Genomic DNA, 72089 nt, shown 5'->3' on the forward strand with positions numbered 1-72089 from the left:
ATCTGTTATTTAACTATAGATTCTAAATTTTGGCAAGTTTGTCTACAAGTATTTATAGTATTACTTTTACTTAATTGCTTAACTAGATTATTTATAAAAACTACAATTGTAATTATTTAAAGTTTTGAGATCACCATTGCAAAATTATAATTACATTTTGACAGAGAAAAACATTTCACCTAATTAACACCATCTTGCTTCTAACCTTCAGACTGTCCTTGTTCATTCCTGGTGCTTAGACCAAAGTAACTTTGGAGGAACTTAGTTTACAGTTTAACTTTGAAACCAAGTAACATTTCTTTCCTAAAATAAGCCCTACTACCTGTGGACCATACTGCCTGAAGCCAAAAGATTAGAAGTTATGGCAATCTTACTAAATTCAAGATGTAACTATTTTTATTAAACTAGTACCACTGTCTTCTTTTCAAGAGTACGGAAGTGCCTGGGCATGCTGGCTCATATCTATAATCCCAGCACTTTGGGAGAACAAGACAGGTGGATCACCTGAGGTCAGCCGTTTGAGACCAGCCTGACCAACATGGCGAAACCCCATCTCTAATAAAAATATAAAAATTAGCCGTACATGGTGTCGTGCACCTGTAATGTCAGCTAGGGGGCTGAGGCAGGAGAATCACTTGAAACCAGGAGGTGGAGGTTGCTGTAAGCCGAAACTGTGCCACTGCAATCCAGCCTGGGTGACAGAGCAAAATTCTGTCTAAAAAAAAACTTTTAAAATCTCATTACCATATTTAAATAGGATAAACTGCCCCTATTTCAGAAATACAGCAATTGCTCTGTCTTTTTGGGCTGGCTTGCAAAAAGGTGGCTGTTACATCAATAAAGCCCTATAGTAGCCAAAATCAATAGACTTTCTGCTCTTTTTCTTTTTCCTTTTGGTAGCTGGTTTTCTTCCCCTACCACACAATCTTTTTCCTCTCTCTCTCTCTGTCTCGTGGGAATTTAGTCACTTCAGAGGCCTTTTCCCCCATAATTTGGAACTTCCTTTGGATTTGATCAAGTCATATAGAGTTGACCAAACCCAAGTGGGAAAAAGACTGAAACAACCACAAAAAGAGAAACAAACAACAACAAAACTTTTATGCAAAACAAATGATCGCACAGTTTATATGATTACTGAGTGCTCTACTGGTAAAGAGAAATTAAGACCAGCTGATCGTTAATCTTAACTTTAGCCAAAGCAAACCACAGTTCAGTTAGTTACCTATGGCTGGGTCTGAGGCTGATGACTGCTCCATAGCATCCTAGAAGCATGTTAAAAAAAAAAATGAGCCGGGCGCGGTGGCTCAAGCCTGTAATCCCAGCACTTTGGGAGGCCGAGGCGGGTGGATCACGAGGTCAGGAGATCGAGACTATCCTGGCTAACATGGTGAAACCCCGTCTCTACTAAAAATACAAAAAACTAGCCGGGCGTGGTGGCGAGCACCTGTAGTCTCAGCTACTTGGGAGGCTGAGGCGGGAGAATGGCGTGAACCCGGGAGGCGGAGCTTGCAGTGAGCCGAGATCACGCCACTGCACTCCAGCCTGGGAGCACAGCGAGACTCCGTCTAACTACATACATGATGAAAAAAAAAAATGAAAAACAACTCATCTTCCCTGTTGGAAGAGAGCACAAACTGTTACTTGCCTTCCATCATCATCATGGAAGCAGGAAAAGCATGTCTTCCTTGTGTTAGAAGCAAGTAAAACTCAGAAAAAAAAATGAGTTGTACAGCAAAATAAACTTTGGATCCAGCAAAATAAACTTCGGATCTTGAACAAATTTTGGGAGATCGGGGATTCTCTGGAGGGGCTTCTTCCATGCCTCAGCAAATTGTCATGTTGGTGTAGTGCCTAAAGATAACTCAAGCTGGTACCAAGCACCCGTAGAAGATTCGTCAAAGGTCAGAGGCACCTCCACTGAAAATCCCTCTTTGGTTACCTCTATGTGAACCCTGAAAATCCCAGAGAGGTCTCAGTTAATTTAATTTAGAAAGTTTTATTTTGCCAAGGTTGAGGACATGCTCCCATGATATAGCCTCAGGAGGTCCTGTTGACATATGTCCAGGGTGATGAGAGTATAGTTTGGTTTTGTACATTTTAGGGATAAATGAAACATCCATCAGTATATGTAAGAGGAACCATTGGTTAGGTCTGGAAATGAGGGACAACTCATTTCTGGGGAGGGGGCCTTCAGGCCATAGGTAGACAACAGAAAAAATGGTTGTGTTCTTTTGAGTTCCTGATTAGCCTCTCCAAAGTAGGCAATCAGATATACATTCATTTCAGTGAGCAGTGGGGCGACTTTGAATAGAATGAGAGACAAGTTTGCCCTAAGCAGTTCCAACCTGGACTTTTCCTGTTAGCTTAGTGATATTTTCCTTTTACATTTCTTCCTCAACTCCTTAATAATCTGTTTTGTTTTTGTTGTTTGTTTGTTTTTGAGATGGAGTTTCGCTCTTGTTGCCCAGACTGGAGTGCAATGGTGTGATCTCAGCTCACTGCAACCTCTGCCTCCTGGGTTCAAGCGATTCTCCTGCCTCAGCCTCCTGAGTAGCTGGGGTTACAGGCATGTGCCACCACACCCAGCTAATTTTGTATTTTTGGTAGAGACAGGTTTCTCCATGTTGGTCAGGTTGGTCTTGAGCTCTTGACCTCAGGTGATCTGCCTTCCTTGGTGTCCCAAAGTGCTGTGATTACAGGTGTGAGCCACTGCGCCCGGTCATCTCTTTTTCACTTTCTTTCAAAATACATTTCACAAATTCTGGGTTGCTCATGTAAGTGGGATCATACAGTATTTGTCCTTTCATGTCTGGCTTTCTCGGCCAGGTGCATCTATGTTTTTAGCATCATAATTGTACTGTTTTTTATGACTGAACAGTTACTCCATTAAGTATGTACCACATTTTGTTTATTCACATTTGAGTTACTATGTTGAGTACTGCTGCTCTGAAAATTGATGTAAATTACGTGTTCTGTCTCTAGAACTGCTGGATTGTGTGGTAATTACTTGCTGAACTTCTTAAAGGAAGACTATGTTGTTTTGCGCAGTGCTGGCACCATGTTAATTCCTACTGGCAATGGCCAAGAGAATTTACAAGTATTTGCAGTGATTTACAATGTTTTACAACTATTTTTTCCAATTTTGTTTATCGTAATTTTACTGTTTTGGTAATAGTGTCCTTTGATAGTTTTTTAATTTTTGTGAAGTCCAATTTATTTACTTACTTTGTTGACACATTCTTTTGAAGTTTAAGAAATCATTGCCGAATATCATATCACAGCATTTTTACTTGTTCTCACAATTTTATAGTTTTATGTTTGAGTCTCTGATCTATTTCAAGTTAAGTTTGTATGAGATCCAAGATAAAGAACCAACTTTGGTTTTTTGCGTGTTAATATCTAGTTTTTCCAATCCCGTTTATTCAGAAGACTGACGTTTCTCCTGCTCAGTGGTCTTGGCAGTCTCATCAGAAATCATGCAAGAGTTTTTGTCTTGATTCTGTGTTCTCTTTTATTAGTCCGTATGTCTGTCTTTATGCTACTACTACACTATTTTGATTGCTATGGTATTATAGTAAATTTTGAAATTAGGAAGTGTTCATTTTTCTGTCTTTTATTTATTTATTTATTCATTTATTTTTTAATTTTTTATTTTATTTGAGACAGAGTTGGAGTGCAGTTGCGTGATCTCAGCTCACTGCAAGCTCCACCTCCTGGGTTCATGCTATTCTCCTGCCTCAGCCTCATGACTAGGTGGGACTACAGGTACCTTCTACCACACCCAGCTAATTTTTTGTATTTTTAGTAGAGACGGGGTTTCACTGTGTTAACCAGGATGGTCTTGATCGCCTGACCTCGTGATCTGCCTGCCTCATCCTCCCAGAGTGCTGGGATTACAGGCATGAGCCACCGCAACCGGCCCTGTATTTTTAAAATATCAACTTCTGTTTTAAAGACAGAGGGTTTATGTGCAAGTTTGTCACTTGGATTTAATACTCCCAGAAAGTGAACATAGTACCCCACAATAGATATTTTTTTACCTCATGCTCCACCTCCTTTCCTCTCACATATAGCTCACATTTATGTACATATGTACTCAGTGTTTAGCTCCCACTTATAAGGGAGAATGTGCAACACTTAGTTTTCTGTTTCTGAGTAAATTTGCTTAGAATTATGGTCACCGGCTACATCCATGTTGCTGCAAAGGACATCATTTTGTTCTTTTTTTGACTCCATAGTGTTCCATTGTCTATATGTACCAATTTTCTTTATGCAATCCAACATTGATGAGCACCTAGGTTGATTCCATGTCTTTGTGTTCCCAGACCAAACTGATGATTGGGCCGCTTATTCTCATGGCCCAATAATGAGATGCACATGAACTGGGAAAGAAGAACGTTTATTTCTGAAGTAACCGGGTACAGGGAGAAAGCCAGGAAAATATTACCATACCAACTCAAAATTACAAAGTATTCTAGAGCTTATATACCTTCTAAGCTATATGTCAATGTGTAGTGTGCATTAATCTAAACTCATAAGTGATTAACAGCTTCTAATTTATAACTGAGGTCTGAGTTTTGAAGACCTTCCTCTGGAGCCTCAGTAAATTTACTTGATCTAGATGTCTCCAGGTGCTGAGTACCTTTATCCTGTTTCCTGCTAAATCATGAAGGTTTGGGGAGTTTCTTTAGACCGCCAATAAAACTTACTTGTGGAAGTCTGGGGAGTTTCTTCAGATCCCCAGGAAAAACCTGTTTAAGAATTTGTTATTTTGTTGTCTTCAAGGCCCAGAAAAGGCCTGGGCAAAATTATTGATGGACTTTTGTTACATTCCAGCCTTTATATGAGGGCACTGACTCTTTCAGCTTTTAATACTTAAATTAACCACTCAGTCAGTGCTGAAACAGTTGTGATGGAGGCCTGCTTGTTCAGCTGTTAATGAGACCTGGCCTGGCACATTTGCTGTTGTGAATAGCACAGTGATGATGAACATAGGAGTGCATGTGTCTGTTTTTGTAGAATGCTTTGTTTTCTATTGGGTAGATACCCAGTAATGAGTTTCCTGGGTCAAATGGTAGCTGTATTTTAGGTTCTTTGAGAACTCTCCAAACTGCTTTCCACAGTGGCTAATTTATGTTCCCATAAACAGTGTATAATCCTTCTCTTTTCACAGACTCGCCAGCATAATTTTTTTTTTTTACTTTTTTAATAGTCATTCTGACTAATGTGAAATAGTATCTCATTGTGGTTTTGATTTGCAATTCTCTGATAATTAGTGATGATCAAACATTTTCCTTTTTTTTCTCTCTCTCTTTTTTTGCGGGGAATGGAGTTTCATTCTTGTTGCCCAGGCTGGAGTGCAATTGCACGATCTCCAGCTTACTGCAACCTCCTCCCAGGTTCAAGTGATTCTCCTGCCTCAGCCTCCTGAGTAGCTGGGATTACAGGCATGTGCCACCACACCTGGCTAATTTTGTATTTTTAGTAGAGATGGGGTTTCTCCATGTTGGTCAGGGTGGTCTCGAACTCTCGACCTCAGGTGACCCACCCGCCTCGACCTCCCAAAATGCTGCGATTACAGGCATGAGCCACCATGCCCAGCCACATTTTTCCTATTTTTTGGCTGACACTTGTATGTTGTTTTTTTTTCTCCTAGCAGAAAACAAATTTATGTCCTCTTTTAAGTAGACATACCCTTTTCATATCCTTTGTCCATTTTTTAATGGAGTCATTTGTTTTTTGTGTTGATTTGTTAAGTTCTTTATAGATTCTGGATGTTAGACCTTTGTCAGATGCATAGTTCACAAATAATTTATCCCATTTTATAGCTTGTCTATTTACTCTGTTAATAGTTTTTGTTTGTTTATTTTGCTGTGCTGAAGCTCTATGCCTTAATTGGGTCCCACTTAATCAATTTTCATTTTTGTTGCAATTGTATTTAGAGACATAGTTAAAAATTGTTTGCTGAAACCAGTGGTGAGAAGAGTATTTTCTATGTTTTCTTTTTTTATAGTTTGACATCTTACATTTAAATCTTTAGTCCATCTTAGAGTTATTCCACCCAGAACCATTAGTTGAATAGGGAGTCCTTTCTACCTTGCCTGTGTTTATCCGTCTTCTTGAAGATCAGACAGTTGTAGGTCTATGAGTTTATTTCTGTGTTTTCTATTCTGCTCAAGGGTCTGACGCTGTGTCTGTTTTGTACCAGCACCATGTTGTTTTGGTTACTGTATGTAGCCTTATAGTATGGTTTGAAGTCAAGTAGTGTTTTTCAAGATCATTTTTCTATTGAACTTCCTTAAGATGAATTTGTGGCCGGGCGCGGTGGCTTACGTCGGTAATCCCAGCACTTTGGGAGGCTGAGGCGGGTGGATTGCGAGGTCAGGAGATCGAGACCATCCTGGCTAACACGGTGAAACCCCGTCTCTACTAAAAATACAAAAAACTAGCCGGGCGTGGGGGCGGGCGGGCGCGTGTAGTTCCAGCTACTCGGGAGGCTGAGGCAAGAGAATGGCGTGAATCCGGGAGGCGGAGCTTGCAGTGAGCCGAGATCGCGCCACTGCACTCCAGCCTGGGCGACACAGCGAGACACATTAATAAAACGAAGAAAAAACTCGTATGATCATCTCAACTGGTAACAAATACAATTTCACAAAATTCAAGATGCTTATATATGATAAAAACATTCTACAAACTAGGCACAAATGGAAAGGGCTTCAACATAATAAAGGCCATATATGAAAAACACATAACAACGTCGTACCTAGCAAGGACTGACAGCTTTTCTTCTAAGATTAAGACCAAGAAAAGGATTTATGGTTTAGAAAACTAAATACTATTAACATGTCAATATTACCAAAAGTGATCCACAGATTCAATGTAACCTCTATCAAAATACCAACAACAATTTTTGCAGTATAAAAATAAAAATAATAAAATTGACATGAATTTTAGGAGGAAAGTCCACTAGTTCATTACATACAAACTTTTTATAATGTATTTCTGAATTCATCTTACTAATATTTTGTTAGAATTTTTGTGTTACTATTTATAAGATATATTGTTATATTCTTATAGTGTCTTTGTCCAGAGTCTCAGGATAAATCCAGGCTCATAGCATGCTAAATGGAATTTTTTAAAAGTTTTTGAGAAGCATTAGTATTAGACAAAACAGAGACCAGTATTTTAGACAGTCCCTAGGTGAATTAGAATATTACAGGTGAGGTTTTCTCTGCTGTCTCTCTTTTGAGGGAACAAATTAGGAACAAAATTGACACCTCTTTTATAGCAACACTGTACCAGGCCTTTGATGGAGTGAGGCAAGCACAAGTAAAAAACACCATAGTATTTCCTACTGATTTCAGTGTGGCTTTTTATAAGTTGTTGACTTGGATGCTATAGCTCTGTGATTGCTTTCCATAAATTCTATCAGATTATGTTAGGTAGTTTTCAACTTTTTTACATAAGGAAGTGTGAGGGCTTGGGGCTTCTTCATTCACCATTTGGGCTCATGTCACCTGTCCTTTATTTCTTTTTATACTGCTTCATCAAGATAATTTACATAATATACAATTACACATATTTACACATATATACAGTTCAGTGGTTTTTAGTGTATTTCATAGGTGTGTAATCATTATAATAAATTTTAATAAAGGTTGCGTGTGTGTGTGTATGGGATGATATAATTTCTTTTGTGACTGGTTTCTTTTTTATCTTTTAGCATAAGATTTTCAAAGTCTTCATTTACAGCATGTATCACTAAACCACTTCTCTTATAGTGACAATATTACATTGTCTGGATATAAACTGTTTTTGGTGGAGGAACTCTGTCATCAGTTTATGAACAGTTAGGTTATTTTTGCTCTGCCTCATAGATATTCTAAGTAATGCTATTATGAATACTCAAAAACAGTATTTGTGTACATATATCTTCATTTCCCTTGTATAGATGCTAGATTATGTGGTATAGTAACTCATTTATTATTCTTGGGGTTTTTCGTTGGTTTTTATTGACAGTCTCGCTTTGTTGCCCAGGCTAGAGTGCAGTGGCACAATCTTGGCTCACTGTAACCTCCACTTCCTGGGTTCAAGCAATTTTCCTGCCTCAGCCTCCTGAGTAGCTGGGACTACAAGTGTGCGCCACCACACCTGGCTAATTGTTGTGTTTTTAGTAGGGAAAGTATTTCACCATGTTGTCCAGGCTGGTCTCAAACTATTGACCTCTAATCATCCATCCAGCTCGGCCTCGCAAAATGCTGGGATTAGAGGTGTAAGCCACTGGAGCCGGCTTCATTGTTTATTCTATTAAGGAATGGCCAGATTAATTTTCAAATGGCTGCATCATTTTACATTTTACTTTTTTTTTTTTTTTGAGACTGATTCTCCCTTAAGTCGTCCAGGCTGGAGTGCATGATGATAATTCAGCTCACTGCAGCCTCTGCTTCCTGGATTCAATCAATTCTCCTGGCTTAGCCTCCCAAGTATCTGGGATTTTAGGCACACAACATCATGTCTGACTAATTGTTATTTGTATTTTTAGCAGAGACAGGGTTACATCATGTTGACCACACTTGTCTTGAATTCCTGGCCTCAAGTGATCCACCTACCTCAGCCTCCCAAAGCGCTGGAATTACAAGCATGAGCCACTGTGTCTGGCCTACATTTTTATTCTTAATTTATAAGTTTCCCATTTATCTAACTTCTCTGATACCTATATATTATCTCCTTTTGATTCTAACCATACTATTGGTTTTGAAGTAATAAGCATCTTTTCATTAACATGTTGTTAATGGTTATATTTTCTTTGGTGAAATGCATGTTTATTTCTTTTCCCCATTGTTTAATTGGGCTATTTTTATTATCAAACTGTAAATTATATGCATGTATATTCTTGTTAGAAATTCCTTCTCAAGTGTTAAATGTGTCAGTACTTTATTCTGTTCTGTGAGTTGTCTTTTTTTTTGTTAGTGTCCTTTGAAGCACAAAAATTTTAATTTTGATGAAGTTTAATTATTTGCGTTTCTTGGATTTCATTTGTTTTTGTCATTACTAAGAAACTATTACTTAACCCATAATCATACAGATTTACTAATTTTTTTTTGCATGAGTTTTGTGTGGTATCTCATATTTAAGTCACATTCATTTCGAGTTAATTTTTCTATACATTATGAGGTAGGGGTCCAGCTTCATTCTTTTACATGTGGATTTCCAGTCCTCTGAGAAACATTTTCTCGTTACATATTCTTGAAATATTTCTCAAGAGAAAAACATTTTTATATTCAGCATTTAGTTTTTTATTAAAAATGTTAAATAAAAATGTGAAAATATTTTATTATGTATATAGAACTCCTTGCATTGAAAATTTAGTCTGTGAAGAACTTCATCCATATGCTCTTAGCTTTGTTAATGTGATTCACCCACAGAGAAAGCCAGGGTAACTAAATATGACACTATAATCAGAAATAGAGGATCTTAACATTGCTCACTCTGTACATATTTGCATATGGATAGAAACATACTTCTCCCAGTTTAGAATACGTGCCATTGCTTTGCTACTTGGCACTTGTAATTAACTTTCATAGTTATACCCCTCAGTACTTTTGGCTTCAAATTGTTCTACATTATCTTGTCCTTGGCCTAAGTATAAGAGTCTACAGATTCTTTCTCATAAAACAGTGTCTACAGGAAAAAACAAAACAATGCTTTTTGCTTATTACAAAAGGGAATTGAAGGGAGGCTGAGTCAGGAGACTTCCTTGAACCCAGGAGGCAGAGATTGCAGTGAGCTGAGATTATGCCACTGCACTCCAGCCTAGGCAACAGAGTGAGGCTCTGGCTCAAAAAAAAAAAAGGCAGGGGTAGGAATTCTGTCTTATTTAAGGTGCTTTCTCACATGTTTTTTTTTATATATATATAATTAGAAAGTTTTCGCATGTTGTCCTTGTTTTCATTTTTCATTCTCTCATATTCTCTTCATATCATTTTAAATGAAATTCATTTACCATTTAGAAAATTCCTTGCTCCAAAGTAAAATATGAATGACTACATGCTTTTCTTATAGATTAGTATAATAACTGAATTTCGTATTAGTTTTGTAGATGACAGAGGATGTTGAGTACCGTGCACTGGACTTTGACTTTTCCTGTGACTTAATGTAATATGATTATAGAAGATACTTTCTGTGAAATGTGCCTATAGAAACTTATTTCTCACTAATTGTCAATACTGCCCATGTAGATGAGTATTTTCATAATTTGTATAATGGAAGTGATAGCCTGTTAGAGGATACTAAGTATGAATATTTTTTTCTTAACCTGAAGGAAGAAAATGAGAAAAGAACGCAACACAAAGATCATTCAGATAATGAATCCACATCTTCAGAGAAGTAAGTAACTTTTAGCACCCACTCTACATTTCTGTTTAAAATACATGGATTTAATATTCTCTCTTTTTTTAAGTTCTGGAAGGAGAAGGAAAGGACCGTTTAAAACCATAAAATTTGGGACCAACATTGACCTCTCTGATAACAAAAAGTAAGTCTCCCTGCCCTAGTACTGTTTCCATGAACTGAACCAATGAAGGTATTGCAGGGTTGGGAATTGTCAAGTTTTCTATTTTTTTTTTTTTTTTTTTTTTTATTCCTAGTTATTTTTTTTCTCTCTGTTTCTTGTTTTTTTATGTTGATGTGTTAGTTTTACCTAATAACCCTACAATTCTGAAATTATTTTGACAGGGTTTTACAATTGAAATGTTACTCTTAAAATCAAAGTACCCTCTCTATTAATACAACTTTATAAATGGAAGATAAGTTATTTCTTTTATTTAGTAGTTATACATTTTATTATTTTTTTTTCAGTAATCTGTGTTTGTCTTAAGACTATTATTTTTGAAATAGGTTAAACACTTTAGTTGCACTGACTGTACAGGTAAAATGTTTATAGATTTAATTGTTTTTCTGATTGATTCGCAGCGTTTTTGAGGATATGGTAATTCTTATGAGTTTTTACTCTTAATCTGTTATTTTATTGCAGGTGGAAGTTACAGTTACATGAACTGACTAAACTTCCTGCTTTTGTGCGTGTGGTGTCAGCAGGAAATCTTCTAAGCCACGTTGGACATACCATTCTGGGCATGAATACAGTACAACTATATATGAAAGTTCCTGGGAGTCGGACACCAGGTGATTTTAATGACTAACATACCTTATATGATTGAAAAAATTGAGGTTATCACGTGGATCAGGCAAAGAGAACACGTTGTCATTTATACTTCTAAAGCCAAAAGGATTTTAAAATACTTTATTATAGGTAAAAATGTTCATATTGAGCTCAGAGTATTGTTTTTCCATCATTTTTATATGAAAAAAATCAGAAAAATATGAACTGGGAAAGGGATGCTAAGTTACTGAGTGTTAGGAATGACAACAAGTTAACAATGTTTTTCAGAGGTTTTCACCACAATTACAGTAAGAATGATGTATTATGAACCAGTTTACTCAAGTTATGTATAATAAAAATTTCATTGACAATGCTTAAAGTATGTGATGCTTTTTTTTTTAATAAAATGTAATACAAAAACTTCCTAATTTTAAGCAAACATTTCTTTAAAGGGCTAGATACTAAATATTTTAAACTTTGCAAGCCAAGAGGTTCAATTGATGATATTTTGTAGGTGTTCTATAAAAACAAAACTCATCTTTTTTATGGATTTTTATTGATGAAAAAATAAATAACGAATGCATTTTTTTACTAGTTAAAAGAATGGAATTATTTTGAAGAAAATAGTACTTCATTGGGCTCAAATACTGTGTTCTTGTGTCATCAATATTAACTACAAATGTACATCTGTTAAAGTTGTTCTGTAGTAGTAAGAGCCTCAAAAATGTCTTTTCAAGTGGATCAGTACTGCCATATACTAATGTCAAACTTTGAGCGTATTTTCTTGAATATATTAATTGCCTTAAAGACGCTTACAGGTTAGATTTTTGTTTCCTTTTGTGTTATTTTCATTTTGGGTTTCATTACTTTGCAGATTAATTTCCTCAAATTGAAGGTCAATTGCACCTTCAGTTGGAAAACCTCACAGTAGTACAAATGGCTTTTGAAATATGCACATTTTCCTGCACTTTTGTTGAGGTTTGGAAAATGCTGCTGAAATTATATTTTGAACTTAAAGAAGTATATGTTTGCAAATGTCTGTGCTACTGGAGATGTAGCTTCTTACTTGTTTTTGGTAGCTTAAGAAGTAGTATATAAAAGCAGTTTGATAGTATTTGCAATTCAAAAAATTTCTTTTGTCTTCAGAATGATTTATCATCCTAAAAGTTTCACATGTAAGTTCTCTTTGCCTTGTAATTTTTAGGTTGAATTTATCAAGAAATATTTTGAAGCCTGCAGGAAAATTTTATGGCCAGTAAGTGGTCAGTAACAGTGGCAGAATGTGGTACTTCTTCAGAAAAATTTCCACCTCAACTCAGAGCTCTAAAAATAGCCATACAACCTCATCATTGCTAAATCATTGACCTGCTTTTTTTTTTTAAGACAAGCGAAGATATTCAATATCTGTTTCTGACAAAATTCATGGAACTTACATTCAACGGGTTGATGAGACTGGCACATGATAAGATATTTTTCACAGATCTGCCAATGAATAATACAATGCAAATAAATGTAGATATTAAACACCTTTCATTTTCACAGTGAAAATGAAACAAATCACATGAAATGAAAAATGTCGTTTTTCTTTTAAAATCTAGCAGAGGAATAACCAAACTTTTAATAGATTATCTCCTTGTCATTTGTCTCTAAAGTGTTTGAGTTTTTTGGTTTCTTTGTATAACATTAGTACTTCAACAGTGTCCTATGGAACTGTTAAGGAATTCCTTAGAAGAAACGTAGTATGTTTTAGTTTGCCAGATATAATTTAAAGAAACATTGTTTTGAATTTCTGTATATGTAGATTTTATTCCAGTATTACATTAGTAGAAATGATGCCTGCTATAATACACTTCGTATTCTGATACAATCTTTAATGTGTTCTAAAATGTTGAGATTGCTGATAGATCATAAGCTAAGATTATATATATGGTATGTAATGTAAATGTTTCTAACTCTTTCACCATGGGTAGGTGCCCATGGTGTCCTAGTATTTGTAGTTTTTATTTTTAAAGCCACTTGCCATGGGCAGTGCCATGCACCTACTCATTGTGGAACAGTTGTGATTCTTTACATTATATCCTAACATTTGACATGTGGTAGGAGCTAAGAGTGCTAGGAGACAGGTTACATTTTGAACACTACACCTTTCTCTTAATAAGGTTTCTGGTACTATTTGTGAGAATTGAGAAGTCATTTATAGAGAAGGAAATAGTAATGCTATAGCTAATATGTATTGTATATTATGTTCTATTCAAAGTTCTAAGCATATATTTTTCACTCAGTCCGTATGCTGCTGCAGTTGTGACTTTCATTTTCTTTTACTTTTCAGGTCACCAAGAAAATAACAACTTCTGCTCTGTTAACATAAATATTGGTCCAGGAGATTGTGAATGGTTTGTTGTACCTGAAGATTATTGGGGTGTTCTGAATGACTTCTGTGAAAAGTAGGTTTCTGAACTAAACTTTCATTTAACATAACTGTGAGAAAATAGTCGTAAAGGACAAAGTGCAAAGCTGAGTTTCTTAATGAAACTATCAGTATTTTTACTTACTGCTCAGCAGAAATTTTTTTTAAATGACTTGATTTTAAATTTTTTATGTTATCTAAATACTTAATGAAAAGATGCCATGCCAAACACAGTGTCTTACGCCTGTAGTCTCAGCACTTGGGAATGCTGAGGCAGATCCTGGATGTCTTGAACCTAGGAGTTTGAGACCAGCCTAAGGAACATGGCAAAATCACAATTAGCCTGCACTTGTAGTTCTTGATACTCAGGATACTGAGATGGGAATATCATTTGAGCCTTGGTGGTTGAGGCTGCAGTGAGCCATAAACATGCTACGGCATTCTATCCTAGGTGACAAGACTGAGACTGTCTCAAAACAAACAAACAGAAAGATGCCATGAAGTAGTCTCTGCAGTGGTGATAGCTGTGAATTGATAAGAGAGTAAATTGTTTTTTATGTTAATGTAAAAATTTCATGCATTCTTCCAGATTTGACATGTGTGCCTTAAAGAAAAATTTTACTTACATTGTTTTTAGAAATTACGGGAAATTATAAAATAAGGCACCCTTATAGCTTAGTAACTCAATCTTGTGTATCTTTGTAATTCAACCTAAAAATATCAATAACAAAGGAATCACCGGATTTGTTTTTTAGAGTTAGTAAAGATAGTAGTGGAAAAATACAGACATAATTGAAACTGTATTACGTACTTAAAACATATTGTAAGAAAATAGACAAAATTCTCATAGAGAATTATATATGAAGTTTACATTCTAATCAATTAATATGCATGTTTCACAAAATTTCTACTTTAACCTTTTGGAATGTCTTTACATTTTATTTGGTAAAAAGTGCATCTTATTAAAACATAAGGTTAAATTTCTTACCTACTGGCAAGAAATAATGACTTTTTGTTGCCTTTGTTGTGTGATGCATAAGGTTTCCTCCGCATAGCAAAGGTGATGTTTTTTAACATTTAAAACATCAATAAACACTTTGATCTGACTCTTTGTTCTGAACCTAGGAAACTCCAAATACACAGAAACAGCAAGGGCAAACAAGGAAAAAAGAAGTTTATACAGGGGAAACTTCTATTGTGCTACACACAGAATTTTTTTCTTAAAACTGTGAGGTTGTATACTACAGTTCTTGTTACATTTAAATGTAATGACTTTTGTTCATTTTTCGTGAATGAGAACTCTCATTTTCAGGATTTAGTTTTTTTCCTTTCTGAACAGAGAAGTGACCTTAGGTTAATGATTGTTGGTGGGGGGGGGCGGGAATGTGATATCTGAAAAGTTAAAGATTGGGAATAATAAAAATATGAAGTTAAAATGATTCATTTATCTTTAAGTTCAAAAACTTTGCAATCCTCTTTGCAGTCTCCTTGTAACTTTATTTTGCATAAAGTATCTCCCTATATGTAATTAACCATTGTTTTGAAAAAAATACTATCTGCATTTGTTGGTTTTGCTGCCTTTTTTTAAATACAAAATTTTCTCTAATTTTATATTGGTAGTGTATGAGTAAGATAAGGTCAGGTTTGTGCTGTGCTTATAATTTTTTCCTTTTCCTTTCTTTTTTTCATTTTGCTTCCTGTTTACTGGCAAGTTTTTTAAAGTTTATGGGAAACGAGCTGGGCACAGTGACTCACGCCTGTAATCGCAACACTTTGGAAGGCCAAGGAGGGCTGATCATTTGAGGTCAGGAGTTCAAGACCAGCCTGGTCAACATGGTGAAACCCTATCTCTACAAAAAATACAAAAATTAGCAGGTCATGGTCATGTGTACCTGTAGTCCCAGCTATTTGGGAGGCTGAGGCAGGAGAATTGATAGAACCAGGAAGCAGAGGTTGCAGTGAACTGAAATTGCACCATTGCATTCTAGCCTGAGCAACAGAGCAAGACTCTGTCTCCACATACAAAACATTCCTTGAATTGCTAACCTCTGCTAAAGTCAAAAGCAATTTTAGGAGAATAAAATGAAATGGAATAAGATTTCATATAGACAACTCCAGATTTTTGTCATTTTTTAAAGATAAAATATAGAAACAAAGCAAAAGCTAGTTCTTAAATCCAAAACATTTTCAACTATGTGAATTTCTTCCTCTTGAGAAAACTTAATTTGAAATATTTTACTAAATTCTTAATAGAAAACTTAATGTAATTACTGTGCAAGTACATCACAATATTGAAAAAAACAATTTTTTTTTTTTTTTTTGATATGGAGTCTTGCTCTGTCCCCCAGGCTGGAGTGCAGTGGCACAATCGCAGCTCACTGTAACCTCCACCTCCCAAGTGCAATAAATTCTCCTGCCTCACCCTCCCAAGTAGCTGGGTTCACAGCTATGCACCACCATGCCTGGCTAATTTTTGTATTTTTATTAGAGCTGGGGTTTTGCCTTGTTGGCTAGGCTGGTCTTGAACTCCTGACCTCAACTGATCCGCCCTCCTGGGCCTCCCAAAGTGCTGGGATTACAGGTGTGAGCCACCACACCTGGGCAACAATACAGAAAATCTGATGAAGGACAATAACAAAAAAATGACTTTTATATTAAAACTTCATAATTTTGTCTGTATTGGTGTCAGTGGTGGCTCGTATATGTGTATATGGGTTCTTCTGGTAGTTTTTTCAGCTGTCTTAAGTCAACTAATTCTTAAAAGCATATGCAAATAGACATTCTGTCCTTACTCCCGTTTCCTGCCTAGGATTCCAGACAGCAGTAGAGGATGATTTCTGCTCTCCTTCTGCCACAGTAATTATGATTAAGATTTAAATGACTTAATGTGATTTCTAACCAGAGTTTTCCTTTTTAGAGATTTCAGAGTATTAAGAGGTTTTTTAGTTAAAAAGAAAGGATGAGTCAAAATATTTCTTATTGAAACAAAATTAAAAATCACTATGTTTAACTGTAATTAGAAACTTAAATATTAATTTGTAGACTTTTGAACAGTAAGTTTAAGCTTATAGTAGCTGATCTTTGGATAAGTCTATCAGTATTCACCTGCAATTAATTTTTCTCAGGACCCTGGCCCAAGTCTTCAACAGGAAATGAAAGAGGCAGTTCGTGTTGCAATGTTTTTGTGATGCAAAGTCTTTTTTTATTTGTTTGTTTTTTCTTTTGTTTGTAGTACAGTCTCTCTCTCTCTCTCTCTCTCTCTCTGTTGCCCAGGCAGGAGTGCAGTGGTGCAGTCGTGGCTCACTGCACCTCCTTCTCCCAGGTTCAAGTAATTCTCGTGCCTCAGCCTCACGAGTATCTGGGATTACAGGCACGTGCCAGTGTATGTGTGTGTGTGTGTGTGTGTGTGCTCTGTTCCCCACGAAAGTATCTGGGATTACAGGCACGTGCCTCTGTGTGTGTGTGTGTGTGTGTGTGTGTGTGTGTGTGCCCCCAGCCTCATCGAGAGTATCCGATCACAGTCACGCGCCCAGGTGTCCGGGATCATGGCGGCACGCCAGTGCAGGTGGTGCGTCCGATCACAGGCACGTCTCCGCAGGTCCGATCATTATACACGTACCAATCGCATTACGTGCGTGTCCGATCATGTTAACGTACCACCTGCAGGCAAGCCATTATGCTAACGTCATTGCTGCGCGTGCAGCATCTTCCAGCAGATGGGCTGGATTCCACCGTCAATAGCCCTCACACCTGATCCCCATGATCTGGCCCCGGCCAGTCCTGCGCGTGCGTGCGCATCTTCAGCAGAAGTGGTTTCATTGCCAGGCTAGTTTCATTTCTCTGACCTCAAGTGATCTTGCCTGCCAGCCTCCTCCCAGCAAGCGTGTGTGTGTGTGTGTGTGTGTGTATTTTCAGTAGAGGCAAGGTTTCATTGTATTAGCCAGGCTAGTTTCAAATTTCTGACCTCAAGTGACCTGCCTGCCACAGTCTCCCAAAGTGCTGGGATTAACATGCAAGAGCCACTGCACCCAGCCCTGTGATACAAAGTATTAATGGAAGAAAAATTTAAAGCATTTTTTTAACTCTTGTTAAATCTTTTTTAACTCGATTAATTTTCAAGTTGATTTTTCATTATTTTCTTTTTCAGAAATAAAATGCTTTTCAACTTGATTTTCATTATTTTCTTTTTCAGAAATAATTTGAATTTTTTAATGAGTTCTTGGTGGCCCAACCTTGAAGATCTTTATGAAGCAAATGTTCCTGTGTATAGATTTATTCAGCGACCTGGAGATTTGGTCTGGATAAATGCAGGCACTGTGCATTGGGTTCAAGCTATTGGCTGGTGCAATAACATTGCCTGGAATGTTGGTCCACTTACAGGTATTCTGAATAATAATACCAACAAAGTTTATATTGTAAAGAGTTACCTAGTAGATATTATTTTACTAGTAATAAATAATTCACTGAAAATAGAAATAGTATCTCTTGTAGGAAAAAAATACCAATTTTTAATACAGAAATTAAATTTAGCTTAAAAATGGCAATCCAAGAACACAGATTTTTTAAAAATATGAACAGTTTTCTTTGCAGAAATACAAGATATACTTTTAGAGTGCTAGATTATGTTTTTATAAAGGAAGCCCTTTATTGAGTTGTTCATTGTAGTTGTTCATTAGAATTTTCAGTTGATGTGATATACCATATATGCAGCCCAAAAATGTCATAGTATTTGATATACATAAGTTAATAATCTGGCCTTAACAGCTAGAAAGACCTGAAATAGACCATATCTCTACATTGTTAACTTTATGAGTTTGGGCAAGTTTTTTTTTTTTTTTTTAACTCTCAGGCCTTCATTTTTTTCTTCTACCAAACCACTTTCTTCTTCTACCAAACGACAAGGCCTTGAAAGAATAAAATGAGGTAAGATGTTAAAAGAACCTAGCACAATGTCTTGCGTATTGTGAGTGCTCTTTACATTAGATTTTTTCAACCAAAGTTATCACAAAACATAACAGTCTTACAGTGTTTCCAGGTTTTCAGAATTGGTATTGAAGTTACGCTTTTAGGGACTTTTTCCAATGGGCTTGGAAAAAAGCCCATTATTTATCGCCTGAGAAGCGATAAATAATGGTTATCTTCATATGTTCTATTACTTTGGGTTACTTTATGACTGTTGCTTTTTTCCTCCTAGCCTGCCAGTATAAACTGGCAGTGGAACGGTACGAATGGAACAAATTGAAAAGTGTGAAGTCACCGGTACCCATGGTGCATCTTTCCTGGAATATGGCACGAAATATCAAAGTGTCAGATCCAAAGCTTTTTGAAATGATTAAGTAAGTGCTTTCTAAAACTGCTGCAGTTTCTCTTTGGGGGTATTGGTAGCCATTCAGTATTTTTTTCAAAAGAATTATGTTGACATTAAATGTCAGAAGTCTTGGCAAAATTTAATAATATGTACATAATCTTATATATTCATAAGTGTTATAAAATCTCATAAGATTAAAATATTTCCTTCCCTTACAAATAGTCACTGTCATGCGCGTCCCTGTGAAGAGACCACCAAACAAGCTTTGTATGAGCGATAAAGCTGTTTAATCACCTGGGTTGCAGGCAGGCTGAGTCCGAAAAGAGAGTTAGGGAAGGGAGATGAGGATGGGGCCATTTTATAGGATTTGGGTAGGTAAAGGAAAATTACAGTCAAAGGGGGGTTGTTCTCTGGCAGGCAGGAGTGGGGGTCATAAGGTGCTCAGTGGGGGAGCTTTTTGAGCCAGGATGAGCCAGGAAAAGGAATTTCACAAGATAATGTCATCACTTAAGGCAAGGACTGGCCATTTTCACTTGTTTTGTGGTGGAATGTCATCAGTTAAGGCGGGGCAGGACATTTTTGTTTTGTGATTCTTCAGTTACTTCAGGCCATCTGGGCGTATATGTGCGAGTTACAGGGGATGCGATGGCTTGGGCTTAGAGGCCTGACAGTCACCCATGTTTATTACGACTTAGAGCAGAATAAAGGTGTACATGAATATATACTGGTAAATTTACAAATCTCTATTTTCTCCTAATTCTGATAAAACTGATTTCCTAGGACAATTTGTTTTACTATTTTTAAATAATTTTTTGTTTATTTTTTATGTTTTTTATGTTTATATTAAGGTATAGTATACATTTAAGATGTACAGCCTGATAATTTGATAAACATATATATAAACATGAAAGTTCTGGCACCTGTCTTGTTTCTCTTGCCATATGATCTCTGTATATACCAGTTCCCCTTCCCCTTCCAAAGCCCTCACCAGAAGCAAGTCCTGGTCCCATATTTCTTGTACAGCTTGTAGAACTGTGAGCAATATAAACCTCTTTTCTTTATATATTACCCTGCCTTGGGCATTTCTTTATAGCAACAGTAAATGGACTAAGACAGAAAATCAGTATTTAGAAATGGGATACCACTTTTTGCTAAAGATACCTGAAAATGTGGAAGCAAATTTGGAACTAGGTAATAGGCAGAGGTTCAAAGAATTGAAGGACCAGGCTAGGAAAAGTTTGTATTATAACGAATCGGTTATTCTGATGAGGCTCAGAAGAAGTCCGGCAAGGGTAAGTTCGGAGCTTCTTGGAGACTGGTAAACTGTTTCTGGCCAAAAAGCTGATAGAGAAAGTGAAACACTTGCTGATGAGATCTCAGATGGAAATGATGACTGAGAACTGGAACAAAAGTCACCGTTGTTACTTTGCAGCAGAGAACCTGGCTGTGCTGCTTCCATTGCCCTAGGGTTTGGCAGGAAGCTGAACCTTAAGGGCAATGACCTAGGGTAAGGGGCAGAAAAAATTTCTAAGCAGCAAACTTTCAATAAGTTATGTGGCCACTTTTAACAGCTTACGATCTAAACCAGCAGCAAAGGAATGAACTAAAGATGGAATTCACAATTAGAAGACAAGCAGATTATAAAATTTGGAAAGGAAATGTAATAGGAAAGAGCATTTTCAGGAAAGGAATCCAAGGGTGCTGCAGAGCAAGCACTTGCTAGAGAGATTAGCATGAGTAAAAGGGAACCAGGTGCTAATCTTCAAGCCCATTGGAAAAAGTCCCTAAAAGCGTTTCAGAAATGTTGAAGGTCGCCCCTCTCCTCACAAGCCTGGAAGACCGGGGAGAATAGAAAGATGTGGAAAGTAGGGAGGGACAAGCCAGGGCATTGCTGCCATGAGCCACCTCAGGATGCTGTTCCACCCATCCTCCACCACTCTAGGGAACTTAAACTTTAAGCCTTGATGACTTCTACAGGTGTTAAGTCTGTGTTGCCTACAGTGCAAGAGCCATAGAACCTTGGCAGCTTCTACCTAGATTTCAGAGGATATATTAGAAACCTGGATGTCCACACAGAAGCCTACCACAGGGACAGCCTCCACAGAGAGACCTCTGGTAGGACAGTGCCTAATGGAGGTATGGGAGCAGGGCCACAGTTCTACAGACATCAGGTTGATAGTGCCAGTGGCAGCATGCAAGTCCAGACTGGAAAAACGGCAGAAATTCAACTTTAATTCATGAGAGCAGTCACATGGCCTGTGTGCAGCAATGCTATGTGGGTGGAGCAGCTTAAGGCCTTGGGAGCCTACTGCTCACACCAGTATGTCCAAAATATGGGACTTGGAGTAAAGAAAAATTACTTTGAAGCTTGAAGACTCAGTGTGTGCCCTGCTAGTTTTCAGGCTTGTATACAGGCTGTTATTCCCTTCTTGACTTGATTTATCCTTTTCAGAAAAGGATTGTTACCCAATGTCTGTTCCATTATATCTTGGAAGTGAATAACTCATTTTTGATTTTACAAGCTCACAGCTATAAGGAACTTGCCTTGCATCTCAGGTGAGACTCTGGACTTTCGAGTTGATGCAGGAACAAGTTAAGACTTTTCGGGGCTAATGGAAATTAATTATGTTATTTTGTATGGAAAAAGTACATGAAATTTGAGTGGGGGATACAGAGATAATGCTATAGTTTCAATGTTTGTACCCCTAAATTCAGTGGTAACATATGATCCCAGTGTTAGAAGTGCAGGTCTCCTGGGGAGTGTTTGGGTCATGGGGAGGGCTCTCTCATGAGTAAATTAATGCTTCTCTGTAGCTGGGGGTGTCAGTGAATTCTCACACTGTTAGTACCTGACAGAGTTGTTATTTAAAAAGAGCCCGTTTTTTTCTAATGGGCTGCTCTTTTTTAATAACTGCTCTTCTCTTCCTTCTCTTGCTATGATCTCTGCTGTCTCCTCCCCTTCCTGGTCTTCTGCCATTAGTGGAAGCTATCTGAATCTCTTGCCAGAAGCAGATAATGGTGTCATGCTTCTTTTATAGTTTGCACTACTGTGAGCCACATAATCCTCTTTCCTTTAAAAAGTACCTGGTCTCAGCTTTTTTTTTTTTTTAGACAGAGTTTTCACTTTCATTGCCCAGGCTGGGGTGCAATCTCAGCTCACTGCAACTTCTACCCCCTGGGTTCAAGCGATTCTCCTGCTTCAGCCTCCCAAGTAGCTGGGATTACAGGCTCCCACCACCAGGATTGGCTGATTTTTTATATTTTTAATAGAGATGGGGTTTCACTATGTTAGCCAGGCCAGTCTTGAATTCCTGACCTCAGGTAATCCACCTACCTCGGCCTCCCAAAGTGCTGGGATAACAGGCATGAGCCAGGGCGCCCAGCCTCAGGTATTTCTTTATAGCAATACTATACAGACTGGTACAGTCATCATCTTGTATGTTACATACCCAGAACCTACTTCTGCGTAACTGAAACATAGTACCTTTTGACTGGCATCTTTCCATATTTCCCTCCTTATGGTCATCATTCAACATTGTGCTTCTGTGAGTTTAATGTTTTTAGATTGTACATACGTAAGTGAGATAATGAAGTGTTTGTCTTTCTGAGTCTTCTTTATTTCATTTAACCTGAAGTAAGCAATGTTTTTCTCTGTGTTCTTCTAGTACTTTTTCAGTTGGGTCTTGGCCTTTAAGCCATTTTGAGATGATTTTTGTATATAATATGAGGTGACAGTTGAGTTTTATGATTCTGTATCAAACAATGCCATTTTTCCATTACAGTTTATTGAAAACACTTTACTTTTCTTTCCCCATATTTATTAGATTTTTTTTTTTGTTACTACATGAATGGACTGCTTTCTTCATTTTTTTTTCTTTTTAGTAGTTTGATTTTTCTATATAAAGTGCAGTTGATTTTTACATCCCAATTCTGTATCCTGAATCTTTTCTGAATTATTAATTCTAACAGTTTTCTTTGTTGAGTCTCTAGAGTTTTCTACATATAGAATTGGTATCTGCAAATACAGGTAATTATACTTCTTCACTTAAAATTTGAATGCCATGGCCAGGCACTGTGGCTCACTCCTGTAATCCCAGCATTTTGGGAGGCCAATATGGGCAGATCACGAGGTCAAGAGATCAAGACCATCCTGGCCAACATGGTTAAACCCCGTCTCTACTGAAAATACAAAAATTAGCCGGGAATGGTGGTGCATGCCTATGGTCTCAGCTACTCTGCTTGGGAAGCTGAGGCAGGATAATTGCTTGAACCCAGGAGGCAGAGATTACAGTGAGCCAATATCACGCCACTACACTCCAACCTGGACAGAGTGAGACTCCATCTCAAAAAACAAATGAAAAAAATTGAATTTCTTTTATTTATTTTTCTTATCTAATTGTCTGGCTACAACAAACAGTATTAGATTCTAAACAAATGCCAAGAATGAGTATTCTTACTTAGGGTTTAGAAGGAAAGCTTTTCATTTCTTCCAACAGTTTTTATGATGTTAGCTGTGTACTTTTTCCATTACAGCATTTACCATGAGATCCATTCCTTCTGTACCTATTTTGTTGAGAGTTTTAAATAGTAATAGAGTTTGAACTTTCTCAAATGCCTTTTCTGGGTCTGTTTAGATAATCATGTCATTTTTCCTTTTCTTCTGTTAGTATGGTAGATCACATGTATTTGCCTGTGTTACGCCATTATTATTTCCCAAGGATAAATTCACTTTTTCAGAGTTTATGATCCTTTTAATATGCTGCTCAATTCTATTTGTTCCTATTTTATGGAAGATTTTTCCATCTATGTTTTATAGGAATGTTGGCCTATCATCTCATTTTCTTGTGACGTCTTTGTCTGCCATTGGTACTATGGTGGTATTGACCTCATAAAATGAGTTTAGATGTCTTCTTTCTTCTATTTTTTGGAAAAAGTTGGTATTTTTCTTTGAGTGTTTATTAGAATTCACCCACAAAGCCATCTGGTCTTGGGCTTTTCTTTGTTAGGGGTATTTTAATCCCTAATTAAAGCACCTAATTTGTTACTGGTCTGTTCAGGATTCCAAAACCTTTTTGATGCAGATTTGCTAGATATAGCACGTTTCTTAGAATTTGTTCATATCTGCCAGGGATGGTGGCTCACGTCTGTAATCCCAGCACTTTGGGAGGCTGAGGCGGGTGGATCACCTGAGGTCAGGAGTTTGAGACCAGCCTGGCCAATGTGGTGAAACCACATCTCTACTAAAAATATAAAAATATTAGCCGGGTGTAATGGCAGGCAGGAGCTACTCGGGAGGCTGAGGCAGGAGAATCACTTGAACCTGGGAGGCAAAGGTTGCAGTGAGCCAAGATTGTGCCATTGCACTTCAGCCTGGGGGACAAGAGCAAGATTTCATCTCAAAAAAAAAAAAAAGAATTTGTTTGTATCTTCTAGATTATCTAGTTTTTGCCATATTATTGTTCATAATAATCTCTTTCATCCTTTTTTTTTCCTGAGTATCTTTTTCCTTTTCTTCTCTTTTTTTTTTCCCCCCCTCCCAAGGCAGAGTCACTCTGTGTTGCTCTGGCTGGAGTTGCAGTGAGCCAAGATCATGCCATTGCACTCCAGCCCAGGTGACAGGGTGAAACTCCATCTCTAAAGAAAAAAAAATCTTTGGTTGCCGCAGCCATATCTGCCTAAGGGGCACCCCAAACCCAGTAACACTGTGATTTTTATGGACTTACAGAGTTACCGTCTTTGTGGTCTTGGTAATGATTCAGTAGAATTCTCTGGATTACCAGGTATACACTCTTGTTCTTTTCCCGTACTTTTCTTCATACAAATGGAGTCTTTCACCATGCTGAGACTCCTGGAGCTAAGGGACAGATCGCAAAAGCACCCTTGGGGCCATCACCACAGGGACTGCACTGGGTCCAGCCCAAACCCAGCACAACACTGACTCTAACCCAAAGCCCCAGGATGACCACTTCCTGGCTCCTACTGATGTGCCCCACCTACATCAGTTAGCAGGTGGTGAATCTATCCAGGAATGTGTCCTTCCTTTCAAGATATCAAACTTCTCCCCAGCCAAGGGTGGGTCCAGAAATGCCACCTGAGAAACAAGGCCTTGAGTCTGGAATGTTAGGAATCTACTTGGTGCTCTGTTCTACCGTGGCTGAGTTGGTACCGAAACTACAAGACAAAGTCTCCCCGACTCCTCCCTCTCCTTCTTGCAGAATTAGTCTGTCCACATGGTTTCTGTACTCCCAGACTCATAGAAAGTTCTGCCTGGCTCCACCAAAGTTCACGGAAGGCCCAAGAGCACTTCAGTCAGCTTAGGCTGAATGCGGCCAGATTTGGATCTCTCTCTTTAAGCCAGCAGGTCCCTTTTCCTCAGAGGGGGTCCAGGATGCCATCCAAGTGCCAACGCCTGAAATTGGGAGCCCCCAAGAACCTTTGTGCTCTGCCCAACTGTGGCCACACTAGTTCCCAAAGTGCAAGACAAAGTCCCCTTTACTCTTCCTTCTCCTTTCCTGAAGCAGAAGACATATTTCCTCATGGGTGCCCCAGTTAAGGATTCATTGGGTCACACCTGAAGCCAGCATAGCCCCAGGTCTCAGCAAAGGATTGTGACAAATATTGTCAAGGTACGGCTGATATTTCAAGGCCCAAGGCCTCTGTAGTCTGCAGATGCTAGATCTGTCTAAATGCTCACCCAGTGGGTGCCGGCAAAGTGACACCTCATATTGCTTTTCACTGAGACAAGACAGATTTTTTTCCTCATGTTGCTTTTCACTGAGACAAGGCAGCACAGAGTTTCAATGCAAAGTCCAATAATCGCAGCTCTCTCTCCCCCAAGCACACATTCTTTGCTCACCATAGTCACTGACAGGGATTGGGAATGGGTGGTATCAGTGATTCAAAAGTGTCTTTTCTGCCTCCTTCAGTGCCTTTTGAAAAATATTGTGTCAAAACTAGGTACGGTGATTGCTTAAACTAGGTATGGTGATTGCTTACCTGAGTTTTGGTTGTGATGAAGGTGCTTCCATGTGTGAATAGTTGTTCAGTTTGGTGTTCCTGGAGGGGTGATGATCACTGGAGTGTCCTTTTCGGCCCTCTTGCTCCCTTCTAAAGTATCTTATAGTTAACCCTTCTATTTTAAATTGACAACAACTTAATTTTAATCACATACAAAACACAACATTTTTACTGCCCTGCAGATAACACACACTTTGTGCTCTTAAAGTTAGAGTTTGCCTCTTTTAACATTATATTAGCACATTTTAATCTTCTAACTTTTGTATTAGGATTAAGAGTAAATTATTCACCACTTTTACAGTGTTGCATTAATTTTTGTGTGTTCATGAATTTACATTCAGAGTTATGTTTTTCTGTGTTTTTGCTTTGCTTTTCAATGTGTTTTTGTTTCAATTTGAAGAACTTCCTCAAGCATTTCTGTTAAGGCAGATCTCGTGCTAACTCACTTAGTTTTGTGTGTCTGAGAAAGACTTTACATCTCATTTAATTTTTTTTTTTTGAGAGGGAGTCTCGCTCTGTCGCCCAGGCTGGAGTGCAGTGGCCGGATCTCAGCTCACTGCAAGCTCCGCCTCCCGGGTTCCCGCCATTCTCCTGCCTCAGCCTCCCGAGTAGCTGGGACTACAGGCGCCCGCCACCGCACCCGGCTAGTTTTTTGTATTTCTTAATAGAGACGGGGTTTCACCGTGTTAGCCAGGATGGTCTCGATCTCCTGACCTCGTGATCCGCCCGTCTCGGCCTCCCAAAGTGCTGGGATTACAGGCTTGAGCCACCGCGCCCGGCCTCATTTAATTTTAAAGGATAATTTTGCTGAGCATATTATTTTTTGAGGGCAGTTTTTTTGTTTGTTTGTTTGTTTTTGTTTGTTTGTTTTTCCTTGCTCTGAATATCATGCCAGTCTTCTCTGGCTTGTAAAGTTTCTGCTGATTCCCTTCAATGTGATGGGTTGTTCTTTTACTATTTTCAGCTGGATTTTAAGCAATTATAATGTGTCCTGCAAAGATCTCTTTATGGTTAGCTTATTTGGGGTTTTGGGGCATAATGAATTTGAATATGCATTTTATTCTCTAGTTTGTTTTATATCCTTCTTCCCTTCTCTACTTCATTCATTCATTCATTCATTCATTTATTTTTGACACAGGGTCTCGCTCTGTTACCCAGGCTAGAGTGCAGTGGTATGATTAGGGCTCACTGTAGCCAGAACCTCCCAGGCTTGAGTGATTATCCCACTTCAGCCCCACTTAGTAGCTGGGACCACAGGAACATACCACCATGCCTAACAACTTTTTTTCTTTTTTGTGTAGAGAAAGGATTTCATCATGTCGTCAAGGTAGGGCTCAATCTCCTGAGCTCAATCTCCTGACTTCAAATGGTCTGTCTGCCTCAGCGTCCCAAAGTGTTGGGATTACTAGTCATGAGCCACCAAATCTGGCCATTATTTATTTTAAGTAGGCTCTGCCCCTTTGTGTTTCTTTTCTCCTTCATTAGCTTCCATGAGGCATAGAGTGTCTCCATAGTGTCCCATAAGTCCTATAGACTTCCTCACTGGGTTTTTCTTTTTTTTCTTGTCCCCAGACTGGGTAATTTTGAATGATCTGTGTTTGAGTTCAGTTAGTCCTTCTACTGCTTCACTGAATCTTCTGTGAAGATTTTTCAATTCAGTTATGTTCTTTAGTTTCAGTATTTCTGTTTTGTTTTGTCGTCGTTTTTGTCACTTTGCTGAATTTCTTGCTTTGTTGATGTATTGTTTGCCTGATACTGTTTAGTAGTCTGTGTTGTCTTTTAGCTCACTGAGCATCTTTAGATGATTATTTTGAATTCCTTGTCAAGTAGTTTGTAGATCTTCATTTCTTTGGGAAGAGTAACTCAAAAATTACTATTTTCCTTTTCTGTTTTCATCTTTATTTGATATTTTTAATGTTTCTTGTAGCTTTTTTGGATGTCTGAGCATTTGAGGGAGTAATCACTTCTTTCTAACCTATGGACTGATGGGCAAAGGTGCCTGCTTGATGGAGTAGCTTTATGTAGTACAAGGATTCTGGCTTCAGGGTTGGCACAATAGCACTGTTTCTGTGCAGCCAAGGCCGCATTTATCTGGTGGTAGTGAAAGCTGTTGAGGTTATCTGACTTTTTTCTCCTCACAAAGGAAAGTCTTAGTCCCACTAGTACTTGTTGATGCTGGGCCTAGCATGCAGTCGTTTTCATGGTGTCAGTGACATTGGTGTCTGATACACAGGCCATCATGGAGAGGGTGGTCACTCCTTTTCTAGGGGTTTCATGGCAGCTGCAATGGCCACTGAGGTTGTCAGTTACAGGTATGATCCTCTGCTGGGGACCATGGTTGCTCCTGCTACGTGATAGCCTTGTCTTTTTTACTGTTACTAGCTGTCTCCAGGTATCTGAGCTATGGTGTTCTCTTCAGTCACCAGGGTGGGAGGGTGTAGTATGGAAGCAAGTCTTCACTACTGCCCCTGAGCAAGCTAGTTGCCTGCCCTGCTGTCCTTTTCCCCTGAGGGAAACTTACTGATAAGAGTCCTCTGTTAAATGAGTTGTGCGGTTTAAGAGATGTATGGTACAATAAACATGAAACTGTTCTTCCTGCCGTTCTGTGAATTTATTCTGTTTCTTTTTTTGTTTCTTTGCTCCATTGTATGTCTTTGGATTGTTAACTGGACACCTGGTCTCTCTCAGAGCTTTTTCCATTCATGGCTAGCTATATAATTGTTTTTGTTGGCAGATGGAGGCTAGGATTTTCTATTCTACAGTCTCACTGTTGTGATTTCTTAATAACCCTTTGGGAATTTTAGATTAAGCAGTTAAGCTTATATTTTTGTTATTAATAGGATGGCTTTTTCAAAGCTATATCTATGTATTTTGTTAAAGGGAGAGGAAGATTTATCATGTTTCCAAAATTTGTTGGGTCAGTATCTTTTAAAAGTAATTCTATCTTTTTTAAAAAATAAAAACCTAATGTAAATTCAGAACTTTGTTCTAACAAATAATTTTATAATAATTTTACCAAAATAAATAAATATAATTTCACCAAAATAAATAATTTTACCAAAATTGTGAAGGCAGTATAGTGTGCCTATGTACTATTTTATCTAGTTACTCATTTGATTTTTGGTCTCTGTTTGGATTTGAAAACTCTAAGGGATTTTAAAGAATATCCAGCCAAATTTCTACCTAGTGTCATAATGGCATTTCTCATTCCACAGTTTCTGGTTGGCCAGTTAGTAATTTCATCACGGTCATTACTCTAGCTATAATTCTTGAAACATATTCACAGATTCCTTGCTTCCTTTTCTTCCTTTTCTGCATTCACAGATTGGTGTAAAATATACCATTTGCTATCCAAATTTATGCAAAATTCATGATGTCAACAAGTGTTTGATAATCCTAGAACTCTGTGCCATACAGTGTGCCTTGCAATAATAGAGCCAACAGTATATTAAGACAAAATTTTTACCTCCACATGCTTTAAATTCTAGCACAGCCAGAGAGAAAAATTCCAGACAGATGATAAAGTTACTGTTAGGTAATACGAGTAAAATTAAATTTGTGGTGGGGTGTTTACTTAAGTGAGAAAGCAATGGCAGGACATTTAGGTAGACTTAATAATTCTGAGCTGCTTTAGGTAATTATTATGAAATTTTATGGAAACAGCTTCTGATTTATATTTTCAATCCAGCAATTATGACTTTATGAAAAATGAATGCCGGGTGCAAGATTAGAAGTAGAAAGAACTATTAGAAAGTAAATGCAACAATCTAACCTGGATTGAGGTTGTAGCACTGGAAGTTGAGTGAAAGATTATGTTGTGGTTATGTTATAAAAATATAGATCATTTGACTTACTTATGGTTCGGGTGGTGGGATAGGAAGGAAATTGAATTTTAAAAACTTAGCTTTTATCCTCTTTTGTTCTTATCTAGTGTTAATGAATTTAAAACATATCCCATTTATGTTATTTTTATACTCTCCTATGATTATTCTTAATATCCTCTAAAACCTTTCCAATTGGTCAAGATTCCTCTTTAAGAGGTCGGCAGGGAAGGTCTTCTTTCATCATATGGGTGCTCTCCATGTCTACAGTTCAGTTTAAGTTGCATTATCTTTGTGGTAGCAGTTGTCTTACTGTTGAACTAACATATACAGAGGTAGTTGTTTCTCTTAGAAGAAAACAAGTATGAGAAAACAAGTTTTCCTCATACTTCTGTGATTGATTTTGTGTTTTAATCTAACTACATGTATGTATTTATCTGTGCTCTATTTCACCTGCAGGGTTTTGTTTTTATACTTACAAGATCTGGAATCATTGAATAGTTATTTTATTTATTATTATTTTTTAAAAATCTACTCCCAACTTTAGTTTTTGATATTAGAACCACCTTTTGTTATAACTCTGATTGAAAATATTACCCAGAATCATTCAACCTCTGAAAATGTGTTAATGTCAACAACTGCAATTATTTTGCACCAGCCTAATAGTTTTACCAGCCAACAGTGCTACTTTTATATGTATGTGTGTATGCAATGTTCATGAATATTTGAGTGCTAACTGAATTTAAAGCACTGCATTGAGACTTGAAAGTTGATACATAGATAGTATGAGTTCTTACTGTATTTTTTCATTAGGGAGATAATCAAAAGAGACAATGGAGATAGAAAGGTTAAAGATAGCACTTGGGAATACATTGATTGAAAGTTGTAGATTTTATGATGTAATGTCTATAAAGCATGACATTTATCTCAAGTTTTGTTTTGTTTTGTTTTGTTTTTTGTTTTTGTCACAGTCTCACTCTGTCACCCAGGCTGGAGTGCAGTGGCACGATCTCGGCTCACTGCCAGTTCAGCCTCCCAGGTTCACACCATTCTCCTGCCTCAGCCTCCCGAGTAGCTGGCACTACAGGCGCCCGCCACCATGCCCAGCTAATTTTTTTAATATTTTTAGTAGAGACGGGGTTTCAATGTGTTAGCCAGGATGGTCTCAATCTCCTGACCTCATGATCTGCCCACCTCGGACTCCCAAAGTGCTGGGATTACAGGCATGAGCCACTGCACCCGGCCTTATCTCAATTATTGTAGCCTGCATCACATACCTAGAGACAAAGTATTTAAAAATATATCTTTCTAATATGAAAGCACTTCTTAATAATGATGACACATGACTCCACTTCAAGACAGTAACAACTTGAAGAAGTTGGATACCAATCTTAGAAAAAGCTGTTGGAAATGCAGAACTTCAGATTTAAAGCAGGAAACTAACTGAAGCATTCTGTGTACTAGTTTGTAATTGCCCTAAGAGAGAGAAAACATTATATATATAATATATATAATGTATATAACATTATATAATATATGTAACATTTATTTTATAAAATATATTTAAATATTTAAATTTTTATATATATTACTGTGATATAATCAGGAAAATAAAACACTGCAATATTGCTATGATAAAAATGTTTATTATATATAGTATGTAATTTTCATTTTGTATTATGAGATGTTACTAAATTTAACTTAAAGCTTAAAAAAAATTTAGTGGAAAGATATTTGTTCCTGCCCTTTATCTATGTTCATCAAAATAAAGATATCTACTCCAAAACGTGAAAGGAAATCCTCACTTTTTGCAATTCATCATTGATCGTTTCAGATATTTGAAATGTATTGTTTTGGTCTGTATATTCTTTAGATAGTTCTGTGACTCTTCGTTTTCATGAGACTTGTGTATTCATTATGTCTTACTATTAAAGCATTTCTTTCAACAGAATCCTTGAAAGGAATTAAGTGATAATGCTGCAGGTACTGGTTAGATTTTTCAGTGTAATTTAAAACGACTTTCTTTGTGTAGTTAAATGGCAGATGTGATCTGCTACAATAGTAAATAAGACTAGCTGTGACAAGCATAGTAAAAAGTAAAAACTTTAGAAGGAGGTTACCTAACCTTATTATCAGTTAACCACATTATTAATTTGGGTTATGCAACAATAGGTTAATTTGTTATTTGCCATTTAACGCACCATGATAAATATGAGACCACTTGAAAATCAATCAAAAACAATAGTAAGTAGCACATTTTCTTCTGAAAAGGTGAACTTTTAGGAAATCTTTAATTCAGGGGAATATGTCAGACAGGAATTAGAGTAGAAATCATTCTTTCTAGAATACATAGTTTTAAAAAATCCATCCTCAGTGATCCCTCAAAGAATTATGTATTGTAGAATTCATAAACACAAACTAGTAGTTAAAAAGTAAATTTCCTTACCCAGGTATGCACCTGGGTCATCCCAGCTACTCAGGAGGCTGAAAAGAGAGAATCACTTGAGCCCAGGAGGTATAGGTCAAAGCAGTGAGCCAAGTCACTGCACTCAGCCTCAATGACAGAGTGAAACTATGCCAATAAATAAATTAATTAATTAATTAATTAATTAATTAATTTTCTGAAATTTAAACAGTTCAATTCCAAAGAAATCAACGTAAGTTCATTTGTTACATATCCTTTGACTATCATTTAAAGCATTACTTATATTTCACTTTAAAATTTGCTGTCTTAAATGTACATATACTTTCATTCATTATGCTTCTTATGATGTAACAACTGTTATTTGTTTTTCTTTGACTTTGTAGATAGACTTGGGAGGTGTTCTATTTAATGTCACAGGAAAGTGTTAAAAGGAGAGCAGCCTAGAGCAGTGGTGAGAAATCTGAGCCCTGGAGTCTGATCTGCATATAGTCTTGGTTTCTTCACTTCTTTGTCTTGGTATCTCATGACCAGTTACTAAACTTCTATAATTCTTGCTTCCTTTTCTGCAAAAGTAACAAATAGTAACAATGTCTTAAATGATTTTTCAGGAATTATTTGGGCCTTAGAATAGAGAGTGGTCTAAATATGTTTTCAATGTGTGAACTACTAATGTTTCAATTGGCACTTATGCCACAATTTTTTCCAACTCAAAAAGTAAACTTTAATAATAGTAATTATTTTAACTGTGTTTAGGACTTTTTCATATTGATTTCAGATAATATGTTTCTCATTTATTGAGCACAAATTGTTCAGCCCTTTGCATATCATAATAGTTTTATATTGCTACTTTAACAAAATACTACAGATTTCCTGACCAGATTTATTAAAAAACATAAATTTATTATCTTAAAATTATAGGAAAAGATTCTAAGGAAGAAACTGTTGGCTTATGTTTTCTAGCTTCTTGAGAGTGTACATTCCTTGATTTACGGACAGTTTCTTTCTTTGAAACCTGCAAAGTCTGATCATGTCTTTCTCACATTGCATCATTCTGACATTAATTATTCTGTTTCCTTCTTTTATTTTTATGGCCCCTTGCCATTATATTGGACCCCACCAGATAATCCAGGATAATTTTATGTCAGATTTCAGAGTCAGCTAATGAGATACCTTAGATCTGCAAATTTAATATCCTTTGCCTTGCTGCATGACATAATCACAGATTATGGGAATTAAGATCTGGACATCCTTGTTAAGAAGGTGGATGTGGTTGTCATTCTGCTTACTGTATTTATGTTAACACTCATATTATCTTACTCTTCATAGATAAATAAATAATGATAAAATAGATATCATTATTTCCTTTTTATAGGTGAGGAAAATCAGACCCAAACAAACTAGTTTACTACAAAGTAATGGATACACAGACACTAGAACCATGTTGTTTGTATTTAAATCTCAGCTTCCTTTTTTGTATACCTGAGTTTCCTCACTTCCTAACATATTTATTTATGAATCTATAATGTGCATCAATTGTCCAGGAAAATAAAGCCCCTTATTGTTACACTTTTAAAATTGTTTTATTTTGATATATTTATTTCTAATCAATACTTTTCCTTATTCTAATATTACAAGTGTATTTTATTTCAAGTATATTTAATCCTATACTCTGAATAAAATCTAACTCTAAAACACCTCTTTTTAGAAGGCTTCATTTCTCTAGCCTGTTGTCCTTGCTATCCATAGTCATCATCATCTTAAGTGTCTTATCATTGTACAAATAGGTTATTGATTAGGTTAGAATACACTATGTACAGTATGTAGATTAGGGTTTTTGTTTCTTTGTTTTTGAGACAAGGTCTCACTGTCACCCAGGCTGGAGTGCACTGACATAATCTTGGTTCACCGCCATCTCCACCTTACAGGCTCAAGCAATCCTACTACCTTAGACTCCCAAGTAACTGGGACCACAGGTGCCTGCCACCACACTGGCTAATTTTTTGTGTTTCTGGTAAACGCAGGGTTTTACTGTGTTGCCGAGGTTGGTTTCAAACTCCTAAGCTCAGGGAATACCCTGACTTCCACCTCCCAAAGTGCTGGGGTTACAGGTGTGAGTTACCACACCCAGACTTGTACACTATGTAGAATAGAATGTACAATGTATTTCAAATAGAATTGTCAGGTTTATCAAATGTTTAGTGAAATTGTTGGTGGTTATTGTGATACCTTGGTTTTTGTCTCCTTAGATTAAAATAGTTTAAACAAGAGACACACAGCAAAAGAGGTGTGGCATAGAGTAATTCTTTGCAAAAGAAAAAGAGTGTCTTGAAATTAAGGTACAGAATAGAGAGAATACACCGAGAGAGACAGACAGAGAGAGAGAGAGAGAGAGAGAAGACATCCTGAGAGGGGATGGGCTGCTCGTAGGTATGAGATATCAAAGCCTGCCCTGTAGGAGACTCCCTGTATGGGAATCTTACATGATTATTCATAAGGAGGTCAGAAAGATGTTGCTAGTAAGCATGTTGTGGGTGGTCCTCTGGGTGCACTGTAGGTATTTGTTCATATGTCACATGTCTCATTAGCATCTTAAATCTCTACCCATGGGTGTGCTTTTTTGTATTAAAATGAGCAAAGGGTCATTTGAAGGTAGGTAAAATCTTCAAATGTACATAAAATCAAAATGTGCATGCTCTTTAGAGGGAGAAGTTCTACTGAAGATAGCTTAGGTTGAATAAGCTCAATGACAATGCAAATGCTAAAGCTTACTGTGTTGGCTATAAGATCACCCCTGTTGCAGTAGCTTCCCAAGAACACGGCCATTTCCTTAATTACCTATTCTGCCCCAAAACATTATTTAGGCTTTTCTTTCAATGCAGAAGCCACTTTTATTCCATGCCTTTTCATATATTCTTTTATCCAAACAACTAAAAGAAAGTCTTAAAAAATAAGATTGATTTGACTCTAGGAGGTGGCTGGCAAGATGGCTGAATAGGAACAGCTCTAGTTTGCAACTCCCAGTGAGATCAATGCAGAAGACAGGTGATTTCTGCCTTTCCCACTGAGGTACCCTGCTCATCTCATTGGGACTGGTTAGAAAGGGGGTGCAGCCCACAGAGGCCGAGCCAAAGCAGAGTGGGACATTGCCTCACCCAGGAAGGGGTCAGGGAACTCCCTCCCCAAGCCAAAGGAAGCTGTGAGGGGCTGTACCATGAGGAGTGGTGCAGTCAGCTCAGATACTATGCTTTCCTCACGGTCTTCACAATCTGCAGACCAGGAGGATTCCCTCAGGTGCCTACACCACCAGGGCCCTGGGTTTCAAGCACAAAACTGGGTGGCCATTTGGGCAGACACCAAGCTAGCTACAGTTTTTTTGTTTGTTTTGTTTTGTTTTGTTTTGTTTTTTCATGCCCCCAGTGGAGCCTGGAAGGGCCACCAAGACAGAACAGTTCAATCCCCTGAAAAGGGGGCTGAAGCCATGTAGTCAAGTGGTCTAGTTTAGTAGAGCCCACAGAGCCCAGCAAGCTGAGATCCACTGGCTTGAAATTCTTGCTGTCAGCACAGCAGTCTGAAGTCAACCTAGGACGCTCAAGCTTGGTGTAGGGAGGGGTCTCTGCCATTACTGGGGAGGGATGTCTGCCATTACTGAGGCTTGAGTAGGCAGTTTTCCCATCACAGTGTAAACAAAGCTTCTGGAAGTTCACAATGGGCAGAGCACACTGCAGCTCGACAAAGCCGCTATAGACTGCCTCTCTAGATTCCTCCTCTCTAGGCAGGACATCTCTGAAAAAAAGGCAGCAGCCCCAGTCAGGGGCTTATAGATAAAACTCCCATCTCCCTGGACACAGCACCTGGGGGAAGGGGCAGCTGTGGGCGCACACTTAAACAGTTCCCTACCAGTTGGCTCTGAAGACAGCAGCGGATCTCCCAGCACAGCGCTCAAGCTCTACTAAGAGAGAGAGTGCCTCCTCAAGTAGGTCCCTGAACCCCATGCCTGCTGACTAGGAGGCATCTCCCAGCAGGAGTTGACAGACACTTCATACAGTGGAGCTCCAGCTGGCATCTGGCAAGTGCCCCTCTGAGACAAAGCTTCCAGAGGAAGGAGCAAGCTGCAATCTTTGCTGTTCTGCAGCCTTCACTAGTGAAAACCAGGCAAACAGGATCTGGAGTGGACCTCCAGCAAACCTGCAACAGAGGGGACTATTAGAAGGAAAACTAACAAACAGAAAGGAACAGCATCAACATCAACAAAAAGGACGTCCAAACAGAAACCCCATCCGAAGGTGAACAACATCAAAGATCAAAATTAGGTAACAAAGATGAGGAAAAACCATCCCAAAAAGGCTGAAAATTCCAAAAACTAGAACACCTCTTCTCCTGCAAAGGATCACAGCTCCTCACCAGCAAGGGAACAAAACTGGACAGAGAATGAGTTTGACGAGTTGACAGAAGTAGGCTTCAGAAAGTGGGAAATAACAACCTCCTCTGAGTAAAGGTGCAGGTTCTCACCCAATGCAAGGAAGCTAAGAACCTTGAAAAAAGATTAGACGAATTGTTAACAAGAATAACCAGTTTAGAGAAGAACATAAATGACCTGATGGAGCTGGAAAAAACCGCACGGGAACTCATGAGGCATACACAAGTATCAATAGCCAAATCGATCAAGGGGAGGAAATCATGTCAGAGACTGAAGACAAGTTAATGAAATAAAGCGTGAAGCCGAGATTAGAGAAAAAAGAATGAAAAGGAATGAACAAAGTCTGCAAGAAGTATGAGACTATGTGAAAAGACCACACATACATTTGATTGAAAGTGATGGAGGAAGAATGAAACCAAGTTGTAAGACACTCCAGGATATTATGCAGGAGAACTTCCCCAAGCTAGCAAGACAGGCCAACATTCAAATTGAGGAAATACAAAGAACACCACAAAGATACTCTTCGAGAGAGCAACCCCAAGACACATAATCATCAGATTCACCAAGGTTGAAATGAAGGAAAAAATATTAAGGGCAGCCACAGAGAATGGTCAGATTACCCACAAAGGGAATCCCATCAGACTAACAGTGGATATCTCTGCAGAAACCCCAAAGAGAGTGGGGGCCAATATTCAACATTCTTAAAGAAAATAATTTTCACAGAATTTCATATCCAGCCAAACTAAGATTCATAAGTGAAGGAGGGAAAAAAAAATTCTTTACAAACAAACAAATGCTGAGAAACTTTGTTACTACGAGGCCTGCCTCACAAGAACTCTTGAACGAAGCACTAAATATGGAAAGGAACAACTGGAACCAACTATGCGAAAACTACCAAATTCTATGGAGACCGTCAACACTATGAAGAAACTGCATCAACTAACGGGCAGAATAATCGGCTAGCATTATAATGACAGGATCAAATTCACACATAACAATATTAACCTTAAGTGTTAATAGGCTAAATGTTCCAGTTAAAAAGACACATACTGGCAAGTTGGATAGATAGTCAAGACCTATCAGTGTGTTGTATTCACGAGACCCATCTCACGTGCAGAGACATAGGCACAAAAAAAAAAAAAGATGGAGGAAGATTTAGCAAGCAAGTGGAAAGCAAATAAAAGGAGGGGTTGCAATCCTAGTCTCTGATAAAACAGACTTTAAACCAACAAAGATGGAAAGAGACAAAGAAGGGCATTACATAATGGTAAAGGGATCAATGCAACCAGAAGAGCTAACTGTCCTAAATATATATATGCAGCCAATACAGGAGCACTCAGATTTATAAAGCAAGTTCTTAGAGACCTGCAAAGAGACTTAGATTCCCACACACTAATAGTGACAATAATAGTGGGAGACCTTAACACCCCACTGTCAATATTAGATCAACAAGACAGAAAATTAACAAGGATATTCAGGACTTTGAACTCAGCTCTGGACCAAGCAGACCTAACAGACATCTACAACTCTCCACCCCAGATCAACAGGATATACATTCTTCTCAGCACCACATTGCACCTACTTTGAAACTGACCACATAATTGGAAGTAAAACACACCTCAGAAAATGCAAAAGAACGGAAATCTTAACAGGCTCTCAAACCACAGTACAATCAAATTAGAACTCAGGATTAAGAAACTCACTCAAAACACCATAAATACATGGAAACTAAACAACCTGCTCCTGAATGACTACTGGGTAAATAAAGAAATTAAGGAAAAAATAAAGAAGTTCTTTGAAACCAATGAGAGCAAAGATACAACATACCAGAATCTCTGGGACACAGCTAAAGTATTGTATAGAGGGAAATTTTTAGCACTGAATACCCACAGGAGAAAGCAGGAAAGACCTAACGTCGACACACTAACATCACAATTAAAAGAACTAGAGAAGCAAGAGCAAACAAATTCAAAAACCAGCAGAAGACAAGAAGTAACTAAGATCACAGCAGGACAGAAGAAGATAGAAACACAAAAAAACCCTTTAAAAAATTCATGAATCCAGGAGCTGATTTTTTGAAAAGATCCATAAAATAGACCACTATCCAGACTAATAAAGAAAAGAGAAAAGAATCACATACACACAATAAAAAGTGATAAAGAGGAGCGCACCACTGATCCCACAGAAATGCAAATCATAATCAGAGAATCCTATAAACACCTCTATGCAAATAAACTAGAAAATCTAAAAGAAATAAATAAATTCCTAGACACATACACTCTCGCAAGACTAAACCAGGAAGAACTTGAATCCCTGAATAGACCAATAACAAGTTCTGAAATTGAGGCATTAATTAATACCCTATCAACCAAAAAAAACTCAGTACCAGACAGATTTCACAGCCAAATTCTATCAGAGGTACAAAGAGGAGCTGGTACCATTCCTTCTGAAACTATTCCAAACAACAGAAAAAGAGGAACACCTCCCTAACTCATTTGATGAGACCAGCATCATTTCGATACCAAAACCTGACAAAAGACACAAAAAATAAATAAAATTTCATACCAATGTCGCTGATGAACATCAAGGCAAAAATCCCTCAATAAACTACTGGCAAACTGAATCAAGCAGCCCATCAAAAAACTTATCCACTGCGATCAAATCAGCTTCATTTCTGGGATGCAAGGCTGGTTCACCATACACTGTCCCATGCGGCGGGATCGTCAATGTGGACCCTAGAAGAGGGAGTGGGAACTTGGAGGGACAAGAGACACAAGAAATGGAGACAAGACAGTATCCTGATCAAGTCTCGCTTATTGGTGGCAGCGTAATGCCTTAGATAGACCAGCAGGGGCGGAGGTTGGGCCAGGGCGATGATGATGGCCCTGCGGTGGGCGTGGCCAGGTAGGTTTTGGTTTCTTAGGTCGGACGTCATGTTGTGCCTGCACCCTCCGTTGGTAATTTTCCCGAGCGCGGGATGGCGCCTGTGCTGTAAGTTGATCATTTTCCCAGGCACGGGAAGATGGGTGGTGAAGAACCCGGAAGAGCGCCATTTTGTACTGGCGTATGAGACAGCAGAACAGGGAAGAAAGTAAATCTAGGGAGGAGGCATAAAGTGGAAATGTATAGAGCTCAGGCATCAGTCGTCAGTTATTATCACTATGGCCGGGCCACGCGGCTCCGGACAATACACAAATCAATAAACGTAATCCATCACATAAATGGAACCAATGAAAAAAACACATGATTATCTCCATAGATGCAGAAAAAGCCTTCAGCAAAATTCAGCACCCCTTCACAAATCTCAGTAAATGAGGTATTGATGGAACGTATCTCAAAATAATTGAGCTATTTATGACACACCCACAGCCAATATCATACTGGATGAGCAAAAACTGGAAGCATTCCCTTTGAAAACCAGCACAAGACACAGATGCCCTCTCTCACCACTCCTATTCAACATAGTATTGGAAGTTCTGGTCAAGGTGATCTGAGAAGAAAAAAAATAAACTGTATTCAAATAGGAGGAGAGGAAGTCAAATTGTCTCTGTTTGCAGATGACATGATTGTACATTTCGAAAACCCCATCATCTCCGCCCCAAATTCCTAAAGCTGATAAGCAACTTCAGTAAAGTTTCAGGAAACAAAAGTCAATTTTGTTTCAAAAAACAAAATTCACAGGCCTTCCTGTACACCAATAATAGAGATCCACATCATGAGTGAACTCCCATTCACAATTGCTGCAAAGAGAATTAAATAGGAATCCAACTTACAAGGGATGTGAAGGACCTCTTCAAATAGAAGTACAAAACCACTGCTCAAGGGAATAAGAGAGAACACAAACAAATGGAAAAACATTCCATGCTCATGGATAGGAAGAATCAGTATTGTTATTGCCATACTGCTCAAATTAATTTATAGCTTCAGTGCTATCCCCATCAAGCTACCATTGACTTTCTTCACAGAATTAGAATAACCTACTTGTAATTTCATGTGGAACCAAAAAATAGCTCGCATAGCCAAGGGAATCCTAAGCCAAAGGAAAAAAGCTGGAGGCATCACACTACCTGACTTCAATCTATACTACAAGACTACAGTAACCAAAACAGCATGTTACTGGTACCAAAACAGATACATAGACCAATGAACAGAACAGAGGCCTCAGAAATAATGCCTAACATCTACAACCATCTGGTCTTGACAAACCTGACAAAAACTAACAATGGGGGAAGCATGCCCTATTTAATAAATGGTGTTTGGAAAACCAGCCTATATGCAGAAAACTGAAACTCAACACCTTTTTTACACCTTATACAAAATTAACTCAAGATGGATTAAAGACTTAAACGTAAGACCTAAAACCATAAAAATCATAGAAGAAAACCTAGGCAATATCATTCAGGATGTAGGCCTGGGCAAAGGCTTTATGACTATAACACCAAAAGCAATGACAACAAAAGCCAAAATTAACAAATGGGATCTAATTAAACTAAAGAACTTTTCTGCATAGCAAAATGAACAGGCATCCCACAGAATGGGTAAAAATTTTTGCAATCTATCCATCTGACAAAGGGCTAATATCCAGAATCTACAAGGAACTTTACAAATTTACGAGAAAAACAACCCCAGCAAAAAGTGGGCTAAGAATATGAACAGATACTTTTCAAAAGAACATATGTATGCAACCTACAAACATGAAAAAAAGCTTATCATCACTGATAATTACAGAAATGCAAATCAATACCACAGTGAGATACCATCTCACACCACATAGAATGGTGATCATTAAAAAGTCAGAAAACAACAGATGCTCACGAGTAGGGTGGAGAAATAGGAATGTTTTTATACTGTTGGCAGGAGTGTAAATTAGTTCAGCAATTGTGGAAGACAGTGTGGTGCTGCCTCAAGGATCTAGAACCAGAAATACCATTTGACCCAACAATTCCATTACTGGGTACATACCCAAAGGATTATAAATTATTCTACTATAAAAACACATGCACACGTATTTATTGCAGCACTGTTCACAATAGCAAAGACTTGGAACCAACCCAGATGCCCATCAGTAATAGTCTGGATAAAGAAAATGTGGCACATACACACCATGGAATACTGTGCAGCCAAAAAAAAAGGATGAGTTCATGTCCTTTGCAGGTACGTGGAGGAAGCTGGGAACCATCATTCTCGGCAAACCAGCACAGGAACAGAAAACCAAACACTGCATGTTCTCACTCCTAAATGGAGGTTGAATATTGAGATCACATGGATACAGGGAGGGGAACATCGCATACCAGGGCCTGTCAGAAGTCAGAGATTAGGGGAGGAATAGCATTAGGATAAATACCTAATGTGAATGACGGGTTGATGTGTGCAGCAAACCACCATGGCACATATGTACCTATGTTAACAAGCCTGCATTTTCTGCACATGTATCCCAGAGCTTAAAATATAAAAAGTAAATAAATAAATAAGATTGATTTTCAAAAGTCTAGGAGTTTACTGCTTCTGTGGTTCCTAAAGTTGTTTTTTATCCTATTCCTAATACAGTTGTTCAGTAGAAGCTTTATCAGCTTCTATTTTTTTCCCACTTCAGAGCAAAGTATGGTAAAATATATAAACTTAAAGTAATTTTGTCTCAATCCTGTTGCCTTTTAGAAGTCTCAGTATTCCTGGTGTTTTATGACTTAACAGAAGGCCACAACATGCCTGTTCATTTCCCTTCTTTTATATTTTTTAAATCGAATTTTAATTGTTGTAGCGTAAATCTATTCAAATTGAGCAAAATGAAGAAATGTCAACACTGCATTTCTGTGGCTGTGTATAGGCCATTCAGAAAATTCGAAAGTTCTCTTCAGATGAAATCTGTATCAAGGATTAGCCAAGGCCAACAGTTTATATTAAAACAAGTCTTGAAATTTATGTTGTATCTTTTAAATATTCTTTACCTTAATACTGTTACTTTCTATGTATTCTTCCCTGCCCTTTAATTGAATTAGATTCTCATTTATGTGGTCTCCATAAAAGCCTCTACCTCTCAAAATTATTGTTGTTCTTTATTCATTTCCTACTGCTGCCTTCTGAAGTGGTAAGGAATAAAAATTTATTTGAAGGAGAATACATGAGAACATGGAGCAACCACAGTTCAGTTATTCAGTATTGTTAATATAACGGCAGTTAGCTTTTAAGATTTCACTGTTGAGGCATATAATTCTCTACCATCATTCGAGTCTGCTTGTGGAATGGCTGTTGTAATATATAATAACAATATTATTATTTTTATATTAATAATATTCAACTGTTTGTTTCTGTAGTGTCTATAGAAATACTATTCATTCTTAGTGTTTACTTCTAGCAACCAAGCATTATTTTCTAGTGTTTTGCCTCGTTTTTATATGAAATTTCAAAACTAAGTATAAAGTAATAAAAACTGATACAATTGTCAAAATAATGAGAATTATTGGAAATGAAAGTTTATCTGCTGAGGAACAAGTAGAACCAAACTGACTGCACAGAACTATGCTTCATTATACATTCATATACAGGTGTGGCGGCTCACGCCTGTAATCCAAGCACCTTGGGAGACCAAAGCAGATGTTTGAGACCAGCCTGGCCAACATAGTGAAACCACGTCTCCACTAAAGATACAAAAATTCACCGGGCGTGGTGATGGGCACTTGTAATCTCAACTACTTGGGAGGCTGAGGCAGGAGAGTTGCTTGAACCCAGGAGGCAGAGGTTGCAGTGAGCCAAGATCACGCCATTGCACTCCAGCCTGGGTAACAAGAGCTAAACTCCGTCTCAAAAAAAAGAAAAAACTAACCCTCATTGTCTGGGGGAACATAATGGTTTTTTTAGCCCCATGGATTTTATCTTCATGAATGACAATTGCACAGGGTGGTGGGATGAGTGGGTAAAAAAATTGACAAATGGTGAGCAGAAGAGAGTATGGAAGACATAGTTAGAGTGAGCTTGCTTATGTAGGAAATTGGATCCCTAATCAGATAGCCTTATAACATCATGCAAACTTTCCCTTTTTGACCCCCACATTTCCCAGTTAGTAAAATGGGTATGCATGCTTCTTGCACTGAGCTGTTAGGAGAATTATGTGGCATATCTAATGTACCAATTCCATGTCTTGTGTCTGGTACTAAGCCTTCATGATTGCTACCTCTTTGTGGCACTTTATTTTCTCATTTGGAAACATGGTTGAATTTGCAAAAAACACAATTTCATAAAATTTGAAGCTTATTTTCCTGTGAAATATGACATGTTTTGAAGCACTGTTTTGAAAACATATGCAGTAATATCCCTGTACCCAGAAGTGAAATCATGTAGGAGAAGGATGAGAGGAAGACATCAGTAGATGCTACAGATCCAGTGTGGTTTATATTCTTACTTTTTGACATGAACTGAATTTTTTACTTGTCTCCCCTGGCACCTCTTTCAGACATACAAAAACTCACAATAAGGCTCTGGTGAAATTCAAATATAGACAAAAATATGGCTTTGTTTCTAAATAGGCATAATTGCTAACAGCAAACCGAAAATTATGTATTTTATATTATACTTAAGGAATTTGTCAGGCCATGTTAGGCTTATGTTGCTGTACTTGTCTTATGTTTTTAAATGTTTCCATATTTTGTATATAATATCCCTAATGAGTTTGCCCCAGGGTTACTTATAGGAATTTTGATTTAAAAAGTAAAGAAAAGAAACATAACTAGTACCTGGCAAGCAACAAATGGCAAGAAAATATAAATTAAGGAAATTAAATCTGCCATTAATGTATATCATAAAATTGTATGTAAATTTAAATTTATGTAAAGCTTAATGTATATTGTAAAATTTAACTGTTGTTATTTAGTCCCACAACAGTTTACAAAACCAAAATAGATAAAGCGTCATGCCCATGATGGTTACACTCATGGGAAAGAAAGATAATAAACAGATGTGGAAAATAATTTTACGTACTGATAATATGATTGTTTTCCCTCTAAATACTTGGTTCGTAATCCCTATAATGATAGTTTCAAGTCAATATCTGTAGTGTAATAGAGCAGCCAAGCTCCAAATTAGCGCAAACCCTCCTGATTCCAGGAGGTTGTATGTTTACAAATGGTGTTAATGGCATTTTTATTAAACTCATATCATGCTTTTTAAGGTAAGTTTAGAGTTGAAATGTACCTGAGAGTATCACCTATGCCACCTCTGCTTTGAAAAACTTAGATTTGCAGGAACTTTAGCAGACAGTTTTGAGCAGTGACAGCAAATTACAGGAAAATCAGCAGTATTTGTAATTATATACAATATATTGTTATCCTCACAAGTATGTGTAGGAAAACTATAAATTATAAGAAAAGTTAGTGTGAATAATAATGAAGGATTCTACTATACGATTTTCAAATTAAAATTCAGCAAGTAATACTCTTTTGTTTTTCCTTTGTTCTTATATTGGAACTAACTTTGTATCTCATAGTGACCATATTCATAGATAATTATCTGCTGTGGTGTCAAAGTTTTAAAATCTATTATATAAATACACTGCTTGTGAGGGTATAGGCAGCTTTCTTGCCTTTCTGTAATCATAAAAATTCCAACCTGTAATTCAGAACTTTTATTTCAAAGTTGAAGAAATTGACTCTTACAAAAGTTATTTTACTTGTCCAAATTACAGCCCAAATAAAGAATATACCTTTAATTAGGGATGAGTTTATTGTAGATTATGATCCTTGCATTTTTATAATCAAATGTCAGTTATTCTCAATTTTAAATATTTTAATATTGTCATCGTCCAGTGTGCACATTTGCAAATTTGAGGAAAAGAAAAATTACCATGTGAATAGACTTAAGAACCCAGATTCTCAAAGTTGTTTCTAATTGGTATACCTTTTATGTAACAATAGTCAGTATTTAGTTACTCTCACAAATAATTTTTTCCCACAATAGGTATTGTCTTTTGAAAATTCTGAAGCAATGTCAGACATTGAGAGAAGCTCTTGTTGCAGCAGGAAAAGAGGTTATATGGCATGGGCGAACAAATGATGAACCAGCTCATTACTGTAGCATTTGTGAGGTGAGTAACTGTTTTTACTGATAGTTGTTTTGTTTTGGATTCTCTAGGTTTTGAATGTTGTTGCTTTATTTTAAATTTACCTATACTTTGATATTATGCTTTTGATTGAAATTGACTATTAAAAGTATTAGGCTAAGTTCTCATCTGATATTTCACTAACTAGATATATTAGAAGTATCTCCTACAGAAGAATTTATTTAGTAAATCCTTATCCAAATGTTAATCATCTCAGCTTTAAACTAGGAACAGTCCATAACAAACACACAGATGCCTACAAACAGGATTTAATTCAATATTCAGGCAGGTCAGGATGAAGTCCTTTCTGGTTCATTTTATAAGACATTATTGATTTTTCTCTTGTGGCTAAGGTTTACAAGATGTACAGAATAAGCATGTGTTGCTTGCCCTGGAGAAGTTTACATTCTACTTGCAGAGACAAACTATAAATAATACATTGTAATATACATCTAACTGATGAATATGAGAGTGGATATATGTACAAACTATTACAGAAACACTGAGGAAAATGATTTGTCTGCTGTTTTTCTCCTCTCAAGCACACAGACTTAACATTTGAGTTATTGAAGAATGTTCTGATTGCAGCAGAGAAAAATAGCAATAATTGGAGATTTATAGAACATCATTAGGCTTTAGGAGCATTGTATGGATGGGAAAAGGAGTAGTGTATTCAATAAAGGTAATTAATTATTTCAATGTGGCTGGAAAGTAGATGGCAAATTCTTAAAGTCCATCAGAGTAGGCTGTGTGTGTAGTTTGCAGATCATCTTGATGCATTTTAAGTAATTCGATATATATGCTGACATAAATGAAGCTTTTAAATTTCTGAGCCGAGGACTATGTTATATGTTTCAGAAAAAAAGGTGGCTGATAATTGGATAGAGTGGAGATAGAAAGTAAACAAGTCAGTGTGGACACTATTAGAATGGTCTTAGGAGGTGTTAATGAAAGTCGTAGACTAGAACATAACCTTAAGAAAGTGAAAAAAAAAAGGGAGACATTCAAAAGTGTTTATTACGTTGTAAAATTACCAGAACAGTTGATCCAATGTGGGAATTACAGTAAGTAGAAGAACCCTACATTTGCAGCTCAGGTCGCTAGAGTACTGTTATTCCTGTTGATGGTAATAGAGAACTTCATGAACTGGAATTTTAACACTGTTTAAAGATGACTTAAGGTAGAGGATTTGGCTTTTTTAACTGAAGAAATCAAGCAGAAGTCTGAGGATGCTTGATTAAGAAATTAAAAGTCTAATCTAAACCTTTAAGTTTGTAATTCTGAGATAAATTGATTAAATTCATTGGCAATTTTTAAATTGTATAAACTCACCAAAGTATATTATTATGAGCTCAAGTGGATTCTAGTTAGGTGTTTTACTTCATAAAAGTGAATGTATTTTTCTAGAATTTGAAAAAAACTATTATATTCCTCAATGTTATCCATTATTCTGGCTGAGCCTTTGCAACTCATCAGTCTTTGTCTATAAGATGTGCATTTTGTCTCTTGTTACATTAATGTTCATGAATACACTTTTGTTTTTACTTTTTTTTAATATGAGGCTTAAAACACACACTTTTTGTTATTCACCTATCAGTTTCGTTATCTTGAAAAATATCAGATTATGTGCATATTCCAAGTTTTTTTATTGTAGTTCTAGCCTTGGTGAAAATCAACCACAGTGATGTGCCCTAGACATCAAAAATGAATGACTGTGGAGCTCAGTCATTCGGGGAACACAATCCTGCAGACATAGAACACTATGAGTACTCTCACAGAAAAGTGAAAAGCAAATAATGATCACTTTTATCTGATGGTGCACTGGTATTTTGGTAAAATAAAAATACACTGACTTTTATCAAAACTTGAATTACACTTTAGTGAATGGTCATAATGAGTATTTAATTTTTTTAAAGACAATCTCTAAGTATCTAACGTTTTCCTTTTCTCTGGAAGTGCTGCAAAAGAAACCTGGTGTCTCAAACTCACAGCCATAGTCTTGTTTTGTCTTTTTAAGTACTTGGATTTAACCAAAAATCATTGTCCAGTTCCATGTGAAGTAGAATCCTTATGGATAAAGGGCTAAAATAATTTCGGATATCACTGTCCAGTACTGTTTATTTGTTTATTTATTTAATATAGGTGGAGGTTTTTAATCTGCTTTTTGTCACTAATGAAAGCAATACCCAAAAAACCTACATAGTACATTGCCAAGATTGTGCACGAAAAACAAGCAGAAGTTTGGAAAGTTTTGTGGTGCTCGAACAGTACAAAATGGAGGACCTAATCCAAGTTTATGATCAGTTTACACTAGTAAGTGATCAACACGTGAGTACGCTTAGTTAGGTGGGTATAAAACAATGATCTTTGACTTTGCTAACTGATAAATACGTGTTAAGAAGAAACTTAAATTTTCCATTAGTGCACTACGTACTGTGTAAGGAAAAATGTTAGTAGCCTTCCTTATATTTCATGTTAATTTTTCTATATGAAACTGATGTTTATTACCATTTTTGCTTCTCAGTAAGAATGCCCACAAAGAATAGTTACGCTAATTACATTTGTAAATCTCTGTATGTTTTAAAATATTTTGTAGTTGTTATGCTGCTTACATAGCTTATAAAACCTTTGTATATACATGTAGGTTACTTAATTCTTCTATAGTAATTATCTGAAAGAAATGTGTGGGTTTTTTTCATGTACTTTGTGGTTTTAAAGATTCCCAGAAGAGGCCGGGCGCGGTGGCTCAAGCCTGTAATCCCAGCACTTTGGGAGGCCGAGACGGGCGGATCACGAGGTCAGGAGATCGAGACCATCCTGGCTAACACGGTGAAACCCCGTCTCTACTAAAAAATACAAAAAACTAGCTGGGCGAGGTGGCGGGCGCCTGTAGTCCCAGCTACTCGGGAGGCTGAGGCAGGAGAATGGCGTAAACCCAGGAGGCGGAGCTTGCAGTGAGCTGAGATCGCGCCACTGCACTCCAGCCTGGGCGGCAGAGCGAGACTCTGTCTCAAAAAAAAAAAAAAAAAAAAAAAAAAAAAGATTCCCAGAAGAGTTAGCCTGATAGCACTACTTGATGGAGCTTGCTTGACTAGATTATGTGACATGTAAGACTCATGAAAAATATGTTAAATGTCATCTAGCTGTGGCATTTTCATAAGCCAGTTGCTAGCGAAATTTTAATTAACTTTAAAATTATTTTTCCACACAACTTTTGTTTTGGCGATCTAAAAACTGGTTAACTTTAACAGTATTCCAAAGGTTGTTCCGCTAAATGATGAAAATGGAGGTAATAAGCGGCACTCTTAAAGAACTGGTTCTGGCCGGTAGCGGTGGCTCGAGCGCCATAAATCCAGCACTTTGGGAGGCAGGCAGGCTGGATCCGCGGAGTCAGGAGAATCGAGACCATCCTGACTAACAGGTGAAACCCCGTCTCTATTAAAATACAAAAACTAACTGCCCGAGGCCAGTGGCGGTATGCAGAATGCTTCTTTCGGGAGGCTGAGGCGGAAGAATGGCGTGAACCGGGAGGCAGGCTTACGTGAGCTGAGATCCGGCCACTGCACTCCAGCCTGGAAGCGACAGAAGCCGAGACTCTAAGATCTCAAAAAAAAAAAAAGAACTTGGTTCCTATGGATAAAATAAGAGCATCTCGACTGGGCACAGTGGCTCACGCCTGTAATCCCAGCACTTTGGGAGTCCAAGGTGGGCAGATCACCTGAGGTCAGGAGTTCAAGACCAGCCTGACCCACATGGAAATACCCCGTCTCTACTAAAAATACAAAATTGGCCGTGCATGGTGGTGGATGCATATAATCCCAGCTACTTGGAGGCTGAGGCAGGAGAATTGCTTTAACCCAAGAGGCAGGGGTTGCAGTGAGCCGAGATCGTGCCATTGCACTCCAGTCTGGGCAACAAGAGCGAAACTCTGTCTCAAAAAGAAAACAAAGAAAAGAGCATCTCTCTTAGGAAACTGTTGAGATTTCGTGTGTCTTGTAAACTCACTTCATAAAAAGGCTTTTTTTTTTTTTAATTTTTTTTTTTTTAACTAGCCAAGCCTTCAGATTTATTTTAATCATCTCAAACATATTTCACAATTTTTGACAAACATAAAGGTTTACATTTCAGATGAGTCAGACAGTTTGACAGCACCAGAGCCTTAATTTCTTTAGCTGAATGGAAGGAAAGGAGACAGAGAAATATGGTAGTAGGTAAACCTAGAGCATTGTCAAGTTTTATATTACTGGAAACCTCATCTGAATCTGAGGTTAGTAAATACAACCTGTATAAGTCTGTTTTCATGCTGCTGGGCAATTTACAAAAGAAAGAGGTTTAATTGGACTTACAGTTCCACATGGCTTTTATTATTGTCGTGAGCTAGCAAACACTATTAAAGATTTGTATAACAAAATCTTAACTTTTATTTCTAGGCTCTTTCATTATCATCCTCATCTTGATATTGTTCCATGAATATTAAATGAGATAATTTCTGCTCTTCAGGAAATTTCTGCACCACTGGGTCTGTAGCTGTTTCATAAAACTGTTGACTAAAAGCTATGTCTATGCAACCTTCCAAGAATAGTATGTCAAGCAACTGGACACAGAGTGCTGCCTCTACTTCAGGACTTAACATGCTGACTCAGCTGTACTTCAGAAAAATAATATTAATCATATGTTTTGTGTACATATGACAAAACTGTCAAAGTGACACAGAATACTGACTTGAAGATAGCCTTTTTCATGTCTCTGTATTTCTGGGCTGATGAATTAATATTCATTTGTATTTAACCTTGCAGAATTTTCCTTAGTTAAAAACACTTTCCTAGCTGGTCATTTCTTCATAAGATAGCAAATCTAAATGTCTTCTTGATCAGCTTTTTAAAAAATATGAACTGTTACCTGAGGAAGTTTTTTACTGCTTTATGTTTTTGTGTGTTTTGAGGCCATGATGATAACATTTGTGGTTCCAAAATAATTTTTTTAAATATTAATAGCCCATATACAAAGATAATGGATTGCACATAGACAAAGAAATAAACTTCAGATTTGTGATTTTTGTTTCTAGTCTTGATACAGATTTACACTATTTATAAATACATATTTATTGCTTGAAAATATTTGTGAATGGAATGTTGTTTTTTCCCAGATTTAACTGCCATTACATACTAAGGAGTTCTGTAATTTTAAACACTACTCCTATTACATTTTATATGTGTAAATAAAACTGCTTAGTATTATACAGAAATTTTTATTAAAATTGTAAATGTTTAAAGGGTTTTCCAATGTTTGAGTTTAAAGAAGACTTTCTGAAAAAATATACTTTTTGTTCATTTTCAAACCTAACGATTATATGTATTTTATATGTGTGTGTGTGTACACACGTATACTATATACAGAAACCTCAATATATAATTGTATAGATTTAAAAAGTTAATTTTTTACATCTATGATCGTTTTTGAGGTGCCTATTATAAAGTATTACTCACAGAATTATGCTATTTTTAAAGTAAATGTCTTTTAGTGTGATTTATTAAGTTGTAGTCACCGTAGTGATAGCCCGTAAATAATTGCTGGCAAATGTATTTTATAATAGTAGAAAACATATAGTGAGTGAAGTAAAGATTTTAAAGTAAACATTATATAGATTTGATAAATCTTGTTTATAATTAAGAGTTTCTTATGGAAAAGATTCAGAATGATGACCTCTTGTTTTAGAGAACAACTAAGTGACTTATTTTTTTAAAGCTAGATGACTTTGAAATGCTATACTGTCCTGCTTGTACAACATGATTTGGGGTGAAGGGAAAGAAAGCATTAAAAAATCTATATCGCTAGTAAATTGTAATAAGTTTGATTAAAACTTTTATTTCATATGAAAAACTTGCTAATTTAATATTACCTCACTTGATAATAATACTTGTCTTTTCTACCTCTCCTTTCTGAAGCATTTTTATTTTATCACATTCTTCTTTGTAACAGCTTTCCAGAGAGCTTTAGTGAAGAATCATAGAATGCTTTAATAGAAATTATTTAAATGTCAAAAGGGAATTTATAATCTTACCTGGTGAAATGTCTTAATCATTGCATTAATGTAGTACTTTCCTCAGACAAGTTTGGTATATTTTGGCTTCCTAAAAATGGTTGTTAGAAAACTCATGAAGATATTTTATTAAGTTAGGTAATGGAAGTCTATTAGCAGTAATCATCACATATCTAATTTCAGGGGGGAAAAAATGCAGTTTGTAATTAAGGAAGAAAAATAGTAAGTACTTCTAGATGTTTTAAATGCTGATATTTGTGTAATTTTCTTGTAAATAATCTTATTCAGAAATCATTGAGATTGAAATTCAGGACTTCCCCCCACCACCACCGCCAAACAAAAACTACAAATCAACCATCAGGAAACATCTAGAATACCATAGCTATACCTGAACTTTTCTTAATCAGTTGTTTTGTGTTACTAACATAACTTAACTCTCTTTAAGATGATTTATGGCCAGGATTACTGTATGTTGAATTTACAGAATTGACCTAGTCATGAAAATGACTTTACCTGTTTATCTTTTACACTTTTTGTTGTTGTTGTTTGTTTTTGTTTTTGTTTTTTGAGATGGAGTCTCACTCTGTCACCCAGGCTGGAGTGCAGTGGAGTGATCTTGACTCACTGCAACCTCTGGCTCCTGGGTTCAAGCTCTTCTGTCGCAGCCTCCCAAGTAGCTGGGACAACAGGTGTGCACCACCACACCCAGCTATTTTTTTTGTATTTTTAGTAGAAATGAGGTTTCATGACATTGGCCAGGCTGGTCTCGAACTCCTGACCTCATGATCCACCTTTCTCAGCCTCCCCAAGTGCTGACATTACAGACGTGAGGCACTGCACCCTTTTACATGTTTCCTAACGCATAATTGGATTATCCATTGAGAGTAATACTTTCCAGAAGCTTACACTCTTTAAATAGGCAGAAAATCAAAATTGAAAATCAAATATATCACTAGTGTGGCATTTATCTAGATAAATGAAGTTCTGTTATCTACTTTAATCAATTTATCACCTTTGTAAGTTGCATTTTGGGGATCTTTAAAAAAAGATTCTTTTTTGTTGTCCTTTGTACTGCTGGACATGTGAAGCGGCTCAAGCTGACCTTACCTATGTGCCTTTCAATAAAAGAAATTCATAGCGCACATGTTGTTTAGAGAATAATCCAGTAGTTGCATAAAACGATACTTTTCCCAAAAGAAACAAGAACTATGGGGAAAACAGCCATATTCTCTTTCTCAGCAAGTAAATATGAAGTTTTCTTAGATTGATTTGCATTTCTGCCATGTATATATAATGTGGCTTGCTTAACCTGGTTGTTACCAGAAATCTCAGCTTCTGATTTTTTTGTTTGATTGTTTGTTTGTTTGTTTGTTTGTTTGTTTGTTTGTTTGAAATAGAGTTTTACTCTTGTTGCCTAGGCTGGAGTGCAGTGGTGCAGTCTTGGCTCACTACAACCACCGCCTCCTGGGTTCAAGCGATTCTTTTGCCTCAGCCTCCCAAGTAACTGGGATTACAGGCCACCCCATCAGGCTAATTTTTTGTATTTTTAGTAGAGAACGGGTTTTGCCATGTTGGGCAGGCTGGTCTCAAACTCCTGACCTCAGGTCTACCCATATCAACTTCCCAAAGTGCTGGGATTATAGGTGTGAGCCACTGCAGCTGGCATGCTTCTGCATTTTAACGTAAACCTTATCAGCTTTTCTGAAGTAATACATTACAAACTAGGATGTTTAAAATACTAGTATAAATCAACTTAGGTTTATGATTACATAATTTCAGTGTAAAGAACCTATTCCTCCTAAATATTTGAGCCTTTTTGTTAGCCATTAAGTTACTGTGACATATTTTTATTTAAAACATTCTAATTAGCTTCTCCTAAAAGACAAATATGGATAAGATGTGAACTTGTCCTCTGCACTCCATATCCACAAGGCTTTTACTATCTAATATTGGAACATACATGGAAAAAATAACAAAAAGGGTACTATTACAGTTTGCATTCAAGAGTCATCCGGGCACTGTGGCTCACGCCTGTAACCCCAGCATTTTGGGAGGTTGAGGCAGACAGATCATCTGTGGTCAGGAATTCGAGACCAGCCTGGCCGACATAGCAAAATCTTTTCTCATAAAAGTACAAAAATTAGCCAGGCATGGTAGCTCTTGCCTGTAGTCCCAGCTACCTGGGAGACTGAGGCAGAAAAATCACTTGAACCTGCAAGGCGGAGGTTGCAGTGAGCTGAGACCGCACCAGTGCACTCCAGCCTGGGTGACAGAGCGAGACTCCATCTCAAAAAAAAAAAAAAAAAAAGCATTAAGTCATCTACATTCACACTTCATAACATGAATGTTTGGGGACCTCAAGTTCTTTCTCATAACTAAGGTATTGGGTGAGTAAACAAGATAACTGGAGAAGAGACCTGATGATGTAAAACTCCTCAGTCTTGTTAAGACTTTCTGACTGTTCTTGTAGTTAGTAACAGAGCTATTGAGTGGTTTTATACCAAAGAATCAATAAATTTGCAAAATCTTTTCTTTTATCACACTCGCATGTGTTTCTATGCTGCACTTGTTCTTTACACATATCCCACAGGATTATTTCTAAGACTGGAAGTATAGGGAAGAAATGTTTTGTACTTGAAATTTTCGTTTTGTGGAATGGAAGTAAAGGCACAAATTTCAGAAACATTTTAAGGAATAAAGTTCACAGATCCCGTTATCTTCCTGACGGAGAAGTGTGCTTTTAACAAGACAAAATCCAGAAGGGACAGAACAGAAGATATAGGGACATCTAAGTGATTTTAATTGATTTAGAAAGTAACAGATGGATATGTGAATCTCAAATTTAGAAAGACAAGTTAGTGAATCTACAAGTGAGAAGAGTACAAGTCCACCTTTTGGCATCACGTAAAGGGGAGGGAAAACAAGCTAAAAAAAAAGCAGGAAGAGTAAATATTTTGAAAACCATGTCTATATCATTCGGAAAAGATAGAAAAGGAGATCTCTTTGGGTTAGTGCAAGGTTAACCTGTGATGTTAACCTGAGCAGCTTCAGTGAAATAATGTACTTACACCTAGAACTGAAAAGATATTTACCTGTGAATTAATTTTTTAGATTTTACATTTATGTTCATAATCCATTTTGAGTTAATTTTTTGTATACATTGTAAGGCATACATCAATATTGTTGCTTTGTTTTTGTATTTTGTGTCTAAGCTCCAGGACCATTTGTTTGTAACTCTAAAAGTTATCAGTACAGTGAATTTGTGTTGGTTGATTTTTGTGTTTTCTAGACTGTTTCATTTTTATATCTGTTCATCTTTGTGCCAGTGCTTCACTATCTTGATTACTGTAGTTATATAATAAGTCTTAATATTGGACAAAGCAGTTCTTTATTCTTTTTTTTTTTTTTTTTTTTTTTTTTTGAGACGGAGTCTCGCTCTGTTGCCCAGGCTGGAGTGCTGTGGCCGGATCTCAGCTCACTGCAAGCTCCGCCTCCCGGGTTCCCGCCATTCTCCTGTCTCAGCCTCCCGAGTAGCTGGGACTACAGGCGCCCGCCACCTCGCCCGGCTAGTTTTTTGTATTTTTTAGTAGAGACGGGGTTTCACCGTGTTAGCCAGGATGGTCTCGATCTCCTGACCTCGTGATCTGCCCCTCTCGGCCTCCCAAAGTGCTGGGATTACAGGCTTGAGCCACCGCGCCCGGCCCGCCTGGCTATTCTTGATTCATCCTAGGTAGTTTGTATATTTCCAGAAATCTATCCATTATTTCTAAATTTTTGTAATTAGTTTATACTTGTTCATAATAATCTCTCATGGTCTTCTGTATTTCTCTAGTATCAGATGTAATGTTTCCTTTTTTACTTCTAATTTTGTTTATTTGGTCTTCTTGTTTTCCTTGGTTAGCTTAGCTAGTAGTTTATCAATTTTGTCTTTTCAGGAATGAACTTCATGTTGATTGATCCTTTGTATTCTTTTTTAGTCTCTTTTTTTTTAGTTTTGCTGTCACCTTTATTATTTTTCTTCTGCTATTTTTGGGTTTGTTCTTGTTTTTCGAAAAGGTGCATCATTAGACTGCATGGTTGAGATCTTTGTCCTGTTTTGATGTAAGCACTTATTGTTACACATTTCTCTTTTTAACTGCTTTTGTTACATTACACAGATTTTGGTGTGTTGTTTCCATTTTCATTTATTTAAATAATTTTTTATTTTAATCTTTATTTCTTCATTGACCAGTTGTTGTTAAAGAATATGTTTTTTAATTGCCATGTATGTATAGTTCCCAAAATTCCTGTTGGTATTAATTTCTAGTTTTTTGTGGGGTTTTTTGTTGTTGTTGTTATTGTATGGTTTTATGGTTTGTTTGTTTTTTTAATTTTTTAAATTGAATTAGCGTCTCACTTATGACGCTGCTCTTGAACTCCTGGGCTCAAGTGATCATCTCACTTTAGCTTCCCAAAGTGCTGGAATTACAGGTGTGAGCCACCATGCCCAGCCTTTTTTATTTTTTAATTAAAAAAATTTTTTTGAGACAATGTCTTGCTCTGGAGTGCAGTGGGGTACTCATGGCTCACTGCAGGCTTGACCTCTGGGCTCAAGCAATCCTCCCACCTCAGCTCCCTCAGCAGCTGTGACTACAGGCACATGTCACCATGCCCAGCTGATTTAAATTTTTAATAGAGGCAAGGTCTTGCTATGTTGCTTGTACTGGTATTGAACTCCTGAGCTTACACAGTCTTCTTGCCTTAGCCTTCCAAAGTGTTGAGATTACAGGCATGAGCCACTGAGCTCAATTTTAATTTCTTGTTCTATTCCACTGTGGTGCTAGAATATACTTGATGTGATTTTGGCTCTCTAAAATTTTTTCGAGAAGTGTTTTGTGGCCTAACATGGTCTATCCTAGAGGATCTTTCATGTGCTGATGTGAAAAGAATATGCACTCTGCGGTTTGGGGGTAAACGTTCTCCAAGTTTCTGTTAGGTACCCTTAGTCCAATGTCTAATCTTAAGTCCAGTGTTTTATTGTTGATTTTCTGTCTAGATGATCGGTCTAATGTGAGTGGGGATTGAAGTTGCTCACTATTCTTGCGTTGAAATATCTCTCCTTAGATCAATTAATATTTGCTTTATGAACCTGGGTGTTCCAGTACTGGCTGCATGTATATGGAACTGTTATTTCTTCTCACTGGATTGATTCCTTTATCTTTATATAATGACCTTCTTTGTCTTTTTTTTTTTTTTTTTCCCTGCTTACTTCTGGCTTCCATATACTATTTTCCCAGTGTTATTTTCAGTCTATGTGCTGACTTTTCAGGTATAGTGAGTTTCCTGTAGAGAGCATATAAGTGGATCATAGTTTTTTTAATCCATAGAGTCTATATATTTTATAAAGTGTGGAATTTAGTCCACTTATATTTAAGGTTATTGATATGTTGGTATGTGAGGTTCTGTACCTCTCATACTGTTAATTGTTTTCTGATTTTGTATATTCCTATTTCTTTCTTTTTCTCTTATAATTATTGTGGTTTGGCAGTTATCTATAGTGATACCATTTGAGTCCTTTCCTATTTGTATGTTTTCTTATCATTGAGTTTTATACCATGATGTGTTTTTATAATGGCAAATATTGTTCTTTCATTTTCAGATTTAGGACTCCCTTGAGCAATTCTGGTAGGGTTCTTCTAGTGGTGTTGAATTCCCTCAGTGTTTGCTTGTCTGGGGAAGACTTCATTTCGTCTGCATTTATGAAGGAAAATTGAATGGAATATAGCATCCTGGGCTGACAGGTATTTTCTTTCATTACTTTGGTTATATCATCTCATTCTAACCTTGCCTGCAAGGTTTCTGCTGAGCAGTCTCTTCATCTATTGGGATTTCTTTTATAGATAACGTGACTTTTCTCTTGATGTTCTTAGAATTCTCTGTTTGTCATTGACTTCTGACACTTTTAGTATAACGTGTCATGGAGAAGACTTTTTTGTATCGTATCTGAGGGGATCGTGGGATCTCCTGTATCTGGATATGTAAATCTCTTGCTAGACTTGGGAAGTTTCATCTATTATTTTGCTAAAAAGGTTGTTAACTTTTTGTTATCTTTTCATATGCTGAGATGCCAGTAATTTATGTATTTGGTCACTTTATGGTGTCCTGTATATTGTAAAGATTTTGTTAATTCTTTTTCATTCTTTTAAAAATGTTTGTCTCATTTGTTAATTTCGAAAGACTTGTTTTCAAGTTCTGAGGTTTTTTTCTTCTGCTTGATAGAGCCAATTCTTGCTGCTTCCAAACCTAGTGTGTACTTCATTCAAAAACTTCTTCAGTTCCAGAATTGATTTAGTTATTTTTAATAACATCTATCTTGGCCAGGCGCAGTGGCTGATGCCTGTAATCCCAGCACTTTGGGAGGCCAAGACGGGCGGATCAGGAGATCGAGACCATCCTGGCTCACACGGTGAAACCCCGTCTGTACTAAAAAATACAAAAAAACTAGCCAGGCGAGGTGACGTGCACCTGTAGTCCCAGCTACTCGGGAGGCTGAGGCAGGAGACTGGCGTAAACCCGGGAGGCGGAGCTTGCAGTGAGCCGAGATCACGCCACTGCACTCCAGCCTGGGCGACAGAGCGAGACTCCGTCTCAAAATAATAATAATAATAATAATAACATCTGTCTTTGGTATACTTCTCATTCATATACTGACTTGTTTTGGGTTTGAGTTTTTTGAATATTTGTTTTAAAATGTTCTTTCTCTGAGCTTCTTTGCAATTCCCACTGTCTTTTTCTGCCATTGTGTGTATATGTTTTTTATTTAGATCTATTTCTGGAGAATTATTATCTGCTTTGGAAATGTCTTATTAACTTGCTTTCTCATGTGCCCTTTCATTGATATCAGCATAACTGATGTATCAGTCACTTCCAATTTTCTTTTTTTTTTTTTTTTTTTTTTTTTTTTTTTTTGAGGCCGGGTCTCGGCTCTATCACCCAGGCTGGAGTGCATTTGGCCAGGTCCCGCTCAAGCTCCACTCCCGGGTTCCATGTTCTCAGGCCTCAGCCTCGAGTAGCAGGACTACGAGCCGCCACCTCGCCCGGCTAATTTTTCTATTTCTTAATAGAGGCGGGTTTCACCCGTGTTAGCCAGGATGTCTCGATCTCCTGACCTCATGATCCATCCCGTCTCGGCCTCCCAAAGTGCTGGGATTACAGGCTTGAGCCACCGCGCCCGGCCCCAATTTTCTTAATTCCCTTTCATAGGGAAGCACATATTTCTGAGGATGAATATTGGCATTGCTTGGGTAAGGCACTTTGGCTTTGATTCTGGGTTCACGCAGTAGGATAATCTCTGTGTGATTTCTTTGGTTGTAAACAGCATCAGTGGTATCTGAGACTTTTTCACTGACTGTGGGTACAGTTAGTATTGGAGGCTGTAGTGCAGTTTTACCTGGGACTGGGATGCCAGATTGGCCCATCTTCAGGCCCTAGTGATGGCAGCAGTGCACTGAACAGTTGTATCTTTGGGCTTTAGTGTGACCTGCAGTTGACACCAGTATTAGTGTGTCCAAGCAGGCCATGCTTGGGCCCCCAAGTGGCTTACTCTGATGCTGATAGTGGCAACTGTGAGCTCAGCATGTAGATAGGTTCTTGGACCTCTGGACATCTGATGTGGCATGAATGATGGCACTGGCAGTGACAATGGAAGGATGCCTCAAGCAGTGTGTATCAGACTGCAGTGAGCTTATCAGGCCAGTCTCCAGGCTTATGTCTGACACGTGCATATAGGTATCAGCTGTGGTTATAGCAACCAGGTGGATAAGATCCAGATTGATTCCCTCACAGGGAGTGTTCAGGTGTCAACATTAGTGGACTGAGTGGGGTCACACCCAAGATCCAGACTTTGCTGTGGCATAGGTAGGGGATTAAACCTGCTCAGGCTGGGTTTTCCTCAGGGCTGATGGTGTGTACATGTGCTGGGCCTGGAAATCAGGGATTACGAGGATCCTCAGGCCACTGGCAGAATGCTTAGATAAATGGTGGTAGCGTTCATGCCACTAGGCAGGCAGTACTGGTTTCAGTGACAACAGCTTAGGTTCACATGTTGGGAGCACATGTGCTACTCATGCCTCAGCTCTGGTGGTGCTCACAGCTACATCTTGGGGACAGCAGCCATCTTTTCTATTGCATCTCAGCCCCACCACTGCTGGGCTCCAGAGCAGTAGGCAGTCTGTTGTGGGCATGGCTCTAGAATGGCACTTTCTTTGCATCTCGGACATACCTTTGTCCCAAGTAGCCCATGATTGGTTATACCTAAGTTCCAGAGTCAGTAGCACATGCATTCCTTGCACCTCAGCCCTGGTTCCTCTGGACTCCAGAGATGGTCCCCAGTCTGTTTAGGGTGATATTCCAAAGAGTGTGCCTTGCTGTAACTGCTTAGATCTCAGGGAATGTGAAGGATCCTACACAGGCTATATTAAGGCAGTACAATCATACCATCTCTATGCTGCTCCCTATGTTAGTTTCAGGGCCCACTGAGTGTGGTTAGCTCTCCAGTGGCTAGAATTACAGGGTTACCTAGTATGAATATGGATTCCTGAGGATGACTCACCCCTGACCTTGTTGGAAAGTCTTTCAGCTCCCAGCCCATCCTGGCCAAACAGACTGCCTCACCTAATTCTTCCTTGCTTTAGGTATTGCCTTTTTTCCAGTGCTGTCTCTTGGATGGTCTAGTTCATGTGTAATTACTCACTTTGGTTCTCTTATTGGAGAAACCGAATGCCCCTACTCAGCCATCATGAAGGCTTGTTCATTTCTTTTTGAGAGATGTAAGTGGTATTGGGCTTTTAATTTATATTTCCACTTGTTCATCTTTAGTCAACAGAATGATGATTAACTTTTTTCTGTTTAATATCCTCTGACCATGCACAACTCATTTATTAGTTCAAAAAAGATTTTTGTAAATTCTTTTACATTTTCCATGTGTACAGTCTGCAAGAAAGAAGAGTGTTATTTCCTCCCTTCCTATATGTTGTTAATGTGTTTGTTTTTCTTAATTTATCACAGCAGCTAGAATTCCCAATATTGTGTTAAATAAGAATGACGAAAATGGACACTCTTACTTTCTATTGTATCCAATCTTTAAAAAAATTTTTTTTCTAAATAGTATGATGTTGGCTGTAGTTTTATAAGGAAATGCGTTTTATTAAGAATATCCTCTTCTTAGTTTCCTAGCAGGTTTTACCATTGAGTGTTGAAATTTTCAAGTGCTCTCATTTTTCTGCATCTGTTGATATCAACCATATGACTTTTTAAATAGATTATATTAACTGATTTTCAATGTCAAAGTAGCTTTACGTAGATGAGCCTTATCCCAACTGTTTGTGTTGCATGCGTGTTTAATTTTGTATTTGCTGAGCTCAGCTTGTTAAAATGTTTATTTTTATACCTATGTACCTGAGTACTATTGGTATTTTCTGTTTTTACATTGTCTTTTTCTAATTTTGTGTCAGTGTAAGAACGGCCTTATTTTGAATTGAGAAGTGTTCTGCCCAGTTTCTGAAGACATTCTGTAAACTTGATATTAATTCCTAAAATATTTGGCTGAATTATCTAGTGATGCCATAATAGTCTGGGTCTTCTTTTTGGGACTTTTAAAGTAAACTTCATTTCTCTTTAATTGTCACAGACTATTCAGATTGTCTCTTATATTTTGATTGACTTGCCAGATTGTGAGTTTTAAAGAATTATTTAAGTTACAGGATTCCTCATGGTATTTTTATTACCCTTTCAGTAGTATAGTATCTGCAATAATGTATTTTATTCTTTATTGATATTTTGTGATTTCACTTACCAGTTTTTTTAAAAGCAAAATTTTATTTTATTATTTATTCTACTGTTTTTCCCCAAGTTTTATTGATTTTTCTTCCCCCACCCCTCACCCACAACACCCTTTGGGTTTGTTTTGCCCTTCATTCTTTAGTTACTTTATATAGTTCCTTCAGTTAATTTAAACTATTTTCAACCAGGCACAGTAGCTCATGCCTGTAAACCCAGCACTTTGTGAGTCCAAGGCAGGAGGATTGCTTGAGCCCAGGAGTTCAAGACCAGCCTGGACAATATAATGAGACCTGAACTCTACAAAAATTAAAACATTAGACAGGCATAATGTTGGGTGCCTATAGTTGCAGCTTCTCAGAAAACTGAGGCAGTAGGCTTGCTTGACCCTGCAGTGAGTTGTGATTGTGACACTGCTGTCCAGGCTGGGCAACATAGTGGGGCCTTGTCTCAAATAATAATAATTGTCTCTTTTCTATACATGCGTTTAGTGAAATAACTCTCTTTTCACAGCTTTAATTATATCCTTCATATTTTGATATGTTGTATTTTAATTTTTATTCAGTTTTACGCACTTTAAAATTTTCCTTTAGGGTTTTCTCTTAGATCTATGTATTTTTTAGAACTGTTTAATTCCCTAGTGATGGGGAGTGGGGAGGCTTTATTTTTGTGTAATACCGATTTCCACTTTGGTTTGACTGCTCAGAAAATACACTGTGCATTATCTCAGTTCTTTTAAATTTGTTAATGTTTATGTCTTAGTGTTGATGTTTGAGTTACTTACTGCCTGAGCTGCACACTCCACAAGGTCATTGGGAGCTGGGGACAAGTGGGAGTGCCCCCCCTACTTCCAAGGTGATAGGGTGGGAGCTCCCCAGTGCAGCTGCAGCCATCCAAGTCATGGCTGTGAACTTGGGCCTCCCTGTGCTCTTGAGCCTTCCCACAGCTGCAAAGCCAGGCATCTCTGCACTCATAGGGACCCGGGAAGGACCCCTCTCCCATAGGCTTGGAGGTGTCCAGTCCTGCTGCCTGGCCTCTCCCAGCTCCCAGTGCCCACTCTGATGTCAGAGCAAGGTTGGGGCCAAGACTTGGGATTGTGTCAGCCTGGCCAGCTGTGCTCATGCTCAAGGCAGTACTGACATGCCAGCCTTCCACCTTACTGGCCCACTCTGAACTTTGGGCACTGATGAGTATAAGAAGGAAGCTGATGGAGGGGCTGAGAGCAGCTTACACTGGCCTGCAGGTGTCCCTTGACATATACATCCTGAGTGCCATAAAATGCAGCAGGAGGCAGACAGGTTCCTGAGTGGATGGGGGTGGGTCCCTGGTGAGGCCCCACCTTCAGGTCAGTGAGGGCCTGAAAGCTGGACAGTCCAGCAAACCCCAATGTGAACTTGTGGTGCCTTTTCCACCCATGGACAAATCAGCATTCACTTTCTTCTGCAGCCCGTAAAAGCCCTGGGTTCAGGCAGAGCTGGGCAGACATCAGGTGACCAGCTGCAGAAAGGAACCACCCACTCCAGGGCCTCATCTCTGCGGAGAGCTACAGAGATGACCGGAAGACCTGTACCCATAGAGGAACTTCCCTCTCCAGGGCTATTCTGTCACTCAATAAAGCTTCTCTTTGTCTTGCTCTCCCTTCATTTGTCCACAGACCTCATTCTTCCCTGACACAGGAGAAGAACTTGGGAGCTGCTGAATGGTGGGGCTGAAAGCTGTAAAACGAACAGGGCTAACACATACCCCTTGCTCACCACCTTGTGAGTGAAGAGAAGAGCTGCAGCCCTTCAGAGAGCCCAGACCTGGGAGCTCCTTGAGCCAGGGTTGTGAATCCCTCTTTGGGACCTTGTGGTTTCTGGAGTCTTCAAACTTCCTGGTACCACTGCAGCTGTGGAAGCTGCTTGTGATGTGCCTGCTTCAACTGCACCCTCACAGAGAGCTGGTACCTATGCCGGCACCTGGAGCTGCCCACCCTTGTGCAGCAGCCAGTGTGCCTGACTGTGTGCAACAGCCAGACCCCAAATTCGCTTGCTCACACACCCCTTGCTGCTCCACCTCTGGCTAGCCCCTTAGCAGGCATGGGAATCTATGCCAGTAATGTGAGCCACGTGCAGCCTTTGAGACTGAGTGAGTGGAGCAAGCCTAGCAGGCCTGAGCAAAACTTGGGCAAAGGCACCACCACCCACAGAGGTTTCTGGCCAGAAAAGCAACACCCTAGAGTTCCTGAAACAACAGGTCCCGCAACTCTGTTCACTTTTTTCAACTTACCTTCTCCTTCATGTTCACCTAGAATAAACAGGAAGTTCTGTCTTTGTCACTGAAATTTTTCCTCTGTATTATATAATCTACTATTGAGCCAATACACTGTCTTTTATTCTAATTCCTGTATTTTTTATTTCTATAGTTAAATTGGGTGTTTTTATTACTCACTTTTTGCTGAAATTTATTAGTAATTTCAAGAGATTTGTAATTGCTTGTTAAAGTATTTACATGATACCTTATTTTATTTTAAATTATTGTCAAATCAGCCAGACAGTAATATAGGAAGTTACAGATGTTGTTTCCCCCACATAAACACAGATATAAAACTATATCAAGATTCCGTTTTGAGAAGCTCAGAGTCCTTTAAGCATTTGCAGTACCCTGGACAATCACAAACATACCAGCTGCACTGAAGTGAATATGAAGAACAATATTCTTTTACCTAGTTTAGCTTCTTTTCCAAGTTCCAGCACAGCTCATGGCAAAAAGCGATGGGTGAAGGAAAAGAGTTTGTGGCAGATTCAATATCCCTGGTCTTTCGGTACACATTTTGAGGTTCTAGCTTCTATCTCATTTCACAGCACTGAAAGAACTGGCACAGTATGGATGTCCACAGCTGCTAAGGAGAGAGACACATTTTTATGGCTAGCATAAATATGTAAAATTAGAAGATGATGCATGCCTGAGGTTTCTCTCCCAGGAAAGGGGAAAGAGCAGTGTATGCCCCCAAAGCATTCCTTTGTGCCAACCAGAAGTTCGGTTTCTGTCTCATTTCACACATCAGATAGGTATAACACAATCACGATTGTTTTTAAGAGGAAGATAGTACGGTTTTTTTTTGAAAACAACAAAAATGCCCAGGGCAAATAGGAAGAAAGGTCCAGAACTTCTCATTATGGTGACTTAAAAATATATTTCCTACTGAAAGCCAGTCAGAAAAAACTGAGACAGAGAACTGTTTCTTTAAATGCATGCATACAAACGCAAAGCTATACAGAATATGAAGAATCAGAAAAATAAGACACAATAAAAAGAACAAAACACATCTCTAACAACCAACAATAAAGAAATGGAGATCTATGTATTGCCTGACAGAATTAAAAATAGTCATTGTAAAAAAGTTTAGTGAGATACAAGAGAATACACAGATGATTAAACAAAATCAGGAAAGTGGTACATAAAAAGAATGACACAAAGATGGATATGAGGAAGGAAAAAAATCTGGAAATGAAAAACACGATAACAAATTTTAAAAATTCAATACAGTTATTGAGCAACAGAATTAATCACACAGAAGAAAGAAATGTGAACTCTGAAACATAAAATTTGAAATTAGCCACCCAAGAACAAAAGGAATAAAGGATGAAGAGACTAAGGAAAGTGACTGACTCATGAACACCACTTACGTTGCAAGTCAACAGAGCACATTATGAGAATTTCAGGAGGAATGAGAAAAAAAGATAAGTTTATTTGAAGGAATAATGGCTCAAAACTTCTCGTTCTGGGGAGGGAAATGGACCCAGATTCATGATACTCAAAAGATACCAAATCAGGTGAACCATAACAAGTCTACACGGAGATACATTAATCATTAAATGGTCAAAAGTCCAAACCAAATAGAAATGTGAAAGCAGCAGGGAAAATGCAATTTGTCACATGCAGGAAATCTCCATAGAACTATCAGAATTGTCAGCTGAAACCTTGCAGGCCAGAAGAGAATAGAATTATATATTCAAAGTGTTGGGAGAAAAATGCCAACCAATAATGCCAAACCCAGCAAAACTGTCCTGAAATAGAAGTGAAGAGGTTTCAGACAAAAGTTGATGGTATTCATCATCACTGAAATTACCTTACAAGGAATGCTAAAGGAAGTTAGGTTGAAACCAATGATGCTAAACAGCAACATTGAAACAACTCCTTGATACAGGTAAATATATAGACACACAAAATACTTTAATGGTCTAAAGAAATCATAATGAATGAACACACCATATAAAGATGTAAAGTGTAATAAAAGCGGAGGAAAGGTAAAAGTGATGCAATTATAGTACAGTTATCAGCTTAAGATAGACTTATAAGATGTTTTATGTAAGCCTCTAGAGTAACCACAAAGAAAATACCAATAGTAAATGCAGAAACAAGGGAAAAGAACTAACTTTATGTCACTAAACATATACACCAAAAATCAACAAGTACAAAGACAGCCAGAGAAGAAAGAAGTTCAAAAGAAGTATAAAATAGTAAAGTTAACAGAACAGAAATACAAGTAGCTACCTATGTGTTAAAAAAAAATTAACTGAGCAAAGAACAATTCATAAATTGAATTCATGAAGTTTACAGCAGCCTCCCTAGCCAGTGTAGGCTGTGATGCTCAAATGCAGCTACTTGGTAGAAGATTTATGGACAGAAAAAGAAAGTGACTTACAGAAAACAAGTTAGGTACGGAAACAGCTGGATTGGTCACAGCTCAGCATTTGCGTTCTTTGAACAGTTGGTCACCCTTTATTGGCCTAAAGTCAGTGACTGGCACAGAATAGATTACAGTCTTAGTTTTATTTAGGTTATAGTTCATGGCGCGTTTTTTGTTTTTTGGTTTTTTTTCTTTTTTTGGCCAATTGCAGTGACTATTTTAATGGGTTTTCAGGCTTACAGAAAGGGGCTCTTTAGATGGGGCTGTGTCACTGGTCAACCATCTTCATCGTGGAGTTCTAGTCACTATGATTTTGTTTTGTAGGTCACAAGGATTCCTTCCAATTGTCTCCTCTTCCATTCCTTCATAATAGGTTACATGGTTTTAAGTACATCCCTCCTTCTCTAGTACATTGTATTCAATCAGGTTGCAGCTATTTCTCCATTGTCATTAATCTTTTCATCATCTTATTCCTCTCACAGTGGGGGCATAACACATTATCTTCTATGCCTAGGGATGGGAAAATGCACATAGGCAACAAGAAGAGACAAATCATCCTCCTGTGAGTGGTAGGCACCTAGGCCTGACCTGCATGAAACTGTACCCAACCCTTTGTGTCTGCCAAGAGACATCTACCATGGACCACACACCACCTGACACCAGAGGCTTGCATTAAAAAGGCCTCAACAGAAACAGCAATGCAACATGAATTCACAGCTCTTGCAGCAATTCTTGCCCATGATGCCAGTATGACTCCCTGCGCTGCAGTTATCACGTCCACTGTATTATTCTCTTCTGCTCTCTCATTCACCTCATAACTTCTCTTAAGCCTTCCTTGCTCTCTTGGTCACTGCCTTGCATTTCCTCAAATGTCGCTGTAATCTGGTCTTCTGACATTTCAGGCATATCTTGCTGTTGTTCATGTTAAGCATGCCTATGCAACCTCAGACAAACTTCTGTTTTCTTGCCATTAGTACTCAAACTGAGTTGTTGACAGCAATCCCACAAAGTGTCCCAACACACCTTATTAGTGGAAGGCAAAATAGTCATCAAGGGAAGTGCTAGTATTTTGCATCTAGCTTTTTGTGGAGCTGTAAATTGTTCATTTATTTGAAGTAGATGACCTTGATTGTATTTCTTAAATTTCTCCAGTTTGACATCAGAAGTTAAAGAAACACTTGGTTCCATTTGTTCCATATTTGAGTCATCTTTAACTGACACTAATGTCAAAATCATACTTTCTTCATCATCTACTTCCCCCTCAAAGAAATTCTTGCTGCTATCTAAATTTTAGTCTGACATTTTCAGCAACACCCTGGGGAAGACAAGGACAGTAATGTTAAGGATATGGTAGTTTAGTTCTCTGAATCTGATTTCTCTTTTTTTTTCTTTTTTTTTTTTTTGGAAGAGTCATGCTCTGTCACCCAGGCTGGAGTGGTGATCTTGACTTATTGCAACCTCCACCTCCTGGGTTCAAGCAGTTCTTGTGCCTCAGCCTCCCAAATAGCTGGGAATATAGGCAACTGCCATCATGCCTGACTAATTTTTGTATTTTTAGTAGAGATGGGATTCCACCATATTGGCCAGGCTGTTCTTGATCTCCTGACCTCATGATTCTCCTGCCTCGGACTCCCAAAGTGCTGGAATTACAGGCGTGAGCCACCGCGCACAGCCTGATTTCCACTTTTATAAGCAAAGGTCTCCTTCTACTTCCTGTTACTCATATGAGCTGTTTTCCTTTCATTATCTTTTTCCTCTCCTTCATTTTCTGACAGTGGGGTAACTTTATCTGACAATGGGATAACTTGTCCATTCGGTGATAAGATTTTTTAAAAATTAGGCCAGGCACGATGGCTCATGCTTGTAATCCCAGCACTTTGGGAAGTTCAGGCAAGGCGGATCACTTTAGTTCAGGAGTTCAAGAATTGCCTGGGAAACACGGTGAGACCCCCATCTCTACCAAAATATACAAAAATTTGGCGGGCGTTGTGGTGCATTCCTGTAATCCCACCTACTCAGTAGGGGGTGGTGGGAGGATTGTTCATGATGTTTTCTAAGTTCAGCCTAAAGAAACCTTTATATATGTAGAAGCATCTATATATCTATGTCTAGCATCTACAGATATAGATACAGAAGCATCTATATAAATATTTCTTTATACATATGTATATATGTGTGGGTTTGTGTGCATATGTGTAGAACTTCTAAACATAAAGCAAGTGATAAGAGATCAGAAGAAAAAATGCACAGAATGACAATAACAGCAGTAGACTTTAATACCCCTCAAAAATGGGTTCAACATTTACACAGAAAACTTTAAAAAAAAGACTTGACAAACAAGTCTTAAAATTTAGAAAGACTGAGAACATAATGAGATATATTTTCTGATCACAATAGAAACAAAAAGTCAATAACAAAGAAAAAGTGGGAAAAAACAGCTCAAAACAAATGAAAATGAAGATACAACATACTGAGTAATTAGAAAGAAAACAAAGTTCAAACTTAGCAGTGAAGCAATAATAAATTGAAATAACAGTTTACCAAGAAATAAATCAATTAGAGAATAGAAGAATAGAAAGAATCAACAAACTGTTAACTTTTTGAAAAACAAAACTAATTCTTAGCTACACTAAGAAAAAAAAAGGCTCAAATAAATAAGAAATAAAAGAGGAGACATCACAATGAATGGCTGAGATACAAAAGGGATCAAAAGGGACTGCAGGGAGCAATTATTTGCCAATAAACTAAATAACATAGAAGATACTGACAAATTTATATAAACATACAAAATACTAAGATTGAATGAGAAAATATAGAAACTTTTTTTTTCTCCTGGAGACAGTCTTGCTTAGGCACTTGCCAGGCTAATTTTTATAGAGATCGGGTTGGACATGTTCAGGCTGCCCTAGAATTCCTGAGCTCAGGTGATCCTCCTGCCTCGGCTTCCCACTGTGCTGGGATTACAGGCATGAGTCACCAGCCTGGCTGACATAAAAAAACAGAGTTACAAAAAGGAAGTTACTGTCACTGGGTTTGCTTACCAACTTTCTCCTCTGCAGGATCTGTGGTCTCCTTCAGTGAATTCCAGTAAGGAATCAATAATCAAAAATTCACAATAAGAAAGGCCCAGGACTACATGGCTTCATGGATGACTGTAAGCAATGTTTAAAGAAAAATTAACATCAACCCTTCTTAAACTCTTCTTAAAATTTGAAAAACAGATTTTTTCCAGACAGGCAGATTAGAGGCTCTTAATGTGCCTCTGCCACTTGGAAATAACAAAAATCATGTGTAAATATAAATTCTGTAAGCTTTAATATGATAAAGAAAATGAGGGCCAGGCACAGTGGCTCATGCCTGTAATCCAAGCACTTTGGGAGGCTGAGGCAGGCAGATCACCTGAGGTCAGGAATTCAAGACCAGGCTGGCCAATATAGTGAGACCCTGTCTCTACTTTAAAAATACAAAAATTAGCCGGTATGGTGGCGCATTCTTGTAATCCCAGCTATTCAGGAGGTTGAGGTAGGAGAACTGCTTGAACCCAAGAGGTGGAGGTTTCAGTAAGCCAAGATCGAGTCATTGCACTATAGCCTGGGCAAGATAATGAGACTTTGCCTCAAAAAAAAGGAAAAGAAAATGATAATTCACCAGAATAGAATACACTGAAGGACACCACAGATTCTGCAGAGGAAAGAGTTGGTAAGCAAACCCAATGACAACATTCAGCTGATCAAAGTGAGTGAAGCTCCAGTATGTGAGAAGGGCAGAGAGTCCACTTCTGTGACTTACTGTTCCATTATTGATCTATGGAACTCAGGCCAAGGGAGAACACCTTGTTTCTTCCATAGCTGGGAGTTAACTTGTGGAGAGGCCAAGAGGCAGTGAGGGAGAAAGACACCAGGAAAAGCTCTAGGCATTTTTGCAGATCCAAGGCTGAGAAGAAGACACCACTGTAGAACTGAGGCAAGAGAAGACTGGCTAAAGCCGAGGTTTCTCCTGGGCAGAGACTTGCAGCTAGGGAGAGCTTTGTGACCTGGAACATGTCTGTTTGTGTTACAGCTAGATGTCACAACTTATGCCCCTGGCTTGTTAGCGAAGCATGCCTCACCACTTCCGAAGGGTTAGAGGGAGGCAGACCCCACTTGTGCTTGCCTCGATTGGCAGCATTGGCCAAAACTTCCCTCCATTGCAAATATCTTGGTACAGAAGACTTTTCTTCACTTGACACCAAGACATGTCTTCAGGCATTTGGAACACCCACCCCTAGATTATAAATTTAGGCTGTGGTCAGCCTAAATTTGGGACAGAACTTGGGGCAGCAGAGGTTTCACAGCTTCATGCCTAGACACACCTCTGGCCACTTGGGAGCTGTACAGCAGAACCCTTTCCCCTCAGAACTAATGCTTTTGCCTGTCACTGGGGGACTTGTAGATGAGTCTTTCTGGTTCAGCCCTGCCCATGTTGTCCCAGTCAACCCCATATGTGGGGCTAAGCATGGAGCTCAGACCACTGTGCATTTCACAGGTCAGCCAATTGCATGAGGCATTAGTGAGTTTCTCTGAGTAAACACGCATCAAGTATACGCACATCTGCATTAGCAACAGTTATTATCTGTGCCACCTACTAGCCTGAACATTGAACAGTGAATACTCTTGCAACTTATATAGACCCTTTCCCACTGAAAGCACACAGAACCAAAGTCAAAGACATTATGCATTACAGACACCTCCCCAAGGGGTGTGTGTGACCAGGATGGCATAGGGGTGAGGAACAGGTGATTCCTGGCCAAACAAGAGTAAATACGAAAAATAAAAAGAAAAAAATTATCCTGATGAGAAACAATCAAAGAAAAACTCCAAAAGTATATTTAGAAAAGAGTTACAGCACTCCCAAAGAATCACAGTAACTCTCCAGCAGTGAATTTTAACCACAGTGAAATATTTGAAATACCAGATAATTCAAAATGTTGATTTTAAAGCTCAATGAGAGGCCAGGCGTGATGTTGCACACCCGTAATCTCAGGTACTCAGGAGGCTGAGGCAGGAGAATTGCTTGAACCGAGAAGGTGGAGGTTGCAGTGAGCCAAGTTTGTGCCATTGCACTCCAGCCTGGGTGACAGAGTGTAACCCTGTCTCAATAAATAAATACATAAATAAATAAAGCTCAATTAGATCCAAGAGAAAGCTAAAAACTGACACAAAGAAATCATGAAAACAACTTAGGGTGTGTTCATCAAAGGAATTACTAAATACAGCTGAAATATTTAACAATAGGGTAGACCAAGTGGGAGTACAAATTTCAGAGCTGGAAGACAGGTCTTTCAAATTAACCTAGTCAAACAAAAGTTAAGAGAAAAGAATTTTTAACAATGAATAAAGCCTCATAAAACAAGATTATGTGAAATATGGAATCCTATGACTTTTAGATATTATAGAAGGAGAAGAAGAAAAAGTAAAAATTATGGAAAACCTAATTAAAAGAATAATTCACAAAAACTCAGGCTTTGGGACAGATTTTGACATATGACTATAAGACGCGCAGAGAATTCCTGGAAGATAAATTCCAAGAAGAACCTCACCAAGCCATTTAGTCATGAGACTATTCAACATAAATATGAAGGAAAAAATCCTAAGGGTGGCGAGAGAGAAACTTCAATCTTTTATAAAGGAAATCCCATTAGATTAACAGCAGGCTACTGAGCAGAAAACCTACAAGCCAGAAAGAAAAGGGGCTATTTTTATGTTCCTTAATGAAATATATAATACCCGATCAAGAATTTTATAGTCTGTGAAACTAACCTTCATAAATGAAAGAGAAATAAAGTCTTTCCCAGACAAACAAATACTTAGGAGTTTATCACCAATAGAAAAGACCTACAAGGAATTATCAAAGAAGTTCTAAACATGGAAACAAACGAATG

The 72089-nt window shown here is 37.9% G+C and overlaps 1 protein-coding gene and 1 pseudogene across 1 annotated transcript; one reads left to right on the forward strand and one right to left on the reverse strand.

Annotated features, from left to right (window-relative positions):
• Positions 1-10109: 10109 nt before the first annotated feature.
• Positions 10110-51576, forward strand: LOC116272391 (histone demethylase UTY-like). The gene is made up of 10 exons (XM_031661131.1): positions 10110-10116; positions 10200-10386; positions 10460-10534; positions 11033-11181; positions 13488-13602; positions 17758-17945; positions 18760-18901; positions 45500-45626; positions 47784-47954; positions 50072-51576. Exons 1-10 carry the CDS (start codon positions 10110-10112, stop codon positions 50096-50098), a joined length of 1188 nt encoding a protein of 395 aa, XP_031516991.1. The 3' UTR covers positions 50099-51576.
• A 7275-nt stretch (positions 51577-58851) lies between these two features.
• Positions 58852-67471, reverse strand: LOC116272350 (annotated as a pseudogene).
• Between the last annotated feature and the right edge of the window lie 4618 nt (positions 67472-72089).

The sequence above is a fragment of the Papio anubis genome, chromosome Y (genome assembly GCF_008728515.1).
Source record: "Papio anubis isolate 15944 chromosome Y, Panubis1.0, whole genome shotgun sequence".
NCBI lineage: Eukaryota > Metazoa > Chordata > Mammalia > Primates > Cercopithecidae > Papio > Papio anubis.

Bases quoted from the DNA above. Each gene is read 5' to 3' on its own strand.
- LOC116272391 (XM_031661131.1), top strand. The intron at 10,387-10,459 runs GTAAGTAACTTT...TCTTTTTTTAAG, and splicing joins GAATCCACATCTTCAGAGAA to TTCTGGAAGGAGAAGGAAAG. The intron at 17,946-18,759 runs GTATTCTGAATA...TTTTCCTCCTAG, and splicing joins GAATGTTGGTCCACTTACAG to CCTGCCAGTATAAACTGGCA.